Source organism: Mus caroli, unplaced genomic scaffold (assembly GCF_978045245.1).
Source record: "Mus caroli unplaced genomic scaffold, Mus_caroli_1 scaffold_8, whole genome shotgun sequence".
Lineage (NCBI taxonomy): Eukaryota > Metazoa > Chordata > Mammalia > Rodentia > Muridae > Mus > Mus caroli.
Genome location: NW_028227263.1, coordinates 122433091 through 122505179, shown reverse-complemented (window position 1 = coordinate 122505179; position 72089 = coordinate 122433091). Strand labels below are relative to the sequence as shown.

Below are 72089 nucleotides of genomic sequence, written 5' to 3'. Positions count from 1 at the left end.
TCTAGCCTCAAGATCTGGATCACAGGTGAGCCCTCCAATTCTGGATTTTGGTTCATTCCAGATATAGTCAACTTGACAACCAGGAATAGCCATTACACATACAAATGTCCCTTAGTAACACAGCCATGTACAATGGATGTACAAATGAAAATTATTTTAATAATCAAAAAATATAAGTGAGTAAAAAAACAAAGAGAAAGAAATATTAATAGTGAGTAAGTAAAATAAAAACTGAGGAGTTGGGGTGCAGCTCAGTATAGTGCTTTCCCAGTATGCAAGAGGTCCTGAGTTCAAGCTCCAAGTGTTGCATAAATCAGGAACAGTGGTGTACATCCTCTGCAATCCTAGGGATGGCGCTGTACACCTGCAAGCCCAGCACTTAATGAGAGGAAGGGGAATCAGGAGTTCAAAGTCATCTTCAGCTCTGCAGAAACCTCAAGACCAACCTGAGCCACATGAGAGACTTTCTTGAATCAATTTTTAAGTAAATAAAATTGGAAATGAACAAACATAAACCCAAAATATTTTAAAAGATCAACATAATACATCTAGCTAAACTGAAATGAAGGGAAAATATGGAAATATGGAAAGTAAAGAAAGGAAGACAGAGGTTACATGGACCCTGGGGCATTAGTAAAGGAGCATGGCTAGACATTGTATATACATCAAAAAATTAGGAGAAATGGGTTAGGAGTTAAGAGCACTGATATTCTTCCAGAAAACCTGGGTTCAATTCCCAGCACCCCCAGGGCAGCTCACACCTGCCTGGAACTCCAGTTCTGGGTGACCGGATGCCCTCTTACAGACATACATATAAGCAAAATACCAATGCACATAAAATAAACCCAAGAAATCATCTTTAAACATCAAAGAATTAGAGTTAAAGAGTGGAGTTAAGTTTCTATTGAAGACCCAGGGTCATCCTACAGCCATGACCCCTTTAGCCAGAGTCATTTGATTTTAAGAATTCTGATTCCGGTGTTCAGAGATGGGCTCCTACTTCTCAGATGAGGAGAGGGGAAAATGGGGAAAGAAGCTGTGTGAGGGTGGGTGAGGGTGGGTGAGGGTGGGGGACTGGGAGGAGGGAGGACTGATATTGGGATGTAAGTGAATACATTTTAGGAAAAGTATTCTGGTCTTATGTAAACATTATGTTTACAAGCTGATATTCTGGATTTTTCCCTTTCCCTTTGGACTCTATTAGCCTGTATATGAAAGTACTATCTTCATTTGTTTTTCTACTCAGGGTTCCTAGCTTGATAATCATTTGGATGAAATTCTCATAATATCAGAAAGTTTCCAGACTGTATTCATTTTTTAATTTTAATTTTGTGTTTGTGCATGTATTTGTGTGTGTGTGTGTAGTGTGTTAAGTTCACAATTTTGTAATGGGTCACATTCACAGCTATCCCTAAATGCAAGTGGTCTTTAGGCCACAGGCTAGACACGCCTCCATGGCCACAGTCACTCCTTACAGAGATCAGAATAAAAAAAGAACACTGTCACACCTGTGCATTTCTGAACTAGATTGGGCACCTCAGAAGTCTTTCTCATTGTAGGTTTTCACAACATCTCCTGATTGAAAAATGGTCTACACCGGCTGTAATATCAGAACTCCTGGAGCATCAGGCAAGAACCTCGCAGCAAGTGATCTATAGGGCACAAGGAATGTCCACAACCAATCTCAATTTCACATAGCTAGAGATGCCATAAACTGACATCAGCTATGTCATCACCCGATGAGGTTCTATGTAAATCTGAGATGTCACAAATCCTTGTGGAGGGCCACCAAGATGGTTCCTTTGGTGTTTGCCATCAAGCCTGATGACCTGAATTCAATTCCTGAGACCAACACATGGAAGAGAGCACTGACTCCTGAAAATTACTATCTCTTACACACTGAATAAAGAAATAAAAGAATAAAAGAAATAAAAGTTTTCTTAAAGTAAATAAATATTTGTGGAATGTGTGGGATCAGAGCAGCGGAGGAGGTGTAGTCATACTTCCTAGACCTGTGTTAACTTGTGGGTCTTGACCCCTTGGGGAGGTTGAATGACCTATCCACAGGGGTCAGATATCAAATATCCAGCCCATCAGATACTTACAGGATAATTAATGACAGTAGTAAAGTTGCAGTTATGAAGTAGGAATGAGAGAAAAGCACCGGGGTAGCTAGGGCGCAGAGTCAGCTGACACTCGCCAGCTACCCTCAACACCCGCCACAGGATCTTATAACTTCTGGTGAGTGGAACACAGCTTCTGCTCCAATCCAATTGTGCCCGGGACCTGAGACTGCATTAGATAGGGAAGCAGAAACCGGCCTGAGTAGGGCCACAGGCCTCATCCGGCCGGAACAGCACCGGTGTAGCTAGAGCGCAGGGTCGGCTGACACACGCCAGCTACCCACGACCCCCGCCACAGGATTTTGAGACTGCTGGTGAGTGGAACACAGCTTCTGCTCCAGTCCAATCACGCGGGACCTGAGACTGCTCTGGTTGGGGAGGCAGAAATCCGGCCTACGTAGGGCCACAAGCCTCTTCTGGTCAGAAAAGCACCGGGGTAGCTAGGGCGCAGAGTCAGCTGACACTCGCCAGCTACCCACAACACCCGCCACAGGATCTTAAGACTTCTGGTGAGTGGAACACAGCTTCTGCTCCAATCCAATTGCGCATGGGACCTGAGACTGCATTAGTTAGGGAAGCAGAAACTGGCCTGAGTAGGGCCACAGGCCTCATCCGGCCGGAACAGCACCGGTATAGCTAGAGTGCAGGGTCGGCTGACACCCGCCAGCTAACCACGACCCCTGCCACAGGATTTTGATACTGCTGGTGAGTGGAACACAGCTTCTGCTCCAATCTTTAAACAGTGACAACGACAAAAACTAACCCCAGAGATACCAGATGGCGAAAGGTAAACGTAATAATCTTACTAACAAAAACCAAGACCACTCACCATCATCAGAACCCAGCACTCCCACTTCGCCCAGTCCAGGGCACCCCAACACACCGGAAAAGCTAGACACGGATCTAAAAGCATATCTCCTGATGATGGTAGAGGACTTCAAGAAGGACTTTAATAACACACTTAAAGAAATACAAAGGAACACTGGTAAACAGGTAGAAGACAATAAAGAGGAAGCACAAAAATCCCTTAAAGAATTGCAGGAGAACACTGCTAAAGAGTTACAAATCCTTAAAGAAAAACAGGATAACCTAATCAAACAGGTAGAAGTCCTTAATGAAAAACAGGAAAACACATCCAAACAGATGATGGAAATGAACAAAACCATACTAGACCTAAAAAGGGAAGTAGACACAATAAAGAAAACCCAAAATGAGGCAACACTGGAGATAGAAACCCTAGGAAAGAAATCTGGAACCATAGATACCAGCATCAGCAACAGAATACAAGAGATGGAAGAGAGAATCTCAGGTGCAGAAGATTCCATAGAGAACATCGGCACAACAATCAAGGAAAATGTAAAATGCAAAAAGATCCTAACTCAAAACATCCAAGAAATACAGGACACAATGAGAAGACCAAACCTACGGATAATAGGAGTGGATGAGAATGAAGATTTTCAACGCAAAGGACCAGCAAACATCTTCAACAAAATTATAGAAGAAAACTTCCCAAATCTAAAGAAAGAGATGCCCATGAACATACAAGAAGCCTACAGAACTCCAAATAGACTGGACCAGAAAAGAAATACCTCCCGACACATAATAATCAGAACAACAAATGCTCTAAATAAAGATAGAATACTAAAAGCAGTAAGAGAAAAAGGCCAAGTAACATGTAAAGGCAAGCCTATCAGAATTACACCAGATTTTTCACCAGAGACTATGAAAGCCAGAAGATCCTGGACAGATGTTATACAGACACTAAAAGAACACAAATTCCAGCCCAGGCTACTATACCCAGCCAAACTCTCAATTAACATAGATGGAGAAACCAAAGTATTCCACGACAAAACCAAATTCACACATTATCTCTCCACGAATCCAGCCCTTCAAAGGATAATAACAGAAAAAAACCAATACAAGGACAGGAACCACGCCCTAGAAACTACAAGAAGGTAATCCCTCAACAAACCTAAAAGAAGACAGCCACAAGAACAGAATGCCAACTTTAACAACAAAAATAACAGGAAACAACAATTACTTTTCCTTAATATCTCTTAATATCAATGGACTCAACTCCCCGATAAAAAGACATAGACTAACAAACTGGCTACACAAACAAGACCCAACATTTTGCTGCTTACAGGAAACTCATCTCAGAGAAAAAGATAGACACTACCTCAGAATGAAAGGCTGGAAAACAATTTTCCAAGCAAATGGTATGAAGAAACAAGCTGGAGTAGCCATTCTAATATCTGATAAGATTGACTTCCAACCCAAAGTCATTAAAAAAGACAGGGAGGGACACTTCATACTCATCAAAGGTAAAATCCTCCAAGAGGAACTATCAATACTGAATATCTATGCTCCAAATACAAAGGCAGCCACATTCATTAAAGAAACTTTAGTAAATCTCAAAGCACACATTGCACCTCATACAATAATAGTGGGAGACTTCAACACACCACTTTCACCAATGGACAGATCGTGGAAACAGAAACTAAACAGGGACACAGTGAAACTAACAGAAGTTATGAATCAAATGGATCTGGCAGATATCTACAGAACATTCTATCCTAAAACAAAAGGATATACCTTCTTCTCAGCACCTCATGGTACTTTCTCCAAAATTGACCACATAATTGGTCACAAAACAGGCCTCAACAGATACAAAAATATTGAAATTGTCCCATGCATCCTATCAGATCACCATAGACTAAGGCTGATCTTCAATAACAAAATAAATAATAGAAAGCCAACTTTCACGTGGAAACTGAACAACACTCTTCTCAATGATACCTTGGTCAAGGAAGGAATAAAGAAAGAAATTAAGGACTTTTTAGAGTTCAATGAAAATGAAGCCACAACATACCCAAACTTATGGGACGCAATGAAAGCATTTCTAAGAGGAAAACTCATAGCTCTGAGTGCCTCCAAAAGGAAACTAGAGAGAGCACACATTAGCAGCTTGACAACATACCTAAAAGCACTAGAACAAAAGGAAGCAAATTCACCCAAGAGGAGTAGACGGCAGGAAATAATCAAACTCAGGGGCGAAATCAACCAAGTGGAAACAAGAAGAACTATTCAAAGAATCAACCAATCAAGGAGCTGGTTCTTTGAGAAAATCAACAAGATAGATAAACCCTTAGCCAGACTCACTAGAGGGCACAGGGAAAGCATCCTAATTAACAAAATCAGAAATGAAAAAGGAGACATAACAACAGATCCTAAAGACATCCAAAACACCATCAGATCCTTCTACCAAAGGCTATACTCAACAAAACTGGAGAACCTGGATGAAATGGAGAAATTCCTAGACAGATACCAGGTACCAAAGTTGAATCAAGATCAGGTTAATGATCTAAACAGCCCTATATCCCCCAAAGAAATAGAAGCAGTCATTAATAGTCTCCCAACTAAAAAAAGCCCAGGACCAGATGGGTTTAGTGCAGAGTTCTATCAGACCTTCAAAGAAGATCTAATCCCAGTTCTTCACAAACTATTCCACAAAATAGAAACAGAAGGTACTCTACCCAACTCATTCTATGAAGCCACAATTACTCTGATACCTAAACCACAAAAAGACCCAACAAAGATAGAAAACTTCAGACCAATGTCCCTTATGAATATTGATGCAAAATCCTCAATAAAGTTCTTGCTAACCGAATCCAAGAACACATCAAAACAATCATCCATCCTGACGAAGTAGGTTTCATCCCAGGGATGCAGGGATGGTTCAATATACGGAAATCCATCAACGTAATCCAGTATATAAACAAACTCAAAGACAAAAACCACATGGTCATCTCGTTAGATGCGGAAAAAGCATTTGACAAGATCCAACACCCATTCATGATAAAAGTCTTGGAAAGATCAGGAATTCAAGGCCCATACCTAAACATGATAAAAGCAATCTACAGCAAACCAGTAGCCAACATCAAAGTAAATGGTGAGAAGCTTGAAGCAATCCCTCTAAAATCAGGGACTAGACAAGGCTGTCCACTTTCTTCATACCTATTCAACATTGTACTTGAAGTCCTAGCCAGAGCAATTCGCAACAAAAGGAGATCAAAGGGATACAAATTGGAAAAGATGAAGTCAAAATATCACTTTTTGCAGATGATATGATAGTATATCTAAGTGACCCTAAAAATTCCACCAGAGAACTCCTAAGCCTGATAAACAGCTTCGGTGAAGTAGCTGGATATAAAATTAACTCAAACAAATCAATGGCCTTTCTCTACACAAAGAATAAACAGGCTGAGAAAGAAATTAGGGAAACAACACCCTTCTCAATAGTCACAAATAATATAAAATATCTTGGCGTGACTCTAACTAAGGAAGTGAAAGATCTGTATAATAAAAACTTCAAGTCTCTGAAGAAAGAAATTCTAGAAGATCTCAGAAGATGGAAAGATCTCCCATGCTCATGGATTGGCAGGATCAACATTGTAAAAATGGCTATCTTGCCAAAAGCAATCTACAGATTCAATGCAATCTCCATCAAAATTCCAACTCAATTCTTCAACGAATTAGAAAGTGCAATCTGCAAATTCATCTGGAATAACAAAAAACCTAGGATAGCAAAAACTCTTCTCAAGGATAAAAGAACCTCTGGTGGAATCACCATGCCTGACCTAAAGCTTTACTACCGAGCAATTGTGATAAAAACTGCATGGTACTGGTATAGTGACAGACAAATAGACCAATGGAATAGAATTGAAGACCCAGAAATGAACCCACACACCTATGGTCACTTGATCTTCGACAAGGGAGCTAAAGCCATCCAGTGGAAGAAAGACAGCATTTTCAACAAATGGTGCTGGCACAACTGGTTGTTAACATGTAGAAGAATGCGAATCGATCCATTCCTCTCTCCTTGTACTAAGGTCAAGTCTAAGTGGATCAAGGAACTTCACATAAAACCAGAGACACTGAAACTTATAGAGGAGAAAGTGGGGAAAAGCCTTGAAGATATGGGCACAGGGGAAAAATTCCTGAATAGAACAGTAATGGCTTGTGCTGTAAGATCGAGAATTGACAAGTGGGACCTCATGAATCTACAAAGCTTCTGCAAGGCTAAAGACACCATCAATAAGACAAAAAAACCACCAACAGATTGGGAAAGGATCTTCACCTATCCTAAATCAGATAAGGGACTAATATCCAATATATATAAAGAACTCAAGAAGGTGGACTCCAGAAAGTCAAATAACCCTATTAAAAAATGGGGCTCAGAACTGAACAAAGAATTCTCACCTGAGGAATACCGAATGGCAGAGAAGCACCTGAAAAAATGTTCAACATCCTTAATCATCAGGGAAATGCAAATCAAAACAACCCTGAGATTCTACCTCACACCAGTCAGAATGGCTAAGATCAAGAATTCAGGTGACAGCAGATGCTGGCGAGGATGTGGAGAAAGAGGAACACTCCTCCATTGTTGGTGGGATTGCAAGCTTGTACAACCACTCTGGAAATCAGTCTGGCAGATCCTCAGAAAATTGGACATAGTACTACCGGAGGATCCAGCAATACCTCTCCTGGGCATATATCCAGAAGATGTCCCAACCGGTAAAAAGGACACATGCTCCACTATGTTCATAGCAGCCCTATTTATAATAGCCAGAAGCTGGAAAGAACCCAGATGTCCCTCAACAGAGGAATGGATACATAAATTATGGTACATTTACACAATGGAGTACTACTCAGCTATTAAAAAGAATGAATTTATGAAATTCCTAGCCAAATGGATGGACCTGGAGGGCATCATCTTGAGTGAAGTAACACAATCACAAAAGAACTCACACAATATGTATTCATTGATAAGTGGATATTAGCCCAAAACTTAGGATACCCAAGATATAAGATACAATTTGATAAACGCACGAAACTCAAGAAGAATGAAGACCAAAGTGTGGACACTGTGCACCTTCTTAGAATTGGGAACAAAACACCCAGGGAAGGAGTTACAGAGACAAAGTTCGTAGCTGTGATGAAAGGATGGACCATTTAGAGACTGCCGTATCCAGGGATCCATCCCATAAGCAGCTTCTAAACGCTGACACCATTGCATACACTAGCAAGATTTTGCTGAAAGGACCCAAATATAGCTGTCTCTTGTGAGACGATGCCGGGGCCTAGCAAACACAGGAGTGGATGTTCACAGTCAGCTATTAGATGTATCACAGGGCTCCCAATGGAGAAGCTAGAGAAAGTACCCAAGGAGCTAAAGGGATCTGCAACCCTATTGTTGGAACAACATGATGTACTAACCAGAACCCCGGAGCTCTTGTCTCTAGCTGCATATGTATCAAAAGATGGCCTAGTCGGCCATCAATGGAAAGAGAGGCCCATTGGACTTGCAAACTTTATATGCCCCAATATAGGGGAATGCCAGGGCCAAAAGAATGGGAATGGGTGGGTAGGGAAGTGGGGGGCGCTATGGGGGACTTTTGGGATAACATTGGAAATGTAATTGAGGAAAATATGTAATAAAAATATTAAAAATAAAAAAAAAGAAGTAAAAAAAAATGAAGTAGGAATGAAAATCATGTTATGGTTGGGGGTCACCATGAGAGGACAGCAGCATCACTAAGGTTGAGAACACTAATCTAGATTCTTAACCAAGGTTTCAGCATTCTAGAATCACCTGGCATCTGTAACCATCACTGAGGACCTGTTCCCACCTGCAGCTGTCCACTGACATCAGCCAAGGGTTCGGAGTACCTTCGGTGACTGCGACTCCTGATGGTCTGCTCAGTAGACTCAAAGGAGAAAAACAGAAAAGATGTAACATCTCTCTGTACTCCCAGGTTTTTGTACTCCTAAGTCTTTGTAAACTAGAAAATGACTCAATAAAGAGAGGTCCAAAAGCAAAGCATCAAAAACCTCATGCTGAAGAAGAGATCATTTAAAATGATACCTTTTCTGTTTTGTGTACGCGTGTGCATGCGTGCATGTGTGTGTGTGTGCATCCCCATGTCTATGTGTGGCAGTCAGAGGACAGCTTAGGAGAATCAGTGAGTCCCCAGAGTCAGACTCAGGCTCTCAGACTTTGCAGCAATGTTTTCTTTGGGGGACAACAATGACATCACTGGACCAGACTGGACAGGGCACAGGGTGGAGTTCTAGCTTCATGATGGAGCAGTTGAGTGAGATGCTCAAGGACCATGCTAATAGTGTTCCACACCCAGCCAGCCATGCTTTAAAAATTTTTATAAAGTTGATATAAAAACCTGACCATCTTCCCATAATATGTATAAATATTAAATATCTATCCATCTATATTTACATTGATCTTCCATGAACATCTTGAAGCTGCCCAATGGATGGGTAAGACTCAGATAAGACAGACCCCTGTATAGTTTTCCCATATTTCTACAGTAGTTTAATCTGTTCATTAGGTATAACAGATTATTATTAGTAATAACTTATAATAAATTAGAGCAACATTAACTACACAAGTAAAGGTCAATTAATACTACTGAGTTATTTTTTTAAAGATTTATTTATTTATTTTATGTATATGGGTGCACTGTAGCTGTACAGATGGTTGTGAGCCTTCATGTGGTTGTTGGGAATTGAATTTTTAAGACCTCTGCTCACTCCAATCAGCCCCACTCGCTCTGGTCAACTCTGCTCTCTCAGGCACACTGTAGCTGTTTTCAGACTCGCCAGAAGAGGGAGTCAGTTCTCATTATGGATGGTTGTGAGCCACCATGTGGTTGCTGGGACTTGAACTCAGGACCTTTGGAAGAGCAGTCAGTGCTCTTGCCCACTGAGTCATCTCGCCAGCCCCACTATTGGGTTCTTTATTTCTGGGATTTACCACTAATTTTAAAAATTTATTACATTTATTTATTCATCTATAAATTGTGTGTGAGCGGACAACTTGCAGGAGTAAGTCTTCTCCTTCCACCATGTGGGTATTAGGGATTGAACTCGGGTCTTCAAGGCTTGATGTCAAGTACAAACAGCTGAGCCTTCTCACTGATGGCCCCTCCCCCACTTAGTATTTTCAAATATTGCCAAATTTTGACAGTGGGCAGCCTAAGCCAGGAAAAAGAAAGCCTTGGTAATCATAGTTAGAGCTTGAAATTTTGCCACAAGTGAACACACCTGTAGTCCTAGTACTCAGAAGGCTGAGGCAGGAAGAGCCCGAGTTCAAGGCCAGCCTGAACTTTACAGTGGGGACAAGCAGAGATAAAGAAACTGCCTACCCTCATTTATATGCTCCTCTTAAATGCTAGATAGTGATGGAACAAATAAAATAACATTAAAGAGGATGAAGGGATTTGAGCTTCCCATCCATCTCTTCAGGAAGATGCTGGAGGGATTCCTACAGTCAGAAACCTCGGAGTCCCCTATCCGGAGTGCATCCTGAATCCTACACCAAGATTCACTGCAATATTTGCTATCTGTAGAATACCAGGAACTGAGGGCTCAAAGCCACACCCAGCCTCCGACATCAATCACATCCTTCTTCTGGCCAACCCCCCCTCCCCCGCCCCCCCAGACCAATGACAGGAAGTGACGCATTGGTCAATCACATGGCACCATAGACCTTTCTGCCCAGTTCCAGCTGCCATGTATTAAGGACTAATTGGGAGGCCCTGGGCGGTGAGTCAGCAAATCTTAGGCTTTTCCCTCTTGTATGCATTTATTTTCTTTATTATTTGAGGAGGTTGTATGTGCACTTCATTTTGCTTCCCTTTTTCCTCCCTCATGCCTTGACACACCAGAACCAGTTTGCATCCTGTGTTATGGCTATTTGGATGACTCTTTTTAGCAGGGTAGCCTAGACACTTTGCGGTACTTATATTTAACTATTTAACCTTTTTTTTTTTTTTTAAAGGAAAACAAAAATTACTACTAGACTGAATCCTCTAACGCTTGCTCTGGCTGGATCCACAGACAATCCTTGCTGACTTTATCTGGCTTTTTCCTACTTCGAAGTAAGTAGAGGGACCACAAGAGATTGTTAGCTGGAGACCTCAGAGGAGCGGGTGCTCGTGAGGCCTTGCAGATACAAAGAGAAAATAAATAACGTGTAGGCATCGTGAGGGTTGGATACCTGGGAATATAGAGGGTAGAGATATATTTATGTATTTATATTCATGTTTGTGAGGCCGAGAATCAGGAGAAACCACAGAGAAGCAGGCAGATGTGGACACACCGAGTATTTATGTCTAAGCCCAAGCCTTTCGTGTGAGTTCACCACCTAGGCCAGAGAGATCTTGATATTCCATTTCCAGGGTATAATCCTTTGAAGACTCGCCTGTTTTCTTTCTTTCTTAATATTTTTTTTCTTGGCTGTTAGGTAAATGCATGGGCAAAGACTGCCCTTACATATCAATAAAAGGGGTCTTTACTGTTGGCTGGAGTGTGGAGTTGTATAGCCTGGGGTTAAACAAATATATGAAAGTCCTGACCTGTAATACCTCAAAAGGTGGCAAGAAGAGATTGATGTAGATTTAATTTAGTCGTTCTAAGGGTAACCCTGTGGAGACCAAAACAAGGGAAGAATGATATGATAATCAAGGCAGATATTGGAGTTAAATAGCTACAAGGAAAAGACAAGATTTTCAGCAAATCTGGGGCTTCGAAGGGGCAGGCCAGGGGTTCCCTGATGGAGGGTGTGAAGCCACTGATCCCCTACCTCAGAAAGTGTGAGGCAATTCAATTCTTAGAGGTTTTGGTGTTTTTGGAGTTGGCTGGTTTTTTGAGACAGTGTCTCAAGGACTGTAAACTAGCTGAAAAATCATTGTGTAGCCAAGGGTGACCTTGAACTTCTAATCCTCTTGCTTTCTCCTCCCAGGTTCTGGTATTACAGGTGTGCACCACCACATCTGATTTTCTGTGTTGCTAGGATGGAACCCACAGCTCTGTACACACTAAGCTGGCACGCTGCCAGTCAACCCACATCCCTAATGGAAGTTCTGTAGTTTTAAACCACTTAGTTTATGTCATTTTGTAACAGGGACCCCTGCAAATTTATCTGTAATATTTTACCAAAACTAACTCAGGGTTTATGTTCTGGAAATATAAATGATGTTTTTCAGAACCACAGTATATCAAAGCCAGGGAATTAGCAGTAGCAGGATACTGTTGACCAACATAAAAACTTTAATATTTACCCTGGTGTGATGTCGCATGCCCTTTATCCCAGCACCCAAACCAGGTAAAATAATAATGAATGATAAAAAGAGAGTCAAAGTCAGTAGATTGCTTTGAGAGGTCCCAAAAGGTCTAATTAAAAAAATATATAAATTATATATATATATATATATATATAAACAAACAAATAAATAAGAAGGTAGTCATGGTATCACAGGATGAATACCATTTCAGAATTCAGGAGGCAGAGGCAGGCTCTATCAGTTCAAGGCCAGCCTGGTCAACATAGCAAGTTCCAGGACAGCCAGGGCTACACAGAGAAACCCTGTCTCAAAACAAAACAAACAAACAAAAAGCTAAAGAAGCCTGGGAGTGGTGGGACGAGCTTAACCCCAGTACTCAGGAGGAGAAGACAGTGGGATCTCTGAGTTCCAGGCCAGCCTGCTCCATAGAGTGAGTTACACAGAGAAACCCTGTCTCATAAACTAAAAACAGCAGCAGCCGCAGCAGCAACAACAACAACAACAAAAACTACTTAATGTTCCTAGTGTATTGTTTTTAAGTGGTTGGGTGTGAACATTTGTTAACACTTCCAGCATGCAGCCTGTGCCTCAAACAATTGGGGTTCTGGGACAAGTTTGTGAGCTTGCTCATCCTCCCAACCTCCGACCCCTGTGAGAGGTGTGTGTGTGTGTGTAAGTGTGTTTAAGTGTGTAAATAATTTCTGGAGCAACAATCTTTTGACCCAAGTTACTGGTGAAGATGTTGGAAACTCAAGTCTTGGGGAGGAATTTGTTTCACCCTGTAAAGTTAGCCTTCAGCCTTTCCCTTAGGGCTGGAGGTAAGCTTGGTGGTAAGCACGCTTGCCTAACCTGTCAAAGCTGGAACCAAAAGCCCTTCAAATAAGCAGAAATGGAAAGCGAGGGATGTCATTTTAAAGAGATATGTGAACTAAACCATCAGTTTGATTGGGTTGAGAGTTGTGACTGTCCCTGCTTTTAGTGCCTGCAGGGTATGTGGTGAGGTTTCTGGATGCTAACTAATGCTTCTTATTCATTTGTTATTCTCTTTTCCATAGTTTGTTTGTTTGGTTGATTGATTGTTTTGCTTTTGTCGTTGTTGTTTGGTTGTTTTTTTGTTTGGTTTGTTTTTGTTTTGAGACAAGGTCTCACTTTGTAGCCCTGGCCTGCTTCAAATTCTCAGAGCTACACCTCCCTCTGCCACCTGGGTGCTAGGATTAAAGGCCTGCACCACCTGGTGGCTTTTTTGTTATTGTTTTTCAAGACAGGGAGTCTCCCTGTAGCTCTGGCTGTTCTGTAAGTAAGAGTGAGCTCTGTAGAACAGGCTGGCCTTGAACTCAGAGATTCCCTTGTCTCTGCCTCCTGAGTGCTGGGATCAATGGTGTGTGTCACCATCACCTGGCTTATTTTTTTAATTAAACCTGTTAGGGGTTCTCAAAGAATCTACTGAACTGATTTTAAGTCTCTCCCTCTCTCTCTCTCTTTCTCATTGATTACTATTTTCTTCTGATTTGGGTTGATGTCTTTGTTGTTTCTCATGTAAAGTACATGATTTGCTCATGAAATTTCAAGCTAAATATAGTCCCGTTAGTGCTCCCCATACATGCACAAATGTGGGGTCACTCACATGAACACTGGCAACTACCAGGGGTGTGTCCTCCTCATGGAAGACTGGTTCTCCTTCTCAGTAGCTATCAAGTACCATTAGCTCCTCAGTTAGGAGTGGGACCTTACACCCCCTCTTCCATCCATGCAAGAATGTTGACTGGCTTGATCTTGCTCAGGCAATCCCAGCCACTGTGAGTTTGTGTGTGCAACAACTGCCTCATGTCCCAGAGACAGCTTTTTACAGTTCTTCTTCCTGTAGTCTGGCATTTAAATGCTTTCCCAAATTCCACCATCAAATTATTTCAGGAAGCAAAGTCTCATCTAGGGAATATTCATGGTTGAGGCAGACCCTTTTCTGTTTTTCAGCTTCAGACACAAGGAAGACTGCCTGTAACTTTGCAGTTCTGCAAACTGCTGGCCACCAATTAGAGAAGATTGGGGCGGGGGTTGGGCCTCCTGGTTCCAATATGTGCTTCTTTGATCTCTGAGTTCAGAGCACACTGAAAATGGACCACAGCAATTTATTTCTAACAGTGACCATGAGAGATGAGGGGTTGCTGCAGGTATGTTGGCCTGAGCAGAAGTCTGGTTTGGGTTCTTCTACTTTTCCTCTTCCTGCAGTGTCTGATCTAGTTGGGTTGTCACTAACGATAGGAAAACAGACCCACACCACAGTGGCGGCTGCCTGGGGAATTATTTTTAGACCCCCCTGCCCACACACACACACTCAGGCAAAACCAGGATTTGTGGATTCAACAAAGAAATTAATTTCAGAGCAAACCAGATGTGAGGGCAAGTTGAATTCTTTAAAGAAAGTAAAAAAGAAAAAAAAAGAAAAGAAAAGTACTTCAGGAGAGAGAGAGAGAGAGAGAGAGAGAGAGAGAGAGAGAGAGAGAGAGAGAGAGAGAGAAAGAGAATGAGAATAGGAAATGGGCTTTTCAAGGGAGACTCACAGTTTCTTGGCAGTGGATAGACATAGGATCTTAATGGCTCTCAAGTTACACTTCTAAGGTTGCTAAGAAACACACACACACACACACACACACACACTTACACACACTTTGTGGTGCAATTTGTGGTGCTGGAGAGACAGCTCAGTGATTAAAAATGTTTGCTGCTCTTCTAGAGAACCCACATTTGGTTCTGACATGAGTGACTCTCCGCTGCCTGTAAACGCCAGTTTCAGTGTACTGATAATCACCTTCTGGCCTCTGCGCACATATCACACACACACACACACACACACACACACACACACACACGGGGGATTTCAAAATACTTTTAAAAGAATGTTATTTTGTAATGTTAAAAATTAAAGGCGTTGAGGCTTGGGCGAGCGCTGCAGGTGGACTGCAGAGTTGAGGCAGACCAAGCCTTGGACTTCTGCGGCTTATGGCTTTCTTTTTCCGCACCACTTGCTGGGTCCCTGTTTCCAGGGTGCACAGTGGAGAAGGACCAGGTAGTGCCATGGAGCTGGTGCCCTCTTCCGGTATGCTGCGGAGCTGCAGTCCCTGCTCTGAGCCAGTGTCTCCAAGGCCTTTCCCAGCTCCTTCCCCAGTGGTCTGCGGGTCTCCAACATGTATCTTCCTTTGCCCTGGCCTTTGCCATCACTGCGCACTACTTGGCTGTGCACACCCTGGGACTATTGGGCAGCGTGTTTGTTTAGCATCATCCTGCTGAAGCCACCGTGTTGAGTTTGCATCCTGAGGTTCCACAAGGTCGATTGGACTGTCGCTGCTGCTGTTGATTTTAGGTCTTATGTCCCTGTTTTGGAGAAAAACATAATTACCACCTCTGTTTAGTTGAAATCAAATTAGCTCTTGGATAAATGAGTGAAGATTTCACTCCACCTGCAAGGCTGACTTACTTTAGGTTCAGGGCAAAGAAGAGCAGGTCCAGGTGTCCTTCCAGGGACCTGGATGGGGGGCAGATGAGGGAGGAGGAAAGAGTGATAAAGAAAGAAGAGATGCCCTGATTTGAGCCTTTGTGCCTGTGGCTCCTTACTTCTGAAGATTAGAGTATCTTAATACCTTCAACTGGTACCCATCAATAAATACCATTTAAATACCTTAAAAAATATGTAAAGGCTTTTTCTCAACACACAAAGTTTAAGGTGCCTTTATGAGGGGTATTGTCTAGGACAGGAAAAAATCGAGCTAGAGAACTGCCATACGTTATGTTAGCCCAGTGGTTCTCTACCTTCCTAATGCCGTGTCCCTTTAATAGAGTTCCTCATGTTGTGGTTACCACCAACCATAAGATTTTTTTACATTGCTACTTAATAGCTGTAATTTTACCACTGTTATGAATCACAATGTAAATATCTGATATTCGGGATATCTGATTTGTGACCCCAGTGAAAGGGACACTCAATCCTTAAGGGGTCACAAGCACAGACTGAGAACCTCTGTTTTAGCCAGAAATAAACACAGCCTAATTCCTTATATATTTTGTTATACTTGGTGGGGATGACTTCAGGAAGACATCCTGGCCCTAAGTGATGATAGTTTATTTATGCTCTTAGACAAGATGTCCTTTGAAGAACATGTACAGTGTCAGTGGGCCTTCAGGTCCTTGTCAGTGGGGTCTGACCTCTGGACACCAGGTCTCTAGAGCATAACATCCCCAAGCCTCTCTCTCCCCCACATCACTACAATGCAGTATCTTCCTAGCCTGCCTCAGGCTGTCTGACAGAGACATGCCTACCATCCAGGTGCCCTACCGAGTTTTCTGGAATTGTGCCTATATTTTTCTGTCTCGATTTTTTAGTTTCCCTGCAAAGAGTCTAGATGTTGGGTAATGTCTCCCTTTGGGCTTCTTGATATAGTAGCTTGATGACTTGGATAAGCCTGTTTGCTAAAGACTGTAGATGTGCTAGGTTAAGATTTTCATGTTTTCTGGATGATTTCTATTGTTTCTGCATCTGATATCTGGGGAGGGTCCTTCTTTCTGTGTTTTTGTCTTAAAGAGTTAAAATTCTTGGAAATCATAATTTTGTTAAGCCTTCCTTTGGATAGTTTTGGCACATCCATTTTTTGTGTGTGTTTTTTTTTCAGTACTGAAGACTAAATCTGATACAGCGGAAAAAGTTCCCCAAGCGCTAATCCATCCATCAGCCTTCTTCTTATTTTTTGTTCTTATATACTTCAAAAATTACATCTCATTTATTTTTAAAATTTTAATTAATATTACATATTATTTATTATGTATTTTGTTTTGTCTGTGCATCTCATGCATGCCTGGTGGCCAGGGAGGCCAGAAGGAGGTTTCAGGTGCCCTTGGTTATGAGTCATCAGATATAATCACTGGTAACTGAACTCAGGTCCTCTGCAAGATCAGCAGGTACTCTTAACCCCTGAGGTGCACCCTACTGTCATAGAAAACCACCATGTGGATGCTGGGAGATTAACCCAGATTCTCTGGAAGAACATCCAGAGCTCCTACCCACTCAGCCATCTCTGCAGCCCCATTTTTTTCTTTGAGACAAGGTTTCACTAAGGTACCCAGGCTTGCCTTGACTTCACTATGTTTGTAGGCAGACCCTGAATTTGAAATCCTCCAGCCTTAGCCTCTGAAGTAGCTGGGATCCCAGGTCTGTGCCACTGGACCCAGCTACCTGATAATATTTACAGCTGTATTATGCCAGAAGTGTATCCTGTCCCATAATACTGTTATGATAATAGCATCATAAGTATTGTCCTGTATTAGCATTCTACCTGGTATCATAGAAGTAGAGGTACCAGTATTCTTTTAACATTTATGGGTATGTGTGTGCCTGAGTGTATGTAGGAGCATCACATGTATGTCCTGCCTGCAGAGTCCATAAGAGGGTGTCAGATCCCCTGGAGCTAAACTTATACACAGCTGGGAGATCCCTAGTGTAAATGGTACAAACCAAATGTGGGTCTTCTGCAAGAGAACCAAATGTTCTTAATTGCTGAGCCATCACCCCAGCCCAATCAGTAATTCTTTAGAGTAATAAATCTCACCTTGCTGTTTTCCAAGTGATGTAGCAGTGGTTCTCAACCTGTGGGTCAATGTTTGAGGGGTCAGTGACTATTTCACAGGAGTTACCCAGGACCTTAGGAAAATAGATATGTACATTGGTATTCATAAAGTCTCAAAATTACAGAACTAGCAAAATTAACATTATAGTTGGAGGTCACCAAAAACTTGAGAAACTGTATGGAATGGTTTCATCTTTGAGACCATTGAGAACCACTGTTGTTTTAGTGATGCTTCCAATGGGATGAGAGTTACAATGAGACCATACTGTAAACCTCTCTGCCCTATTTATCACATACAATGAACAGTGCAGTATGTGATGAGTTAGTGACTACAAGTATGTGTGGAGATGGGGACTGGGGTGTTTGTGTGGAAGCCAGATACTGACATCAAGTGTCTTCCTCAATTACTCTCTACCTGATTGTTGACACAGGATCTCTCAGTAAACCTGGAGCTCAGCAAATCTGGCTAAATAAAGCTGGCCGGCAGGCTTCAGGGATCCTCCTGTGTCTGCCTTCCCAGTGCTGGGATCGCAAGACTGGGCCATCACACTCTTTTTTTCCCTTAACATATATTCTACCCCAACCACAGTTTCCCCTAATTCCTCTTCTCCCAGTCCCCCTCGCATACACTTCCCTGTCCCCTAGATCCACTTCTACTTCATTTCCCTTTAAAATAAGAGTAAGCCTCCCAGGGATGTCCGTTAAACACTGCAAAGCAAATATAGTAAGCCTGGGCACAAACCCTGATATCAAAGCTGGATGAGGCAACCCGGTAGGAAGAAAAGGGTTTCAAGTGCAGGCAGACAAGTTAGGGACACTCTCCACTTCTGCTCTTGGGGGGGGGGTCCCAGGAAATCAACAAGCTGCACAATCATAACATCTATGCAGAGGACCTAGTGCAGACCCATGCAGGCTCTGCGATGGTCTCTTTAAGTCTCCATGAGCCTCAGTGAGCCCTGCTTAGTTGATTCTGTGTGATGTGTTCTCATGGTGTCCTTGACCCCTCTGGCTTCTACAGCCCTTCCTCCCCTTCTGTGGGGTTCTCCTGACTTCGCCTAGTGTTTGGCTGTGGGTCCCTGCATCTGCTCCTCTCTGTTGCTGGACATTGCCTCTGATGATAATCAAGCTAGGCACTGATGTACGAATATAGCAGAAAAATCATTTCATTAACTTCTTTTTTTTTGCCAGTTGTGTTTGGTTCCATCTTTGATCTCTGTGCTGAGCAGCCTCTGGTTCCTGGCCATCAACATAGTCTCAGACATGGGCTCCCTCTCATGGTGTGGGCCTCAAGTTGTACCAGTCACTGGTTGGCCAATCTCAAAAGTTCTAGATCATCATTAACCTAGCACATCTTGCAGGCAAGACATCTAGTAGGTTGAAGGTTCTGTGGCTGCACACCCTGCTTGTTACATAAATGCTGAGGACACAGCTTATGTTCCTACACTTGTGCAGCAAACACTTTACCAGCTCTACCACTTCCCTGCTCCTCTCCCCTTTTTTGCTTTGTGCTTAACTCAGCTGCTTGCCTGATTTTCCCACAGATCCCATCTGTTTCTTATTCCTTGTATTCACCTCTCCGAAGACGCATCTCTCTTCCTTAACACACGATGGCATCATTTTTTTCTGATTTTGGCCTTATGTGGTACTTGGAAGAGCTAAACAAGAAAGAATTCATGAAGTTTAAGGAATTACTCCAACAGGAGATTTTGCAGTTGGGGCCGAAACAGATTTCTTGGACAGAAGTGAAGAAGGCATCTCGTGAAGACCTTGCCAAATTACTGTTGAAACATTATGAGGAGAAGCAAGCCTGGGATATGACCTTCAAAATCTTCCAGAAGATGAATAGGAAGGATCTCATGGAGAAGGCAGGAAGAGAGATTGCTGGTGAGTTGGTCAAAGCTGCTTTACAGTGGGTGAGGATCATGCCATAGTTTTGATAACTGTTCCTCATGCCCATCTACCCTAGGGCATTGGGTGTCATGGGATATTCTTCTGCTTGAGAAAGGAGGCAGCGTCATGTAGACACATTAGGTCTAGTCTGTGTATCAAATGTATGAGGGTAGCATGCCCTAACCTATTCAGTTAAACTTCCACCCAGGACATTAATAATGTTCCCCTGAATCTAAACTGGAGCCTTAACTCTATAGTGAAATGGTAATACTGAGAATTTAGGGTAGTAGCAACAGAACACACCAGCAATAAATCATATTTATAGGGTCTAGGAATATGGCTTTGTCTGCTTGCTATGTAAACATGACCGTCTGACTTTGGATCTCAGCAACCACATAAAAGCAAGGCATTGTAGCAAGTGGTCAGTCAGTTTGGCAAGTTTTAAGCCAACTTAAAAAAAATTGTCTCAAAAAAAAAATGAGATAGAGCCAGGCAGTGGTGGCGCATGCCTTTAATCCCAGCACTCAGGAGGCAGAGGAGGTGAATTTCTGAGTTCGAGACCAGCCTGGTCTACAGAGTGAGTTCCAGGACAGCCAGAACTATACAGAGAATCCCTGTCTTGAAAAAACAATGAGATTGGGTGCCTACAGAGAACCGTGGCTCTGTTTTCAGAACCTACCTGGTGCTTCACAACCATCCATAACTCCAGTTCCAGGGTATCCAATGCCTTCTTCTGTCCTCTGAGAGCACTGCATAATTCTGGTGTGCATGCGTTCATGCAGACAGAAGCATCTATTCACCCAAATTGAAAACAAATCAATCTTTTAAAAAGCAGAGAGTATTTGAAGAAGATACCAATGTCAACCTGTGCCCACCCCCTCACCCTCCCACATACATATCACATATGTATTTGAAACAGCTATGTACTACAGTGTGAAGCAGATTTCTCAGTCTATGTTGTGACTGTGGATGTTTTGATTTTAACAAGCAAAATCTTATATATAAAAAAAATCCATGTTTTGTGAACATTGTGATATAAGAGTCAGACATGTCTTTATTCTGGTATAAGATAGTATGGCTGCTTTAAGGCTCCATTCATGTCTTTGTCCTTGTGGCTCCATGATAAGCCTGGATGTAGGTTTTTTTTTTTTTTCTAAGCCCAGCCTTCTTGGGATTCACTAGTTGTCTTAGATCTGTAGCTATATGATATTCTTTACTCTTCAGTCTATATTTGTTTAAAGATTGTCTCTGTGCTGTTCTTTATATCCCACCTTCTTCTGGGATTCTAGTTGAGCATATTTAAATCTTCAATTTATAATCAAAATACATAAGAACAGTTAGAAATTATATTATGTACATATGAGAGTAGCTGCACATATGTATGTGCCCCATGTATGGACAGTGCCCTTGAAAGCTAGAAATGGACATCAGATCTGGTACTGGACCTAAAGAATGTGGATGATGTCATGTGAATGCTTGGAATTGAACCCAGGTCCTCTTGGTGCTTTTAACCACTCAGCTCTCTTCAATGCCGTCATATATATCTTTATACAATAACTTGTATATATCTCCTTTTCTTTTTTTATTAGATATTTTCTTTATTTACATTTCAAATGTTATCCCCTTTCCTAGTTTCCCCTCTGAAAACCCCCTATCCCATATCCCTTCCCCCTGCTCCCCAACTCACCCACTTCCATTCCTGGTCCTGGCATTCCCCTATACTGGGGCATAGAACCTTCACAGGATCAAGGGCTTATCCTCCCATTGATGACCAACTAGGCCATCCTCTGCTACATATATAGCTAGAGCCACAAGTTCCACCATGTGTTTTCTTTGATTGGTGAAGGAGCTCTGGGGAGTACAGGTTAGTTCATATTGTTCCTTCTATGGGTCTTCAGTCCCCTTCAGCTCCCTGGGTATTTCTCTAGCTCCTTCATTGGGGACCTTGTGCTCCGTCCAATGGATGACTGTGAGCATCCACTTCTGTATTTGCCAGGCACTGGCAGAGCCTCACAAGAGACAGCTATATCAGGCTCCTGTCAGCAGGCTCTTCTTGATATCTGCCTAGTGTCTGGGTTTGGTGGTTGTTAATGGGGTGGATCCCCAAGTGGGGCAGTCTCTGGATGGTCACTCCTTCAGGCTCTGCTCTAAACATTGTCTCTGTAACTCCTTCCATGGGTATTATGTTCCCCATTCTAAGAAGGAACAAAGTATCCAGACTTTGGTCTTCCTTCTTCTTGAGTTTCATGTGTTTTGCAAATTGTATCTTAGGTATTCTAAGTTTCTGGGCTAATATCCACTTATCAGTAAGTGCATATCATGTGTGTTCTTTTGTGATTGGGTTACCTCACTCAGGATGATATCCTCCAGATACATCCATTTGCCTAAGAATTTCATAAATTCATTGTTTTTAAACTGCTGAGTAGTAATCCATTGTGTAAATGTACCACATTTTCTGTATCCATTTTTCTGTTGAGGGACATCTGGGTTCTTTCCAGCTTCTGGCTATTATAAGTAAAGCTGCTATGAACATAGTGGAGCACGTGTTCTTTTTTTTTTTTTGATTTTTAATATTTTTATTACATATTTTCCTCAATTACATTTCCAATGCTATCCCAAAAGTCCCCCATAGCGCCCCCCACTTCCCTACCCACCCATTCCCATTCTTTTGGCCCTGGCATTCCCCTATATTGGGGCATATAAAGTTTGCAAGTCCAATGGGCCTCTCTTTCCATTGATGGCCGACTAGGCCATCTTTTGATACATATGCAGCTAGAGACAAGAGCTCCGGGGTTCTGGTTAGTACATCATGTTGTTCCAACAATAGGGTTGCAGATCCCTTTAGCTCCTTGGGTACTTTCTCTAGCTTCTCCATTGGGAGCCCTGTGATACATCCAATAGCTGACTGTGAACATCCACTCCTGTGTTTGCTAGGCCCCGGCATCGTCTCACAAGAGACAGCTATATTTGGGTCCTTTCAGCAAAATCTTGCTAGTGTATGCAATGGTGTCAGCGTTTAGAAGCTGCTTATGGGATGGATCCCTGGATACGGCAGTCTCTAAATGGTCCATCCTTTCATCACAGCTACGAACTTTGTCTCTGTAACTCCTTCCCTGGGTGTTTTGTTCCCAATTCTAAGAAGGTGCACAGTGTCCACACTTTGGTCTTCATTCTTCTTGAGTTTCATGCGTTTAGCAAATTGTATCTTATATCTTGGGTATCCTAAGTTTTGGGCTAATATCCACTTATCAATGAATACATATTGTGTGAGTTCTTTTGTGATTGTGTTACTTCACTCAAGATGATGCCCTCCAGGTCCATCCATTTGGCTAGGAATTTCATAAATTCATTCTTTTTAATAGCTGAGTAGTACTCCATTGTGTAAATGTACCATAATTTCTGTATCCATTCCTCTGTTGAGGGACATCTGGGTTCTTTCCAGCTTCTGGCTATTATAAATAGGGCTGCTATGAACATAGTGGAGCATGTGTCCTTTTTACCGGTTGGGACATCTTCTGGATATATGCCCAGGAGAGGTATTGCTGGATCCTCCGGTAGTACTATGTCCAATTTTCTGAGGATCCGCCAGACTGATTTCCAGAGTGGTTGTACAAGCTTGCAATCCCACCAACAATGGAGGAGTGTTCCTCTTTCTCCACATCCTCGCCAGCATCTGCTGTCACCTGAATTTTTGATCTTAGCCATTCTGACTGGTGTGAGGTGGAATCTCAGGGTTGTTTTGATTTGCATTTCCCTGATGATTAAGGATGTTGAACATTTTTTCAGGTGTTTCTCTGCCATTCGGTATTCCTCAGGTGAGAATTCTTTGTTCAGTTCTGAGCCCCATTTTTTAATGGGGTTATTTGACTTTCTGGAGTCCACCTTCTTGAGTTCTTTATATATATTGGATATTAGTCCCTTATCTGATTTAGGATAGGTGAAGATCCTTTCCCAATCTGTTGGTGGTTTTTGTCTTATTGATGGTGTCTTTAGCCTTGCAGAAGCTTTGTAGTTTCATGAGGTCCCACTTGTCAATTCTCGATCTTACAGCACAAGCCATTACTGTTCTATTCAGGAATTTTTCCCCTGTGCCCATATCTTCAAGGCTTTTTCCCACTTTCTCCTCTATAAGTTTCAGTGTCTCTGGTTTTATGTGAAGTTCCTTGATCCACTTAGACTTGACCTTAGTACAAGGAGATAGGAATGGATCGATTCGCATTCTTCTACATGTTAACAACCAGTTGTGCCAGCACCATTTGTTGAAAATGCTGTCTTTCTTCCACTGGATGTTTTTAGCTCCCTTGTCGAAGATCAAGTGACCATAGGTGTGTGGGTTCATTTCTGGGTCTTCAATTCTATTCCATTGGTCTATTTGTCTGTCACTATACCAGTACCATGCAGTTTTTATCACAATTGCTCTATAGTAGAGCTTTAGGTCCGGCATGGTGATTCCACCAGAGGTTCTTTTATCCTTGAGAAGAGTCTTTGCTATCCTAGGTTTTTTGTTATTCCAGATGAATTTGCAGATTGCACTTTCTAATTCGTTGAAGAATTGATTTGGAATTTTGATGGGGATTGCATTGAATCTGTAGATTGCTTTTGGCAAGATAGCCATTTTTACAATGTTAATCCTGCCAATCCATGAGCATGGGAGATCTTTCCATCTTCTGAGATCTTCTATAATTTCTTTCTTCAGAGACTTGAAGTTTTTATTATACAGATCTTTCACTTCCTTAGTTAGAGTCACACCAAGATATTTTATATTATTTGTGACTATTGAGAAGGGTGTTGTTTCCCTAATTTCTTTCTCAGCCTGTTTATTCTTTGTGTAGAGAAAGGCCATTGATTTGTTTGAGTTAATTTTATATCCAGCTACTTCACCGAAGCTGTTTATCAGGCTTAGGAGTTCTCTGGTGGAATTTTTAGGGTCACTTAGATATACTATCATAGCACGTGTTCTTATTACAAGTTAGAACATCTTCTGGGTATATGCCCAGTAGAGGTATTGCTGGATCTTCCGGTAATACTATGTCCAATTTTCTGCAAAACTGATTTCCAGAGTGGTTGTACATGCTTGCAATCCCACCAACAATGGAGGAGTGTTCCTCTTTCTCCATATCCTTGCCAGCATCTGCTGGCACATGAATTTTTGATCTTAGCCATTCTGACTGGCGTGAGGTGGAATCTCATGGTTGTTTTGATTTGCATTCCCCTGATGATTAAGGATGTTGAACATTTTTTCAGGTACCTCTCAGCCCTTCGGTATTTCAATTGAGAATTCTTTGTTTAGCTCTGTACCCCATTTTTTAAATAGGGTTATTTGATTTTCTGGAGTCCAACTTCTTGAGATCTTTGTATATATTGGATATTATTCCCCTATCAGATTTAGGATTGGTAAAGATCCTTTCCCAATCTGTTGGTGGCCTTTTTGTCTTATTGACAGTGTTTTTTGCCTTACAGAAGCTTTGGAATTTTATGAGCTACCGTTTGTCAATTCTTGATCTTACTGAACAAGACATTGCTCTTCTGTTCAGGAAATTTTCCCCTGTGTCCATATATCTTTGAGGCTTTTCTCCACTTTCTCCTCTATAAGTTTCAGAGTCTCTGGTTTTATGTGGAGTTCCTTGATCCACTTAGACTTGAGCTTTGTAAAAGGATCAATTCTCATTCTTCTACATGACAACCACCAGTTGTGCCAGCACCATTTGTTAATAAAGCTGTCTTTTTTCCACTGGATGGTTTTAGCTCCCTTGTCAAAGATCAAGTGACCATAGGTGTGTGGGTTCATTTCTGGGTCTTCAATTCCATTCCATTGATCTACCTGTCTGTCTCTGTACCAGTACTATGCAGTTTTTATCACAATTGCTCTGTAGTACAGCTTGATGTCCGGCATGGTGATTCCCCCAGAGGTTCTTTTATTGTTGAGAATATTTTTTGCTATTCAAGTTTTTTTGTTATTCCAGATGAATTTGCAAATTGCCCTTTCTAATTCATTGGAGAATTGAGTTGGACTATTGATGGGGATTGCATTGAATCTGTAGATAGCTTTTGGCAAGATAGCCATTTTTACTATATTGATCCTGCCAATCCATGAGTATGGGGGATCTCTCCATCTTCTGAGATCTTTGATTTCTTTCTTCAGAGACTTGAAGTTCTTATCATACAGATTTTTCACTTTCTTAGTTATAGTCACACCCAGGTATTTTATATTATTTGTGATTATTGTGAAGGGTGGTGTTTTCCTAATTTCTTTCTCAGCCTATTTATCCTTTGTGTAGAGAAAGGCCACTGATTTGTTTGAGTTAGTTTTACATCCAGCTTCTGAGCTGAAGCTGTTTATCAGGTTTAGGAGTTCTCTGGTGGAATTTTTAGGGTCACGTATATATACTATCATATCATCTGCAAATAGTGATATTTTTGACATCTTCCTTTCCAATTTGTATCCCCTTGATCTCCTTTTGTTATCGAACTGCTCTGGCTAGGACTTCAAGTACTAAATTGAATAGGTAGGGAGAAAGTGGGCAGCCTTGTCTAGTCCCTGATTTTAGTGGGACTGCTTCAAGTTTCTCTCCATTTAGTTTGATGTTGGCTACTGGTTTGCTGTATATTGCTTTTATTGTGTTTCAGAATGGGCCTTGAATTCCTGATCTTTCCAAGACTTTTAACATGAATGCGCGTTGGATTTTGTCAAATGCTTTTTAATCATTTAAGGAGATGATCATGTGGTTTTTGTCTTTGAGTTTGTTTATATAGTGGATTACATTGATGGATTTCCGTATATTAAACCATCCCTGAATCCCTGGCATGAAGCCTACTTAGTCATGACGGATGATCTTTTAGATGTGTTCTTGGATTCGGTTTGCGAGGATTTTATTGAGTATTTTTGAATCAATATTCATAAGGGAAATTGTTTTAAAGTTCTCTTTCTTTGTTGGGTGTTTGTGTGGTTTAGGTACCAGAGTAATTGTGGCTTCATAGCATGAATTGGGTGGAGTACCTTCTGTTTCTATTTTGTGAAATAGTTTGAGGAGAATGGGAATTAGGTCTTCTTTGAAGGTCTGATAGAACTCTGCACTAAACCCATCTGGTCCTGGGCTTTTTTGGTTTTGAGACTATTAATGACTATCATATTTCTTTAGGGGATATGGGACTGTTCAGATCATTAATCTGACCTGGGTTTAACTTTCGTACCTGGTATCTGTCTAGTAAATTCTCCATTTCATCCAGGTTATCCACTCTTGTTGAGTATAGCCTTTTGTAGTAGGATATGATGATTCTTTGGATTTCCTCAGGATCTGTTGTTATGTCTCCCTTTTCATTTCTGATTTTTTAAATTAGGATACTATCCCTGTGCCCTCTAGTAAGTCTGGCTAAGTGTTTATCTATCTTGTTGATTTTCTCAAAGAACCAGCACCTGGTTTGGTTGATTCTTTGAATAGTTCTCTTTGTTTCCACTTGGTTGATATCAGCCCTGGGTTTGCTTATTTCCTGCCATCTACTACTCTTGGGTAATTTTGCTTCCTTTTGTTCTAGAGCTTTTAGGTGTACTGTCAAGCTGCTAGCGTATGCTCTCTCTAGTTTCTTTTTGGAGGCACTCAGAGTTATGAGTTTTCCTCTTAAGAACTGCTTTCACTGTGTCCCATAAGTTTGGGTATGTTGTGGTTTCATTTTCAGTAAACTCTAAAAAGTCTTTAATTTCTTTATTTCTTCCTTGACCAAGTTATCATTGAGTAGAGTGTTGTTTAGCTTCCTTGTCAATGTTGGCTTTCTATTATTCATGTTGTTATTGAAGATCTGCCTTAGTGTCTGGTGATCTGATAGGATGCATGGGACAATTTCAATATTTTTTAACTGTTGAGGCCTGTTTTATGACCAATTATTTGGTCAATTTTAGAGAAGGTACCATGAGGTACTGTGAAGAAGATAGATCCTTTTGTTTTAGGGTACAATGTTCTCTAGATATCTGTTAAATCCACGTGTTTCATAACTTCTGTTAGTTTCACTGTGTCTTTGTTTAGTTTCTGTTTCCAGGGTCTGTCTGTTGATGAGAGTGGGTTGCTAAAGTCTCCCACTACTATTCTATGCTTTAAAAATGTGTGCTTTGAGCTTCACTAAAGTTTCTTTAATGGATATGGATTCCCCTGCATTTGTAGCATAGATATTCAGAATTGAGAATTCAGTGTGGAAGATTTTACCTTTGATGAGCATGAAGTGCCTCTTCTTGTCTTTTATGATAACTTTGGGATCAAAGTCGATTTTATTAGGTATTAGAATGGCTACTCCAGCTTGTTTCTTCAGACCAGTGCTTGGAAAATTGTTTTCCAGCCTTTTACTCTGAGGCAGTGTCTGTCTTTGTTTCTGAGGTGGGTTTCCTGTATGCAACAAAATGTTGGGTCTCATTTATGTAGCCAGTCTGTTAGTCTATGTCTTTTTACTGGGGAATTGAGTCCATTGATATTAAGAGATTTTAAGGAAAATAATTGTTACTTCCTGTTATTTTTGTTGTTAGAGTTGGGATTCTGTTCTTTCGGCTATCTTCTTTTAGGTTTGTTGAAGGATTACTTTCTTGCTTTTTCTAGGATGTCATTTCCCTTCTTGTGTTGGAGTTTTCCTGTTATTATCCTTTGAAGGGCTGGATTTGTGGAAAGTTATTGTGTGATTTTGGTTTTGTCATGGAATACTTTGGTTTCTCCATCTATGCTAATTGAAAGTTTTGGTATGTATAGTACCCTGGGCTGGCATTTGTGTTCTCTTAGGGTCTGTATAACATCTGTCCAGGATCTTATGGCTTGTATAGTCTCTGGTGAGAAATCTCGTGTAATTCTGATAGTTCTCCCTTTATATGTTACTTGATCTTTTTCCCTTAATGCTTTTAATATTCTATCCTTATTTAGTGGATTTGTTGTTCTGATTATTATGTGTCGGGAGGAATTTCTTTTCTGGCCCAGTCTATTTGGAGTTCTGTAGGCTTCTTGTATGTTCATGAGCATCTCTTTCTTTAGATTTGGGAAGTTTTCTTCTATAATTTTGTTGAAGATGTTTGCTGGTCCTTTGAGTTGAAAATCTTCATTCTCATCCACTCCTATTATCCATAGGTTTGGTCTTCTCATTGTGTCCTGTATTTCTTGGATGTTTTGAGTTAGGATCTTTTTGCATTTTACATTTTCCTTGATTGTTGTGCGGATGTTCTCTATGGAATCTTCTGCACCTCAGATTCTCTCTTCCATCTCTTGTATTCTGTTGCTGATGCTCATATCTATGGTTCCAGATTTCTTTCCTAGGATTTCTATCTACAGAATTGTCTCCCCTTGTGATTTCTTTATTGTTTCTACTTCCATTTTTAGTTCCTGTTTGGTAGTGTTTTCCTATACTCTTTAAGCGATTTTTGCGTTTCCTCTTTAAGGGCTTCTAGCTGTTTACATGTATTTTCCTTTATTTCTTTAAGGGAGTTATTTATTTCCTCCTTAAAGTCCTCCATCATCATCATGAGAAGTGACTTTAGATCTATATCTTGCTTTTCTGGAGTGATGGTGTATCCAGGACTTGCTGTGGTGGGAGAGTTTGGTTCTGATTATGCCAAGTAACCTTGGCTTCTGTCGTTTCTGTTGCTTGCCTCCTGCCATCTGATTATCTCAAGTGCTTGCTGCCCTCAATATATCTGGTTGGAGCCTGTCCTTCCTATAATGCCAGGTGATTCAGGACTCTTCAGAGTCCAGCTTTCTCTGTGATCCTGTGTTTCCAGGCTTCTGTGAATCTGAGATTCTGTGTGTGTCAGAGTTCTTGGCAGTCAAGTTTCCTCTGAGACCCTGAGATCCTGGTGTGACCAAGCTCCTGTTATCCTGAGATCCTGGAATCCTAAGAGCCTGGGCATGTTACAGCACCTGGAAGTGGTGTCTTTTCTGGGGACTGTGGGGCTGTCTGGTGTGTTCAAAACCAAGGTGTACCAGCACAGATCAGAAGGAACCCAAGCTGCTGGTCAGGCGGGGCTCCCGTGTCCTTGCTCCTGCTGTCACAGGCTTGTCACAGTTGGTTTGGAACAGATGTTGTGTTCCACTCACCTGTGATCCTAAGATGTGTGGAGAGTCCTCTGGGGACCATGGGACCATCTGCCGAGTTTGTGTCCAAGGTGACCTGGAGCTGGCGCTGACGCTGACCAGAGGGCCTCCTTTTCTTTTCAAAAAGTCTATACTTTAGTTTGGCTTTTGTTTCTCACAGTCCTTAGGCCCTTCATTCCCTGTCCATATATTTCTTTATTATTTTTACTTATTCACTTTATATACTGCTCACTGCCCCCTCCCAGTCACCCTCTCCCACAATCCTTCCCTATCACCCTTTTTTTCTTCTCCTCTCTTTGAGTTGGGGACAGGTTCAGAGGTTCAGTCCAGTATCTTCAAGGCAGGAAGCATGGCAGTGACCAGGCAGACGTGGGACTGGAGGAGCAGAGAGTTCCATCTCTTATCCCAAAGGCAGCTAGCAGAAAACTCACTTCCAGGCAACTAGGACAAGGGTATTAAGGCCCATACCCACAGTAACACACGTACTCCAACAAGGCTACACTTCCTAATTGTGCCACTATGTAGGCCAAGCATATACAAACCATCACATCTGTAGACATGATAAATTTTGGGTTAAAATTTTTGTGGGTGGGTTGGTGTCTCTATTGCTTTACTGAAGTTCCTGTCTGGATATAGGAAGTAGCCTACCTATATCCAGGTTCCATGTCCCCAATGTAGTGATCACAGCTAAGATCACCCCCATTGATTCTTGTGCATCTCCCTTGTCCCAGGCTGTGTCTAGTCCTGGAGATGCCCTCCAACTCCTCACCCCCATCAGTTGCAGATTTCCATTCATTTTCATGGCCATATGGCCATATCTCCTGTCCTCCCCCTGAACCCCCCATTTCCCTCCCCATCTCCCTTCCCTCCAGTTCTCTCCCTGCATCTGCCTCTCATGACTATTTCATTATCCCTTCTAAGTGAAATTCAAGCTTCTGTGCTTAGGCCTTCCTTCTTGTTTAGCTTCTTTGGTTCTGTGGAGTGTACCATGGTACCTGTATTTTATGGCTGTATTTTATCCACTTTTAAGTGAGTACATATGATGATGCCCTTTGGGAACTGGACTATCTTACTCAACATAATATTCTCAAGTTCCACCTATTTGCCTGAATAATTCATGATGTCTTGGTTTTTAATAGCTGAATAGTATTCCATTGTGTAGATGTACCACATTTTCTGTATCCATTCTTTAGTTGCAGGACAGCTAGGTTGGTTTCCAGTTTCTGGCTATTATGAATTCTCTTCCTGTTGCAGAATTAGGGTCAGCCCATTCTCAGATAAGAATTTCCTGACACTCAGAGCAATGCTACTGTGCTCCAGGGTCAGTAAAAGTCTTCTCATATTAACTAGCGTTGTTCTGGGTCTACAGCTTACCAACTTCTAAAAACACACATCATAAGGGGGCTGAAGAAATGACTCCATGACTAGGAGCATATCCCACTCTTGCAGAGGACCTGAGTGTGTGTCTGTTGGGGGGCGGTGCCAGGCTGTTGGGATGCACAGAGACACTGCTTCATGGGGTGGGAAAGCCAGAGCTGGTTTGTGGGTCCCCAAGCCTTCAGTAAGGCCACAGCGTTCTCTTACTGTTGGACATCTAGGCGCCACTGGGAGTCTTGAAAGAGCAGAGAATGGAGTCAGGTCAGAGGGCTGAGAGCAGTATTTAGCCTGGGACAGGGGTGGAGGATGTAAGGGGGAAATCTGGTTTATCCCTGTGGGGTGATTGTCCTCAGCTTGGCAGAGGCAGGCTTGGTGGAGATTGTGGCTGGGAGCACAGAGGTCTTCTATGGGAGAATTAAGTTGTGGCTCTGTAGTCAAATGCTTTCTTCATGGCTCCCCACTGCAGATCTTGATGAAAGAGACACTCTGTGGTTCTAATCAGCTTATTGGTTGTTCATGGTGGAAAATGGATGCATAATGTGCCATACCTACTTCTCAGTGTAGACCTGAGAATTAAATATCTTATGGGAGGAGAAATGTCTGGAAAGGGAAGCCTATTGGCTCAACCCTCTGGGCCTAGGTACCTCATTAGCATGGAGAACTCTGTTTTGGGCCTACATGACCATAGGACACATTTCTTTTATATAAGGAGTGTGGTCCAAGTTCCAAGTCAAGAGTCTGCCAGGGGACAGGGAGTCACCTAAGCCTCAGGTGTGTGCCCACTGAGTCTCTGGGTCTCAACCTGCTCTATCTTACCAAATTTCCTGGCATGGTTTTACTATCCAACATATGAGTTCAATCCCCAGCACCTATGGGGAGCTGCTCATGGACTGTTGTGAATCCAGCTAGGGGAGGAGAGAGTGGATTTAACACTTCTGACCTCCACAGGAATCCACCAACATACACATAGTTAAAAATAAACACTTTTGCTGAGCGGTGGTGGTGCACACCTTTAATCCCAGCACTCAGGAGGCAGAGGCAGGCAGATTTCTGAGTTCGAGGCCAGCCTGGTCTACAAAGTGAGTTCCAGAACAGCCAGAGCTATACAGAGAAACCCTGTCTCAAAACAACAACAACAACAACAACAACAACAAACAAAACAATAAACAAATAAATACTTTTAAAGAATACATTCTGAGAATTAAAATGTCTAGGTCAGACTCTGTGTGGATGAATGTTTAACTTAACGTTGATATGTTGTGGACTTTTTTTCCCTTGTGCTCACTGACTCAGGACACTCAAAGTTATATCAAGCTCATTTGAAGAAGAAGCTGACCCATGATTATGCCAGAAAGTTTAACATCAAAGATAAATATTCCCTTAAGCAGAAATTTACCCAGGATGACTGTGATCATTTTGAGAACCTTCTCATATCAAAGATGACTGGAAAGAAGCCACACATGGTGTTCCTGCAAGGAGTGGCAGGAATTGGCAAGTCACTGATGTTGACAAAGTTAATGCTTGCATGGTCAGAAGGCATGGTGTTTCAGAACAAATTCTCCTATATCTTCTACTTCTGCTGTCAAGATGTGAAGAAGATGAAGAGAGCAAGCCTGGCAGAATTGATCTCCAAAGAGTGGCCCAACGCCTCAGCTCCCATAGAGGAGATCCTATCCCAACCCAAGAAACTCTTATTTGTCATCGACAGCTTGGAAGTGATGGAATGTGATATGTCTGAACGGGAGTCGGAGCTGTGTGATACCTGCACGGAGAAGCAGCCAGTGAATATCCTGCTGAGCAGTTTGCTCAGGAGGAAGATGCTCCCCGAATCCTCTTTCCTCATCTCTGCTACCCCAGAGACTTTTGAGAAAATAGAGGACAGGATTGAGTGCACAAATGTAAAAATGATGGCAGGATTCAATGAGAGCAATATTAAGATGTATTTCTACAGCTTGTTCCAAGATAGGAACAGAACCCAGGAAATCTTCAGTTTGGTGAGAGAAAATGAGCAGCTGTTCTCTGTATGTCAAGTCCCTGTGCTCTGCTGGATGGTGGCTACTTGTCTAAAAAAAGAGATAGAGAAGGGAAGAGACCCAGTCTCTATCTGCCGACGTACCACCTCCCTGTATACCACTTACATCTTCAATTTGTTCATCCCCCAAAGTGCCCAATATCCAAGTAAGAAAATCCAAGAGCAGCTGCAGGGCTTGTGTTCTCTGGCCGCTGAGGGCATGTGGACTGACACATTTGTGTTTGGTGAGGAGGCTCTCAGGAGAAATGGGATCATGGACTCTGATATCTCCACACTGCTGGACGTAAGGATCCTTGAAAAGAGCAAGGAATCTGAAAAATCTTACATTTTCCTCCACCCATCTATCCAGGAGGTCTGTGCTGCCATCTTTCATCTGCTCAAGAGCCATGTGGACCACCCTAGCCAGGATGTTAAAAGTATAGAGGCACTCATATTTACATTTCTAAAGAAAGTCAAAGTACAGTGGATTTTTTTTGGCTCTTTCATCTTTGGCCTTTTACATGAATCAGAACAAAAAAAGCTAGAGGCGTTTTTTGGCCACCAGTTGTCCCAGGAAATAAAGCATCAGTTGTATCAGTGCCTAGAAACCATAAGTGGCAATGAAGAGCTTCAAGAACAGATAGATGGCATGAAGCTGTTTTACTGTCTGTTTGAGATGGACGATGAAGCCTTCTTAGCACAAGTTATGAACTGTATGAAACAGATTAACTTTGTGGCTAAGGATTATTCTGATGTTATTGTTGCTGCCCACTGCTTACAACACTGTTCTACACTGAAGAAACTATCCTTTTCAACCCAGAATGTCCTGAGTGAAGGTCAAGAACACAGCTATACGTGAGTCCATTCACTCTTTCCTTTCTGTCCCCTTTTCAGAATCTGCCCCTGTGTATCAGTGATTTATACAGACAGATTCAAAACTCACCCATACTAACTAATAGTGAGTGGTGGGCCTACAAACCACACACACAACAACAACAACAACAACAAAACCTCAACAGGTTGTGTGTGTGTGTATGCATGTACATAAACATGTACATATAAAATGATAAAAAGGTTGTCACCTTGAGAGTTGAGAGTGCACCACAAGGACAGGGGAGGGAAAGGGATGTAATTCTATTTCAATTAAACATTTTAAAAAATAAATTTAAAAACAAAGTAGAGCTTTTAAAGGGGGAAAATAACAAATTCACCTTTTTGGTCAATAGCTTCCATTTATTTTAAGATTCATTTTTATTTTATGTATATGTGGCTGCATGTTAGTATGCACACATGTGGAGATGGCCTCAGTGGCATCCGATCCCCTGGAACTATAGCTAACTGCCAGATGTGGGTTCTGGGATCCAAATTCTTATTCTCTGAGGAAAGATGAACACTCTTAACACTTGAACTGTCTCCAGTCCAACAGGTTCCATTTTGAGCCCTGGATTGACTCTTTGAAAGATATACTATTTGATCTTATTAATATTTATTTTTTCATAATTGTTTTGAGACAGGATCTCACTATGTAGCTGTGGCAAGTCTGGAACTCTGATATCCACCTGCCTGTCTGCAGAGTCCTGGAACTAAAGGCATGTGCCTCCATGCCTGAGTATGTTTCTTAATTATTAGTTGTGCATATATATGGAGTAGCAGTATCGCATCAGTTAATATGTACAGGGGCCCAGGAAGTAGTTCAGTTCGCAGAGTATTGCCTGCTATACTGCACATGTCCAGGATTTGTTCCCCAGCATCATATAACTGAGTATAGTGGTGCATGTCTGTAATCCAAGTTCTCAGATAGTGGAGCCAGGTCAGAAACTCAGGGTCATCATTGCTTATATATAGCAAGTGAAGGAGAGGCCTATAATACATAACACAGTGTATATAAGGAGTACAAAATATTAATTAAACTGAGTCAGGGAAGGGGGGGTCTCATGCTTGTAACCCCAGCATTCAGGGAACTGAGGCAAGAAGTTCTCTGAGCATCTTAAACTAGTCTGGGCCACATACAAAGTGGGTTCCAGGTGCATCTGGTCTAAAGAGTGAGATTCTGTCTCCAAAAACAAAACCCACAAGCAAACAAACAACAAAAAATACATGTGTATAATTTATGATCTCTTGACACATTTTTCCATCCTGAGAATAGAGCCCATGTCATATATACTAGGCTAGCACTTCACCAGGAATTGCAGCCCCAATTCATTTTTTTTTTTTTGAGATGTGGTTTAGCTTTCTAGTCATTCTGTAATCAAAGATGGCCTTGAACTTCTGATCTTTCTACAGCAATAGAATACCCTAAGTTGACTGTTTTAGGAGCCCTGGAATCTATCCTTAAGACTTTCCTTTTCTTAGTTATAGTGGTCTTGTTATCAAAGCAGCAATGATGTTAGCCCACCATACTGTGAGCATGGAGTGGGATGGTGTATGTCCTGTGTGTGTTTCTGCCCTTCTGAGATATGAGCATCCCACTCAGACTCTCTCTCTCTCGGCCTCCTAGTTGCAAACTGCCTTGTAAACATTAAGTGTTGTGGGGAATATGGGGATGGCTCTGTTGCTGCACAAGTATGAGAACTTCAGTTTCATCCCCTGGATCCACATTTATTTTAAAAACGCTGTGCCTAGCAGCATGCACCTACAATCCCAGCACTAAAGAGGTAGAGTCATGGCTTCCATATGTGGGCACATACATGCACACACATACACATGTGCATGTATTCACAAACATATACACACAAAAACATGTACTAAATTGACTCATTTCATACTCAGAAACATGTAAGGTGAGCTGTCAAGATGGCTCAGCGGATAAAAGGTGCCTCACCTCTGATGACCTAAGTTCTATTCCTTAGACCACAGAGTAGGAAAACTGATTCCTGCAAGTTGTCCTTTGACCTGCACACACGTGATATGGCATGCAAGCACAGTAAGAAATGTGACAAGGCAAATTTGATTATCCTGTTAGACACGAGGAAAGTAGGCAGAGAGGTCACATATATTATCCAAGATACATACTGAGTAAACAGTGGTATCTGAAGCTTGAGCCAGGAGATCCTTGCTCAGGTTTGACTCAGGGACTCTGGAACCCTGCCTCATGTTTCATTCTAAAACTACCAAGGTTAACTGTAAGGCAGGATTTCTCAAGTTCAACACTGCCAAGTGCTCTGCATTTGTTGCCTATTCCCTGGACAGCTCTCTGCCTGACCTTACCTGTTCTTGGGGATTTTGGGTGAGTTGGCGCAGAGTCACTGACACAGACTCTGGAAGCAGTTGAGAAATGCTGCAGCAAGCTCATCTGAGCACTGCTGCAAACTCCTTTAATACCCTCCACCCAAGCCCCCATTGGTCTCAAGTATCTGTTCTAAACAGCAGTTCCCATCTGGCTGGCACTGCTTGTACCAGCAATCCTTGCTCTCTCATACAGTCCTCAATTTGGTCCTCCTGCATGCAGATGCATGGCCCCCGGTGTTGATAGTTTCCTGCAGTTCCTGCTATATAGCCACCATATCCACCCTTTTGTTTTTAGCCTAGTGGGAACCTGGGTGCCACTGCCTCGACATTGTTGACCCCGCTCAGAGGATTCCCAGGATACTGAACTGTGCCTGTCTTAAGTTGTCCTGTCTTCCAGGATCTTACCCATCACTGACTACCAGCCCTAAAAGAGGCATGTCACACTCCAGAGGCATGTCACACAAGGGGGAGATGAGGAAAAGCCTACATGGTGGTTTCACAGATCTCTGCCATCCGTGCTTGATCACTTCCTTGGGGGGTGGCGGGTACAATCAGGATTTTTTAGAGTCATCAGCCCCTGGAGGATTGCCTTATTTATGGAACACCGCATGGAGATATGCTGTGAGAGACACTTAAATAAAATAATTATTAGTATGAAAATTCTTCTCATCATAGCATTAGTGTCTATCCACAAGGTGTCAAACAGCCTCTTAATATTGTCCCATTAAAGAGACAGCCACCCTTTAGGAGAGTAAGGGGCATAAATTAAGACAATTAGAGGTACCACACAAATTCCAATTGCTCATAGTGGGGTCATATTAGAATCTAATGGGATCCCTGTTAACATAAGGAGTAATATTGGAAGCATCATGTGAGGTAAATGTCCACATACCAAGTGTGAGGTTAGATGACCATATTGGGTAGTCCCTGGTGAATTTTATACCTAGTGCAGGCTGGCAGTGCTCCCAAGGGATAGGAAGTCCTACGAAAGTGGGCATTTGAGGGACCCTTGGACAGTGAGGCAGGGGTGGGCATGATATGCTTGGGGGATCCTTTGGGCATTTATAATCAGTAAGGGGAACGTGAAGTTCCATGCCTAACATGGTGCCATAGGTTAGATTACCATGAAAGTTCCTCGTGGTCATATTGTGTAGTTGGATACAAGAGCCGACTGAGGAGACATTAGGTGGTAGAGAATTTCCTCTGTGGGCCAAGTGCCCTCTAATTGTTGTGTAGTAGTGACTGAGTCCATGAAGGACAAACCCAAACTCACGTTGGAAGAGAAAAGAACAGGATAGGCTGGGGAGTTAGCTGCCACAGGCAAAAGAATGGGGGCAAGGGCATCAAAACTCAAAGCTCATCGACCCTCCCAGGCTGAAGAAAACTAATAAACACAGTATGTACATTATGTCTCCATATCCTGGTCTTCTTCTGGCTCCTTCATTGCCCCCCCCCCCCGCTCCATAGCCAGGCCAACATTACTTGAGGGTACCCATATTGGCACAGTTGTGTCCTGGGGGAAACACAAGCATAACCTTGCCCCCTTGTCAGAAGTGGAGCAGACAGTTGCCATTGACAGGTTATTGGGTTCCTCCATCTAACTAATGGGAGGGGAGCATCCCTCGGCGGCAAAAATGCCCAATGTTTGTAAGCAAGCAGGACTCATCCCTTTCTCATCTAAGGAAAGAAAGTTCGCATGGAACAGGAACTCCACCAAGGCTAGGTGCAGATCTCTTTTGGATTCTGAGGAGGTAGCCCTAGCAAGTGTTCCCTTCAAGGAACGATTTGCTCTTTCTGTGCTTGCCTGGCCTTGAGGATTATAGGGTATCCCAAAGGAGTGACTGATCCTCCATGAGGATAGGAAGGCGCTGAACTTCTGAGATGAGTAAGCAGGTCATTGTCAGTCTTGAGTGCCCAAGGTGCTCCCATTACCAGCATTGTTGATTTCATGGCCTTAATAACATGAGAGGCCTTTTCACCTGCCATTGCCACAGCATCTACAAAGGCTGAGCAAGTATCTACCACAATATGTACATACCTAAGATTACCAAAGGCTGGGTAATGAGTGACACCCATTTGCCAGGTTGCACTGGGGAGTAGACCTCTAGGGTTAAGTCCTGATCTGCCAAGGGGACACAGTGGTGAAGAGGTGTGCAAGTTGCACAGGACCTTGCAAGATGTTTACATTGGGACATAGGCAATTCGAGCAAGGGCTTATGTAAATTCTGAGGAGAAAGGTGAAATTGCTGGTGTAACATTCTGGCTTGTTCTAGCAATTCTATGTCTACAGCCATAATCAGGGCATCAGTTCTCTCATTTCCTTCTGCTAGTATGCCAGGCAGTTTAGAATGTGTGAGATGAACCAGGGATGTGCCCTACTCTCAAGAGCATCCTGGATAGATTGCATGCAGACATGTATAGGGTTTTGTTGGTCAACTCTATGTCACTACTGTGTTTGTATGCAGTCTCCTCCTCTCTATATTGTTCCTTAAAGTTAGATGCATTATCTTACCATGTTGTGGGAGTGGGGAGGGTAGGTGATAACCCCAAACAAGTCTGGCCCCCAATGTATAGGATTCTCAGAATTCTCTGGCCTTTTCCCAATAGACATTAACTGCATCTCTACCCTCAAGCTATAACATCAGAATCCCACTGACCTTGCCACATGTCTGTCTAAGAACTGCAAACATGAAATGACCTTAGCTGGCTACTCTTAATCTGTTCGGGGAGTCAGTTTGCCACATTTATGTGCTGTGAATGTCTTGACTTAACTTTTTGTAAATGAGTAGAACCAAAAGTGCTGGCAGGTTTTATCGTTTGTTTATTTTTATTTTATGTGTACAAATGTTTTGCCTAGCTATGTGCATGTATAACATGTGCATACAGCACCCATGTGGCCAGAGAGTGTGTCAGATAACCTTGGCATTGGAGTTAAGATGGTTGTGAGCCACCATGTTGGTGATAGAAACTGACCTCGGATCCTCTGTGAGAACAGCAAATTCTCTTAACCACTGAGCAATCTCCCTAGTGCCTTGGATTCACTTTCTAACAGTGGAATGTATTTCTTTGTCCTCTGTTACAGGGAAAAGCTACTCATCTGTTGGCATCATGTGTGCTCTGTGCTCAGAAGCAGTAAGGATATCCACGTACTCCAAGTGAAAGACACTAATTTCAATGAAAGAGCCTTTTTGGTCTTGTATAGTCATCTGAAGTACTCCAGCTGCATCCTTAAAGTACTTGAGTAAGTAAGAGGTCAATTTTGATGTAGTTATATCATGGAAGTTATAGACTTGCTTTCCCACCATCTCTCAGCTAACTGCATAAATGAAGGCTTATACAGTTCAAAGCAGAATCTCACTGCCTTTGTACCACTAACGTGTGTAGCTGACCATTCTTCATTGAGGGCTGTCCCATGAATTGTACAATGATGAAAGCATATGCAGGGTTTCCTTTATGTGACAGTCAACCTTGTCTCCAAACTTTTCTCAGAGTTCCACATAGAAGAGAAAAATCACCTACTGAGCTGTGTCACGGGGTTACAAAATTTAGAGTTATGCTGTCGTTATGGGATATAGGATCTTGCCAAAGATGAGAGCTTAGTGGAAACTGATGGATCCCTCTCTTTGTTCTACAGGGTAAATAATGTGACTCTACTATGTGATAACCGCCTGTTATTTGAGTTGTTTCAGAACCAACGTTTGCAGCACTTGAACCTCAGCCTCACATTCCTGTCCCACAATGATGTGAAACTGTTGTGTGATGTCTTGAGCCAGGCAGAGTGCAACATAGAAAAGCTGATGTAAGTCTGTGTGTTCTCCTAGCTCACTGACTCCCCTTAAAGGAGAAATCTTTGTTTTGATCCATTTACTGTGACAAAATGCCCTGACCTAAGCAATGGCAGAGGAAAAAAAAAAAGTGTACTGGATTCAGAATTTCAGCTTTTAGGACATTGCTGTGGGAAGGCAGGGCAGCAAAATTCTCGAAGCATAGTCACATCTCATGCACAATCAAGAGTGGACTAATGCACACATGCTAGTGATCAACTGACTTCCTCCACTCCTATACAGGTCAAGATCCTGCTTCCTGAGGAATGGTGAGGAATGGCCCACCCACAGTGGATGGGGTCTTACTGCCTCAGTTGGCTTCATCAAGAAATCATGCACAAACATGGTCACAGAATGTCCCTATCTAGAGAAGCTCTCATTGAGACTCCCTTTCTAGGTGATTTTAGATTGTGTCAAGTTGGCATTAAAACTATCACAGTACAACAGTTTTTCATTTGTGCACTTGTGTCCTATTTTTCTATTATTCATGTGTAGACTTCCTCACTTTAAGAACTGATCACTGCTGGTCAATGAGATGGATCAGTGGATTAAGGCACTTGTTACCAACCCTACAACCTGAGTTCTATCCCAGGACCCACATGGAGAAAAGGAAGTAAAGAACCAACTTCTACAAGTTGTTCTCTTTTGTTTGACATTCTCTCACATGCCCCTTTTGCATGCTGTAGCATGTGTGCTTGGGCATACACACACATGCAAATAAATAAATTAATGTAATTTATAATAATGTAAAACAGTGGGTGGCTGGGAGCTATTATTGCTCTTCCAGAGACCAGAGTTCAATCCTTGGCACCCATGTGGTGGTTCACTACCATCTGTAACTCTAATTCCACAGGATCTTATACCTTCTGACATCTGCAGACATCTGATACATGGACACATGCAGGCAAAACACTCACATGTGAAGTTTAAAAATGAGTAAGTCTAATTTTTAAAAAATTGAGCTGATTGTGGAATATGAGAGTTAATTTCTACATGGGTGTATCCACTTTGGAAAGCATTGCTTCTGTTCAGATTTCACAGCTTCTGACACCGTAGAACTCAGCACTCTTCTGCTAAGCACATGTTCTATCTATGCTAAGCACATGTTCTATCTATGCTGAGCTTGTGTTCTATCTATGCTGAGCACATGTTCTATCTATGCTAAGCACATGTTCTATCTATGCTAAGCACATGTTCTATCTATGCTGAGCACATGTTCTATCTATGCTGAGCACGTGTTCTATCTATGCTAAGCACATGTTCTATCTATGCTAAGCACATGTTCTATCTATGCTAAGCACATGTTCTGTGTATGCTAAGCATATGTTCTATCTATGCTGAGCTTGTGTTCTATCTATGCTATGCACATGTTCTATCATCTATGCTAAGCACATGTTCTATCTATGTTGAGCACATGTTCTATCTATGTTACATGACTCGATGTGCTTCCTGAACAGGTGTTCATGGCAGGTGTTCATACCTGAAAAGTTGAAATTCTGACTGACCGTAAGCTTGGTGAAAATCCTGTAGCTACTGGTCATATCTAGATGGAACTTAGGGATTGTTGGTGGCATGAATTTGATTCAAAAGGATGTCATTTATAAACATATGTATGCGAACCTCACAATAAAAGTTCAAAGATGGTTAGGACTTAGAGGCAAGGATAATGGTTCCTGGTTTGTGGCTAGTGACAGAAAAGGAGGTGGGGATGAGTATGGAGAACTACAGTTCTTTTAAAAAAAAGATCTATTTATTTTATTTATATGAGTACACTATAGCTGTCTTCAGACACACCAGAAAAGGGCATCTAATCCCATTACAGATGGTTGTGAGCTACCATGTGGTTGCTGGGAACTGAACTCAGGACCTCTGGAAGAGCAGTCAGTGCTTTTAACTGCTGAGCGATCTCCAGCCCTACAGTTCTTGATATGTACACTTTTATTATATTTTTCTGCCATGGACATTGGTATTCTGTATGGTTCTATGATAGCTATGCTTTGGGTTTTGAATGACTGAGTTATGTAGCAAGAAAAACTAAAAAAGATTAAGTAGCAAGTAGCAGAAAGAAGCCACAGATAGCTAGCAAATGTGTATCTGACACATCATCAGAGGACATTAGGATAGCCCAATGAGAGAGAAAACTAAGGATGACATCATATACGAGAGTGCATACATCCAGCAGAAATTGACTGGGGACACCTCACTGAAGCAGTCAGAGGGAAATCTTCATCTCCTGTCCTGGGGGGAGAAGCAGGGTGTCTGTTTTGTGCCACCAAGTAAAAGAACAGATTACAGCAGATAGATATTGTCTGCAAATAACATGAGCAAGACAGGTGCTTGGGCTCATCCAGCAGAAATGACTGGGGAGGCCTTGACACAGCACTGCTGGAGTACTGTTGCGGCCTGCCCGCAGTCCACAACACGAACGGTTCAACTGAGAATGGCAGTTCAGGCTGAAAAGAGAGGAATCTAGACGGGGTGGAAGAAACAATGGAGCCAAGACAACAAGTTCTGATCAAGGCTCAATTTTACTATTTTCAGACACCCAGTTATAAAGGAAGGGGGAGGGAACCCAATATCCCGCCAAGTAACTCAGGGTCCAGTAGCAGGACGAACACGTGTGTGCCTCCAGGCAGCAAAGGCAGGTTCCAGCAGTGGGCGTGGCAGGACGAATGAGCCGGTAGCTCCACCTTTGAGCAAGCAAGTTCCAGGCTGGGGGAAGGGAGGCCACATTTCCTCCCATTAGTTAACAAAACAAAAATAAAAAAGGGGGTGGCCTGAGGCAGAAAAATTATCTATGTTCAATAGTTCTGCCTGAGTTCTTAGGGCTAAAGAAAAAACCTATTTCCGTGGGATTCCCTAACTTTTCTAATGGTAAACTGTATCTGGCTAAGACTGTCTTTAAAGCACTGACGGAATAGCAGCGCTGGGCTGTAGGCTCTGACTTTATAATGCTAATTAGTGCTGAATAGGTAGCTACCTGTTTGCATTTTAAGTAGGGCGTTGGAACCCTGGCTGAGTTTAAACAATTTTAGAATAACACTGAGCTGATAATTATCCGCAATTTTGGATGATAGGCAGGGGAAACAGTGAGAAGGGGTTAAGACCAGCTCTTTAGTACAAGGCCAGTTGGCTTTTTTATTTGGGTGGGAGGCAGTGAAGGGCTTGCCCTTACGACAGCAAGGTCTCCAACCTCTCTCCCCCCTATTAATTAAGTTTAAATAGGCAATGCTTAACAGAGGTGATCAAATGATTCTTTTCATCCATAGATGAGTGGGCCTTTAACCTTGACTTGGGTGGACATTGACCTGATTCCTCCCGTGAGCATTATAACAACTCACATCTGTGGCTCTTGGTATCTTTTGGGGAGGGGAGGCAGAGCCTTAAGTATTTTTGGTTTTTAGCTGGAGTCAGATACCAATCTCTTACAAATCAGGTGTGTCGCACAGGGAACTCAGAAACGGTCAAGCTGGACCTTCCCTCCGCAGTAATCTCCTGCGCCAAGCGGTACCCATACTGTATTCATATGATTATGAATCAGTAGCGCAGTTCTGAGTTTATGCGCGGTCTCTATGAGACTTGTTAACCTCAGATTTAGCAAGGCCTAGACAAGAATTATGTCAGTATTAACACCATTAATTTTGGTTAAAATAGGAGCTAAAAGTCTTTCCTCTTCATCTCTGTTATTCCCAGTAGCCTGAGGAACTAAGGACACCTTGCAGTAACAGCAAGGGTGAAAAGCCAGAGGCCAGCTAAGGGACTAAGCCCATCTCTATCAAAATAAGAACTAATCTCTGTAAATATATATGAAATTTCTACTTCCCTAGCTCTCCTGGTAAATCTAAATCTTATCTTAGACTGAAAAGCCACATGCTGGGATGTCCTTGGAAGGGAGATTAGCAGTACCACCTGTTTGCTCTTAGGGGCGGAGAACCGGAGAATGTAGATTGACCTGCTTGAGAAAAGGAAGAATTCTAAACAATGAGAGTGTAGCAATGTAAATTTTCTGTTTGGAGAAGTCAAGGTACTTTATTTAGATGCAAATTGTAAAGCTAAAGCTAATCTCAAATTAGAAGTAACTGGGTGCCAGCAGCGTTTCGCTGCAGACTGACCTTTAATGTCAGTTTGCAAAAAGTTTAGGACAAATAAAGTGAAGGCAAGATGAGCCTTTGGTGACCTTGGGGGAAATGCTCTGAATTAACTTTGCTAGGTAATTTAGAATATAGGAATCTCTAATAATTGAACTGAATATTAGACCAGTCTAAGATTGAGTTAGAATGGCTGGTCACACTGAAGAAGAGTGAAAAATCATTATGACTCTATTAAATGACTAATTTTACTAAGTCTGAATATACAGTCTCTGATGTACTATTGCCATAAAGTTAAAAGGCTAGAAGCTAGTCTAAACTGGAAAAATGACAAGCAAGGATTTAAGGTAAACTTCCCTTGAGAAGCATTAGTTAATAAAATACTTTCCACTTAGGAAACAATATATACCGAAAGATTAAAACTTTTGGCTTCTTGTAAAGAAGCAGAAACAATAAACATTTTTCTTACATAATGTAAAGCTATATTAGCCATACGTAGAGGCAAAATTTCTAGTGATTACCAGTTTACTAGAAGCAAAAATCTTTGAATTTAAGCATTATTTTAAACATCTGAATAGATCTGTAACACTGTTAAAAAGAAATTTTCTTGAACACAGGGAAAAACTTTTTTAGGCATTGTTTGCAAAACAAAAGAAAGGGCCACAAGCCGCTCTGGGACTGCCCAGAGCCCTGTATTGACTCAAAGGTAAAATACTTTTTAATCTGAGCATTAATCTTAAATTTGCAATCAAACTGCAAGCTGCAGTCAATGGAACAATGGCAGTTTTAACCATAATTTTTAAGTTTTTGTGCAAGTTTAGGATAATACCTACAACTTTGGGAAAGCAAAACCTATGTTTAAAACAATTTATCACTGTTAAAATCAATATTAGAAGCATTACTATCATATTACGAAGTTTGGATATCAATTAATACCTATGAATACCTATTAAAGCAAGCTTTAACGCTTTAATAAAGAGGCATTGCTTTATATCTTATCTTAAATTTTACTATTTAGGATAGGAACCACATTATTCATTATCTAAACTAGAAATATCTTAAGAGACTCAGCCTCTGAAGCTTAATCTCAAACTCTAACTCGCTTCAGGGCCTCACCAACTTTCTCCCAGGTTCCACAATCTATCGTTTCTTCTTCTTTGAACCATGGACAACAGCTATCTATCTTATCTAAAAGATTTCTGACTTTGAACCCTTCCTTCTTCTACCTAAGCAGCTTTCTAAAAAGCTGCGGCACACCGCCTGTCTCCGTATCTAGTTCCGATTAACGAACTACTGACCCCAAGCAGAAACAGTGTTGGGTCAGCACTGATTCAAACTTGATTCGTATCCTACCACATCCTCAGCAACACTTTACAAAACTGAAATTTTTTAGGCTAGCGCTAGCATGTGTACCTGTCCGTTGCTCCGATGCTCCTCCGATATGAAGATCCTTTCCTTTCTTGTGGAGCTCCACACAGCAGTCGTTTCTCTTAGCATCCCTCTGCCATTCTTCAGGTCCCTGTTCGGGCACCAACTGTTGCGGCCTGCCCGCAGTCCACAACACGAACGGTTCAACTGAGAATGGCAGTTCAGGCTGAAAAGAGAGGAATCTAGAAGGGGCGGAAGAAACAATGGAGCCAAGACAACAAGTTCTGATCAAGGCTCAATTTTACTATTTTCAGACACCCAGTTATAAAGGAAGGGGGAGGGAACCCAATATCCCACCAAGTAACTCAGGGTCCAGTAGCAGGATGAACACGTGTGTGCCTCCAGGCAGCAAAGGCAGGTTCCAGCAGTGGGCGTGGCAGGACGAATGAGCCGGTAGCTCCACCTTTGAGCAAGCAAGTTCCAGGCTGGGGGAAGGGAGGCCACAGAGTACCCCATGGAGAGGTCCAGGCAGAGTAGAGCATTCTCTCCACCTGTGAGTTCCTGTTTTCTTCTCTTTCCCTCATAATAGCTGTAGGGCATTGTAGGTATAGATAATAGTTACTTTGGTTGGCACTGGCCATTCTAGCCATTCTCAGGAACACAGTGTTTTTACTCTTGGGCTATGTGACTGCTCTCCCCTCTCCCTATTGCAGACCCACAGGGGCCAGCCCTTTCCTGGATACAAAGTATTACAAGACATTTGCAATAAACATGCTGGAGTCTGGGACAGGAAAGCCCTTCTTATTCTCCGAGTTCAATTTCAGCACGCTTAAACAGCACATCACGGTTTTCCAATACAGCATCCATTATATCTGGTAACTCAAGGGCATCACACACACCACCACCACTGCGACCACCACCACCAAATGAATAAATAAATGTCATTTTTAAAAACTGGGCTTGAAAGATGGCTCGGAGGTTTAAGAGCACCCGTTGCTCATGCAGAGGACCCAGGTTTAAGCCTTGTCCCAGAACTCAAACTGAATGGCTTAGGACCACCTGTAACTCTAGTTCTGGGGGGTCTGACACTCCCTTCCAGCCTCTATAGGCACCAGACAAACATGTGGTGTACATGTAAACATGTAGGCAAACACTTGTACTCATTAGAAATAAATGTTTTGTTTTAAATAAAAAACAGTTTCAAATTCTGAGATGTCTCAAACCTTCATGGGGATAGCAAGGAAAAATGTCATGAAAACATAGCAGTATGACGTTATCTTTTGCCTGCAGCGTAGCAGCCTGTAACCTTTCACCTGATGACTGCAAGGTCTTTGCCTCCGTCCTGATCAGCAGCAAGATGTTGAAGCATCTTAATTTGTCATCTAACAACTTGGACAAAGGGATATCCTCTCTGTCCAAGGCTTTGTGCCACCCAGACTGCGTTCTGAAGAACTTGGTGTAAGTGGCCTTGGGAGGTGGGGTGCACTGTAAGGACAGTGGAACTGGTTTGAATATAGACTCTGCTTACTAAAATCTGCCAGTTGTGTGTCTGGGGAAATGGCTCCGGGGGTGGAAGTACTTTCTGTGCTGATATCAGCAGTAAATGATGTCTGCAATCCCAGAGCTGAGGAATGAAGATAGGTGGGTCTTAGAGCTCAAGGATCAGCCATATTGGTGAATCCCAGGCTCAGAACAAGGCAGAGAGCAACTAGGGAAGACTCCAGCCTCAGCCTCAGCCTGCATGCACAGGAGCACACATGCAACATACACACTGTTAGATCTCCAAGGCAACAGAGAGAGATAGGAGGCAGAAAAAAGACTAGAGCCTAATCTCAGCCGACTGGACTATTTATTCCAAAACAGCAAAAGACAGAGTGTTTCCTGTGGTAAAGGGGTGCTTGTGTCTCTTCATCGGGTGATATGAGGGTATTGTTTGCATTCATAATGGGCTAGGACAGTTACCCAGTCTCTCATTCCTTGGGCTTAGAATGTAGCTAAAGGGTGCTTGGGCAGTTTTGCATTCTTTCTTTCCTTGAGTTGTCACAGTTTCTGTGTTGACCTGCTGACTGGAGGAAGGCCGTCTACAGGAATCCTGTCCAGGGACCACAGCGTTCTCTCAGATACCACACAGACAAATTAATTAGATATAATATCTTCCCATTGATGCAGTCCCATAGCAGAAGTTTCAAAGCATAAACCTAAGAAACATAAACAAACACAGTGGGCTGGAGAGATGGCTCAGTGGTTAAGAACACACACATTGCTCTTCCAGAGGTCCCGTTTGTTTCCTAGCACTTGCGTTAGGCAGCTTACATCCACTCTAGGTCTAAGAAATCAAGCATCCTCTTCTGGCCTTCACAGTCACCCTCTCTCACATGGACAGACCACATTTAGCACAGCACACATACACATAATTAAAAATAAAATCTTTAAAACATACTCAGGCACATCTGAGTTCTAACCCTGCAGGAGGCTGAGACAGGAGGATTTCAAGGTCAAGGTCAGACTTCAAAACAGCCCATTTAAAGGTGGAAGGAGAGAACCAACTCCACAAAGCTGCTCTCTGACCTTCACATGTGTATGTGTATATGATGTTCCTGCAAACATCATATTCACATATACACAATTGTAATCATTTAAATTTTTCAATTGGTTCTGAACTTAACATTTGTAGATTATTTTTTTTGTTAACAGTTAGTTGGTGTTTAAATTGTATATTATAAGAAGACTGGAGGAGGTTGGAACTAGTATATGGGAGAGTAACGACAAGCTGGACACATGCTGAACCACTGTACATCCAGCTCTTGAGTACCTGCAGAGTTTTACACCCATAGTGACCCTGACCCCACATCCACACTCACCCCTGCTACCCATAGATATCAAGGGTTTCTTGTACTAAATTTCAAAAGCTGTTTGACTAGATTAAAGTGCCTGTAGCAGACACACAGGCTTGTGTCAGTAACTTGGTTTTGGCATGCAGAATGGGACAGTCACAGAGAATAATGCCCATGAACCCCTAAACTTCATCTCATACTGAATGAACCTCTCTTGTAATTGTGGATGGAATAAATGAGTAGGCTAATAAGGAAGAAAATTAAGAGCTTTAGAACTCAGGAAAGAGGTTTGGTGTTTTGGGTAGGACCAATGATGGTGATTTTTCATGTCATGTATTCCTATATATTTCATATTATGATGGATAGTGTTAGCTGTCACCCTAGAACAATGATACTCACCTGAGAAGTGAGTATCAATAAAGGAGTGTCTAGGTGGGCCCATGAGCATGTCTCTAAGAGATTGTCTTAATTATGCTAATTAGTCTGTGAAGACCCAGCCCTCAGTGGGCAGCACCATTACCCTGGGATTGAGTCCTGGATTATTGAAGAATTGAGAATATAGCCATGCACCTATGAATTCTCTGTACCTTTGACTCTAGATGGGACCTGGCCAGCTGTTTGAAGTTTCTGCCCCCTTGACTTTACACAATGAAAGAGTGCAATCTACAATAGTGAGCTAAATTGGAACCTCTCTCCCCAAAATTTATTTTTATAAGGATATTTTTATCACAAGAACAGAAATGAAACTAAACCACGTAGACTTTATTTTAAAATATATTTTCATACTGTTTATTATACAAGACAACATTGCTATGGTTTTCTATGTTACAATAATCATATAACTATCATTGAGACATTGCTAATATAAAGGATTCAGATTAGAGTCAGGTAAGTTCTTCAAAACATTAGTACTGTCAGTGAATTTACTCAGTTTCAATGCTAGATATGATGTTAAATCAGATGAAGGGAAATATGTTTCACTAAGCCAGGAGTTCCTCATCATGCTTGAATATTTTGTCATTGATACTTATAAAATTGTGGAAATGTTCTATTTCCCCGCTTACATGCCTTTCTATCCCTGTGACAGGTTAGCCAAATGTTCCCTCAGTGAGGAATGTTGGCACTACCTTTCAGAAGTTCTTAGGCGGAACAAAACCTTGACCCACCTAGATATCAGCTTCAATGACCTAAAGGATGAAGGGCTGAAGGTTCTCTGTGGGGCTCTCACTCTCCCAGACAGTGTCCTGATATCACTGAGGTAGGTTTCTTTGAGCTTGGCCTTGGAGGCCCTGTTTAGGAATCTTTAATGTATATGCCTGAGAGTATGCAGGGTAGAGTCACTCACTGCAGGCATCTGAAGACCCTTAGGACAGATAGATCTGTGCTTTGGCCTCTGTGTCATGGTTTTGGTGTGTGGTGGGAAGCCTCTCAGAATAGGGACTGAGAGAAAGAGGAATTATGACTGGAGCCAAAGGGATGGTTAAGAAGTTTGGATGGGTGCTAGAAGATAAACAGATATCAACAGATAGAAAAGAGAGCTCAGATCCTAAAGAGAAGGGTGTATTTGTGAATTTCTCATCACTGTGACTGTGATGAAATATCTGACAGAAGCAACTTAAGGGAGGCAGGGTCATTCAAGGTCATGGTATGGAACGGTCTCATCTCTCCTGTTAGGAAAAAAGCATGATGGAGAGGCCTCATAGTGGCAGCAGTGAGTATAAAAATTCTTCTCATTGTGCATCAGGAAGCAGAATGTGGAACCAAAATCAGGGTCTAGAATATAATCCTTCAGCCCATACCAAGTGGCCCACATATACCTGTTAGATCCCAATGTTCCAGAGGTTCTACAACTTCCCAAAACAGTCCCCCGATCTGGGAACTAAGTGTTTAAACACAGGAACTTGTAGGAGACATTCTGTGTCCAAAGAAAGAGTAAGACGAGAAAGAGGGACCCCAGAAATGTGTGTGTGTGTGAATTAGTTATTGTGCATGAAAATTCTACCATGGAAAAATAAACAGGGGTGTAACAGTAATGAGAAGATAAACAACAGAACTCTGGATTTCAAATTATAAAAGGAAGAGGTATTTGAGTGATTTAGCGTGGTAGTTGTTTTGATCATTCCAAGTGGATTAGTATTCCATGATCAAATGGCTTTTGGTGAGAAATCCAGATGTGTGGGACTTGGTAGAACACTGTTACCTAATCTGTTGTGAAATCTCAGAGTCACAACATTTTTGTCTTCTGTAGAAAGGGGTAAGGAAGAAAATGAAAATGCATGTATAGTGTGCTTTTTCCTCTTATAATGACTTTGTAAAGCCCACTAAGGTGTCATATAAGATATATATTTGAAAACATTAAAAGTATCCAAGATTCCCCAGCAATAAAAAGAAAGAAAAAAAGGTAGTTTAAAAGTATAAACCACTTGAGGTCTCTAAAAATACTGAATTTGTGTTTAAAAATCTGTTGGAAGAGGGAAAAATCTGTTTTCTCCAATGAAATGACACTGAGTATATTGTCCACACTCCAGGGCATGCCCCATACTCAGGCATACTCATTTGTCAACACAAAATGTTTTGTGGGCTTCTTTCTTTTTTTTTTCCAAACTTGGTGAGAATGAGATCCTACCTCAAAAAAAAAAAAAACAAAAAAAACAACCAAACAAAACAAAAAACAAAAGCAAAACAAAACAAAAAAACCCAAAACAAAACAAAAGTAAAAAGTATATGGTAATTACAAAAACCCTGCTGAGGTCCAGCTCCAGCCTAAGGAGGGTTCTGAGAAAGGCACGAATGGGAACAGTGCGGATTCATTAGTGACTCAGGGTCAGTAGTAGCTGCAAGCTGTCAGTTCAGGTGCTCTCTCTGTTCCCTGAAGATTCTCATCATTCTTTCTTCTCCTTTCTGGTCAGAGAACCTGAACCCAGCCTTTAATTTACTAAAGCTACATCATCAAGGCTTTGATCGTTGTTAGTAATCTTCAAAATTCTTTTTTAAAAATATTCAATTTTATTTGTAATGCACTTTTATACTCCATATTCCATTCCCCGCCCCTCCCCATCCACCCTCCGACTGCTCCACATCCCACACCTCATCCCCACCCCACCCCACCCCACCCCACCCCACCCCACCCCACCCCACCCCACCCCACCCCACCCAATCTCCATGTGGATGCCCCCACCCCCACCCCATCTGACCTCTAAACTCCCTGGGGCCTCCTGTCTCTTGAGTGTTAGATGCATCTCTGAATGAACACAGACCTGGAAGTCCTCTACTGTGTGTGTGTTGGGGGCCTCATATCAGCTGGTGTATGCTGCCTGTTTAATTAAGACTGCTAGTCCTCCTACAGAATCACCCTTCTCCTCAGCTTCTTTCAACCTTCCCTAATTCAACAACAGGGGTCAGCTGCTTCTGTCCATTGGTCGGGTGCAGATATCTGCATCTGACTCTCTCAGCTGCTTGTTGGGTCTTTCTGAGGGCAGTTATGATTGATCCCTTTTTGTGAGCTCTCTATAGCCTCAGTAATAGTGTCAGGTCTTGGGACCTCCCCTTGAACTGGATCCCACTTTGGGCGTGTCACTGAGGACCTTCTTTTCCTCAGGCTCCTCTCCATTTCCATCTCTGTAATTCTTTCAGACAGAAACAGTTATGGGTCCAAGCTGTGACTGTGGGATGGCAGCCCCATCCCTCACTTGATGTTCTGTCTTCCTGCTGGAGGTGGGTTCTATAAGTTCCCTCTCCCTACTGTCAGGCATTTCGTCAAAGGTCCCTCCATATGAGTTCTGAGAGTCTGTCACTTTCTAGATCTCTGGTACATTCTGGGGAGTCCTCCCAACATCCTATTTCCTGAGGTTGCCTGTTTATATTCTTTCTGCTGGCCCTAAGAGCTTCAGTCCTTTTCCCTCACCCAATACCAGATCAGGTTCCCCTCTCCCCCGACATTCCCCCAACCCTGTCCACTTTCCCTCCCAGGTCCCTCCCTCCCTTCACACTTGTGATTGCTTTTTTTCTCTCCCAAGTGGGACTGAGGTGTCCTCACTTAGGCATTTGAGCTTGTTGAGCCTTTTGAGTATTCTGTATGGTTTTTTTTTTTTGTTGTTGTTTTTGTTTTTTGTTTTTGTTTTTGTTTTTGCTAATATCCTCTTATTAGTGAGTACATGCCATGCATGTCCTTTTGGGTCTGAGTTACCTCACTCAGGATGATATTTTCTAGTTCCATCCATTTGCCTGCAAAAGTCAGGATGTCCTCATTCTTAATAGCTGAGTAGTATTCCATTGTGTAAATTAACCATATTTTCTGAATCCATTCTTCTGTCATGGGACATATAGGTTGTTTCCAGCTCCTGGATATCACAAATAAGGCTGCTATGAACATAGTGGAACACATGCCCCTGTGGTATGGTGGGGCATCTTTTGGGTATATGCCCAAGAGTGGTATAGCAGAGTCTTTAGGTAGATCTTTTTCCAATTTTCTGAGGAACCTCCAGATTGATTTCCAGAGTGGTTGTACCAGTTTGCAATCCCACCAGAAATGGAGGATTGTTCTTCTTTCTCCACATACTCTCCAACATGTGTTGTCACCTGAGGTTTTGATCTTAGCCATTCTGATTGGTGTAAGGTGGAATCTCAGGGTCCTTTTGATTTGCATTCCTCTGATCATTAAGGACTTTGAGCATTTCTTTAGGTGTTTCTCAGTCATTCGAGATTCCTCAGTTGTGAATTCTCAGTTTAGTTTTATACCCATTTTTTTTATTGGGTTGTTTGGTTTTTTTGGTGGTTAGCTTCTTGAGTTCTTTATATATATTGGATATTAGCCCTCTATCGGATGTGGGGTTAGTGAAGATTTTTTCCCAATCAGTAGGTTGCAATTTGTCTTATTGATTCTGTCCTTTGCTTTACAGAAGCTTTCCAGTTTTATGAAGTCCCATGTATCAATTCTTGATCTTGGAGCATGAGCCATTGGAGTTCTGTTTATTAAATTTCCCCCTGTGCCAATGGGTTCAAGGCTCTTTCCCACTTTCTCTTCTATTAGATTCAGTGTATCTGGTTTTATGTTGAGGTCCTTGATCCATGTGGACTTGAGCTTTGTACAAGGTGAATAATATGGGTTTATTTTCATTCTTCTGCGTACAGACAGCCAGTTAGACCAGCACCATTTAGAAGATGCTTCCTTTTTTCCATTGTATATTTTTGGCGTCGTTGTCAAAGATCAAGTGACAGTAACTGTGTGGTTTTATTTCTGGGACTTCAGTTCTATTTCATTGATCAACATGTCTGTCTTTGTACCAACACCATTCAGTTTTTATCACTATTGCTCTGTAGTAAGCTTGAGATCAGGGATGGTGATTACTCCAGCTGTTCGTTTATTGTTAAGAATTGTTTTCACTATTCTGTTTTTTGTTTTGCCTTTCCAGACGAACTTGAGAATTGTTCTTTTCATGTCTTTGAGAATTGTTTTGGGATTTTGATGGGGATTGCATTGGATCTATAGATTGCCTTTGGAAGGATTGCCATTTTTACTATGGTAATTCTGCCAATCCATGAGCATGGGAGATCTCTCCATTTTCTGAGATCTTCTTTGATTTCTTTCTTGAGAGACTTGAAGTTATTGTCATATAGGTCTTTCACTTGTTTGATTAGAGTTACCCCAAGATACTTTATACTATTTGTGGCCATTGTGAAGGGAATTGTTTCCCTAATTTCTTTCTCAGCCTGTTTATCCTTTGTATAAAGGAATGCTACTGATTTATTTGAGTTAATTTTATGTTTGGCCACTTTGCTGAAGTTGTTTATCAGCTGGAGAAGTTCTCTGATAGAATTTTTGGGGTCGCTTATGTATACTATCATATCATCTGCAAATAGTGATACCTTTATTTCTTCTTTATCAGTTTTTATCCCCTTGATCTCTTTTTGTTTTCTTATTGTTCTAGCTAACACTTTGAGTACCATATTGACTAGATATGGGGAGAGTGGGCAGCCTTGTCTTGTCGCTGATTTCAGTGGGATTGTTTCAAATATGTCTCCATTTAATTTGATATTGACTGTTGGTTTGCCATAAATTGCTTTTATTATGTTTAGGTATGGGCCTTGAATTCCTGATCTCTCCAATAATTTTAACATGAAGGGATGTTGTATTTTGTCAAATGCTTTCTCAGTATCTAATGAAATGATCATGTTTTTTTCCTTTGAGTTTGTTTATATAGTGAATTACATTAATGGATTTTTGTATAATAAACCAACCTTGCATCCCTGGATGAAGCCTACTTGATCATGGTGAATGATGGCTTTGATATGTTCTTGGATTTGGTTTGCAAGAATTTTATTGAGTATTTTTGCATCAATGTTCATAAGTGAGAATGGTCTGAAGTTCTCTTTTCTTGGTTGGGTCCTTGTGTAGTTTAGGTATCAGAGTAATTGTGGCTTCATAAAGTGAGTTATGTATAATTCCTTCTGTTTCTATTTTATGGAATAGTTTGAGGAAAATTGGTATCAGGTCTTCTTTGAAGGTCTAGTAGAATTCTGCACTAAATCCATCTGGCCCTGGGTGTTTTTTGGTTGTGAGGATTTTAGTGACTTCTTATATTTCCTTGGGTGATATGGACATGTTTAGATAGTTTACCTGGTCTTGCTTTAACTTTGGTATGTGGCATCTGTCTAGAAAACCATCCATTTCATCTACATTTTCCAGTTTTGTTGATTTTCCAGTTTTGTTGAGTATAGGCTTTTATAGTAAGATCTGATGATTTTTTTGAATTTCCTCTGTTTCTGTTGTTAGGTCTCCCTTTTCATTTCTGATTTTATTAATTTGGATACTGCCTCTTGGCCCTATAGTTAGTTTGGCTAGGGGTTTATCTAACTTGTTGATTCATTCAAAGAACCAGCTTTTGGCTTTGCCGATTCTTTGTATTGTTTTCTTTGTTTCTATTTGGTTAATTTTTTTGGTTAATGTTTCTATTTGGTTTCTATTTTGGTTAATTTTGGCCTAATTAATTTGGTTAATAGTGAAAATAGTTTCACTATTTTCCTCCTTCTACACCTCTTGTGTGAGTTTGCTTTTTTTCATTCTAGGACTCTCAGCTGTGCTGTTAACTTGTTAGTGTAAGTTCTTTCCAGTTTCTTTAACAGGGCACTTAGTGCTATGAACTTTCCTCTTAGAACTGCTTTCATTGTGTTCCATAGGTTTGGGTATGATGTGTCAACATTTTCATTAAATTCCAGGAAGTCTTTAATTTCGTTCTTTATTTCCTCCCTGACCAAGTTAGCACTGAGTAAAGAGTTGTTCAGTTTCCCCGTGTATGTGGTATTTCTGTAGTTTTTGCTGTTACTGAAGACAAGCCTTAGGACATGGTGATCTGATAGGATGCATGGTATTATTTCAGTATTCTTGTATCTGTTGAGAGTTGTTTTGTGACCAGTTATATGGTCGATTTTGGAGAAGGTACCATGAGATGCTGAGAAGAAGGTGTATTCTTTTCTTTTAGAATGAAATACTCTGTAGATATCCATAGATATGTTAAATCCATTTGGTTAATAACCTCTCTTAGTTTCACTTTGTCTCTGTTTAGTTTCTGTTTCAATGACCTGTCCATTGCTGAGAGTGGGATGTTGAAATCTCCCACTATTATTGTGTGGGGTTCAATGTGAGTATAGAGTTTTAGTAAAGTTTATTTTATGAATTTGGGTGCTCTTGCATTTGGAACATAGATGTTCAGAATTGAGACTTTCTCTTGGTGGATTTTCCCCTTGATGAATATGAAGTATCCTTCTTCATCATGCTTGATAATTTGAAAGTCCATTTTATTGGATATTAGGATGGAAACTCCTGCGAGTTTCCTTGGACCATTTGCTTGGAAGAGCTTTTTTCATCCCTTTATTCTGAGATAGTGCCTGTCTTTGTTGTTCAGGTGTGTTTCTTGTATGCAGCAAAATGCTGAACCTTGTTTGCATATCCAGTCTGTTAGCTTATGTCTTTTTATAGGTAAGTTGAATCCATTACTATCAGGAGATATTAAAGGGGGATGACTGTTGGTTCCTGATATGTTTGTTTTTGTATGTGGCTTTATGTGCTTATGGCTCTCTGCTTATGACTTTGTTGTGAGATGCTTAATATCTTGTCCTTTCTTTGGTGCAGGTATATTCCTTGTGTTGGAGTTTTCCTTCCAGGATCCTCTCTGTAAGGCTGGGTTTGTAGATAGATACTGTTTGAATTTGGTTTTGTCCTGGAATTTTTTGTTTTCTCTATTTATGTTGATTGAGAGTTTTGCTGGGTATAGTAGCCTGGGCTGGCATTTGTGTTTTCTTAGAATCTACATGACCTCTGACCTGGCCCTCTGGCTTTCATAGTCTCTGTTGAGAAGTCTGGTATAATTCTGATAGGTCTACCTTTATATGTTACTTGGACTTTTCCCCTTGCAGCTTTTAATATTCTTTCTTTACTCTGTGCATTTAGTGATTTGATAATTATGTGACAAGAAGATTTTCTTTTCTGGTCCTATTTATTTGATGTTCTATAGGCTTCTTGTACCTTTATGTCCATCTCTTTCTTTAGGTTGAGGAAGTTTTCTTCTATGATTTTTTTTTAAAGACATTTTCAGGTCGTTTGAGCTGGGAATCTTCATTCTCCTCTATTCTGATTATTTTTAGATTTGGTATTTTCATTGTGTTCTGAATTTCCTGGATGCTTTGGGTTAGGAGTTTTTTGTTTTGAATATTCTTTGACAGTTCTTTCATTCTCCTCTACTGTATCTTCTACACCTGAGATTCTCTCTTCTATCTCTTGTATTCTCTTGGTAATAATATATCTGTAATTCCTGACCTCTTTCCTAGGTTTTCCTTTTCCAGGTTTGCCTCCATCTGTGTGTCCTTTATAGTTTCTACTTCCACTTTTAGGTCTTGCATTGCTTTATTCAATTCCTTCAACTGTTTGCCTGTGTGTGTGTGTGTGTGTGTTTCTTTCAGTGAATTATTTATATCCTCCTTAAAGGACCCTATTATATCCATGAGATAGGATTTTAGGACAGATTCTTTGGTTTTCAGGTGTGTTGTTGTATTCAGGGCTTGCTGTGGTGGTAGAGCTGGGTTCTGGTGATGCCCACATGTTTTGGCTTCTGTTGCTTATGGTCTTGCACTTGCCATTCCCCTGGTGTTTGTTGATCTGGGTGACTGTATGGAATCTGCCTCTTTTGTCCCTGCGTTGCTTCGGGTTTCCTGGTATGCTTGTGGCCTTGGCTGTATTAGACCTGTGGGGCCTTCCAGGGCCAGAGAAGCTGCTGATCTGTTGCACTGGCTGCAGTTGATCTCCTGGGAGGCCTTCAGACTATTGGATCTTCTGTGGAGCTGTCAAGCTGTTGTCCAACTGTGCTGAGCACAGCTGGTTCTCAACTGCTCTGGGTTCAGAAGGTCCTCAACTTCTCTGATTTCAGAGGGTCCTCTAGGATGTATCAGGATATGGAGTCTTCATGGGAGCAGACCAACTAGGAGTCTGCCCCAGCAGAAAGGGTCAGGTAGAAGGGGTGGGAGGGATGGAAGGAGTGGGAGTGGTATTCAAGAGGGCAGGGATTTTGGTAGGTGATGTGTCCCAAGTTCACCAGGCTTCCAGCAGCAGCCCCAGGACTCAGGGTAGTGTGGGAGGGGCGTTCTTACCAACTGCTCTTGAGTGCAGCGGGTCCTCTTGGATGGATTGGGATATGGAGTCTTCACCTCTTCAAAAATTCTTAAATTTACGTAAATTCTATGAATCCCCGATCAATAGTCCCAACCCCAATTTCCTTAAAGCAGAAACTAAACACAAAGCAAAAGCATATTTCCTTATAGGTTTATACATCTTGTTCTTCATGGGTAGCTGGGCACAGCTCTTGTGGTTTCTTAGTACACCAGACAGCAGTCTTTAGTAACGATTTTCATGGAAAAACAGAAAGATGACAGACTCCTATAATTAAAATGATTCCTTACAAAGTTTTAAATTTATATAAGTAAAGTGGTTAGCTCTCTTTAATATCAAGATGTAGAACTGTTGGCTCTTTCAGTACCCAGGCTGCCATGCTTCCTGCCATGATGATAATGGACTGAACCTCTGAAACTGTAAGCCAGCCTCAGTTAAGTGTTTTCTTTTACTTTAAGAGTTGCCTGGGTCACATCTCTTCACAGCAATGAAACCCTAACTAAGACCCTTCTGTAACTCCAGTTCTGGGAAACCTGATCACCCCTTCTGGCCTTTGTAGGAAACTACTTTCATGTGGTAGGCACAATTTTTTTAAAGTAGTGTCAGATTCACACCAGAATTTGAGAAATCAGAAAGAGAATGGGCTCCTCAGAAACAAGCCCATCCACTGGTTTTCATATAATGCAAGTGATCCAGGATAGTTCAGGAAAAGAGCTGGTTCAACAAGCATTCCCAGTCAGCCACCATCCGTGAGGATACCTGAGTCTATGACACCATGCCATCTTTCTTCCCTTGATGTAAAGGATAAGCCTTGAAAGCTGTACAGTAGCCACCCCTACCCCTGTGTTATCCATGGTTTGGGTTACCCATAGTGCCCCACTCCATTTTCATACGGGTTACCTATGCTCAAAGTTACTCATGCTCAAAGGCATTACTTAACATAGTGTTGTTCTTAACCTTTAAAAAGATTGTTTTGCTTCATCTAATGTGTGTGTGTGTTTCTGAGTGTTTGTGTGTGCAAGTGCCTGAGGAGGCTGCAAGAGAGAATTGGATCCCCTGCAACTGGAGTTCCAGGTGGGTGTGAGCTGCCTAACATGGGTTCTGGCAAACAAACCCGTGTGTTCTGTGACCTCTGAGCCATTTCTCCAGCCCATGTTTTAACTTTCATTACAATGTATTGCAATTCATCTTCTACACCATTGTTAGTTATCCTAGTGTGCCTGATCTATTCCACTGTCGTCAATGGACTATTGAGGACATGGTGTTTTCTTTTCTTTTTTTCTTTTTTAAGATTTATTTATTTATTTCATGTATGTGAGTACACTGTTGATGTCTTCAGATACATCAGAAGAGAGGGCATCTGATCCTATTACAGATGGTTGTGAGCACCATATGGTTGCTGGGAATAGATCTCAGGACCTCTGGAAGAGCAGTCAGTGCTCTTAACCGCTGAGCATCTCTCCAGCCTGAGAACATGATATTTTCTGAATCTCTGAGTGCTGTCTGCAGTTACAGACATCACTGGGCCTTGTGAAATGCTTCCTTTTCAGATCAGGGAATAACCACAGTATTGTGATTTTTCTCTTACAGTGTGAGATATTGTCTCATCACCACTAGTGGTTGCCAGGACCTGGCTGAAGTCTTGAGAAACAACCAGAACCTGAGGAACCTACAGGTTTCAAACAATAAAATAGAAGATGCTGGTGTGAAGCTCCTGTGTGATGCTATAAAACATCCCAACTGCCACTTAGAGAATATTGAGTGGGTGTCACCATGGTCATAGCTGTGTCTTTGAGGGTGGTAAAAATGGGCAATTAATGTTTAGAAAAGTAAATTAAAAGTCCATAAGGAGGCTGGAGAGATGGCTCAGATGTTAAGAGCACAGTCTGAGCTTCCAGAGGTCCTAAGTTCTATCCGTAGTGACCACATGGTGGCTCACAACCATCTGTAATGAAATCTGTTGCCCTCTTCTGGCCTGCAGGCATACATGCAGGCAGAATGCTGTATACATAATAAATAAATCTTAAAAAAAAAAAAAGAATACTATAGGTGGGCTGGTGTGATGGTTCAGCAGTTAAAAGCACTGACTGCTCTTCTAGAGGACCCAAGTTCAATTCCCAGGACCTACATAGGACTTCAGAACTGTCTATGATTCCAGTTTCAGGGGACCTGACACACCCATACAGACATTGATACAGGCAAAATACCAGTGCACATAAAATAAAAATAAATAAAAATTTAAAAACTTCATAGGCAATCTAGGTAACATAGTAGTTAGCAGTAGTTTATTTAGTAACCTATTCCAAACCTTCAAGCCTGAAAGCAGAAAGCTTTTACTGCTGACTGATTGCTAATCTAGCCGGGTATGATTTATCTTTACTGGGCATACTTAGAGAATTGATCATCTAGGGGACTGTAATATGGGCCAGCCTAACTGTTGGGAATGGAGGCAGGAAAAGGAGATGGTGTGTGGATAGATGGATGGATGGGGAGATGCCAAGTTGATGAAATGAATGCATGGTGGGAGGGTGACTGATGGTTGTATGCAATGAATAGATGTTTATTACAGATGGATGCATATTTAGTTGGGTGAGCCCATAGATGTTTGGATAGATCGATGCATTGGTGGGTGAGTGATTGATGGTTGTAAGTATAGATATATGCTTGTCTTTCCTGATGCAAGCCTGCATAGATATATAGCTCTTACTTGGAAAGGAGCATATATGGATACTGGATGGATGATTGGATAGGTGTAGGAATGGATGTCCACTGGAGATGACAGGAGTGACCAGACCACATCGCATTGACTTATTTGTGTGGACTGATATGGCAACTGCTTTGGCTGCCATGACAAAAATAGACTGACTGGCTCATACAGTAGGGATTTATTGATAAGCACAGTTGCAGAGGTTAGAAGTGAGATTACACATCACCTGGGATGGATCCTGAAGAGCACCAAACAAGGACTATGTTCCAGGCATTTTTCATTGACTTGAAAATGGTTGTCTTCTTCTTGAGTCTTCACAGCTATACAAGATTAGATCCAACTCTATTGTCCTCATTTTAATTTAATTCCCTCTGTAAAGACTGCCTGAAAATCCATATTCATAGGATACTGGAGATTAGGACTTCAACATAGGAATTTTGACAGCATATAGTTTAGTCCGTAGCAGAATGAATCTCAAGAGTTCAAATCAAAAATTATCAAGGTGCTTGAGGTATAAGCTCAGAGCTCAGCAACCCTTGTCCCCTGCTTCGCTGTAGTACACAGTGTGAGGTCCAATTTTATCCCAGCTTCAAGGGCTGGGACAGCAGGCCATTAGTGGAACTATTAGTTCACCACAGACATGGATACTGAGAATGAGCAATTGTAGTCTCATCTGCCAATAAAGGGAAAATTTGGTATCAGGAACCCTGGGCTTTTAAGAACCTGTCCTCAGAAGCTATGGAGTGAGCATACTCTAGATCTAGACTGAGCCACCACCCACCCACATGCCTTCTCACCCTGACACAGAACTATTCTTGTTTGTTGCAGATTGGAAGCCTGCGCACTAACTGGTGCCTGCTGTGAGGACCTTGCTTCTTCTTTTGCCCACTGTAAGACCCTGTCGGGAATCAACCTGCAGGAGAACACCTTGAACCACAGTGGATTGGTTGCACTGTTTGAGGCTATGAAACAGCAACAGTGTACTGTGCATTTACGTGGGTGAGCTGGCCTCTGTTCTCTTTGGTGGGAAGAATCCTTAGGGATAAGAAGGGATAAATTGAGATCTGAAATGCACTGCTAACAATATGATAATTTTACATAGAAATCAGAGCTGGGGGCATGACTCAGGCCATAGAGTCCTTGCCACACAAGTATAAGGGGCCAGGGTTTGATCCCCAGAAACTACATGGAAAAAGCCAGGCATAGAGTTTGTATTTATAATCTCAGTAATGGAGAGAAAGAGACAAGGAGAATCCTTATCTCCCTGGCCAGCCAGTCTAGTCAAACTGGTGAATTTCAGACCAAATGAGAGGAACTCCATCTCAAAAATCAAGGATGATACCTGAGGTTAGCCTCTGGCCTCTGCCTACTTATACACACACATGAAGATGCAAGTTAATTCAATAATAAGATGGTCACACCAATAATAATCCTGCCAATGCTACACCAGTAAGCATATCTTATCATGAAACCCCACCTCTCACTGAGGGGCTATAGGTAGGTGAATGGTGTTTGGGGGAGGGACACCATAAAATATTTTTAAATTCAAGTTAAAAATAAATTCAAGTTATGCTCTCTCTCATGGTGATGCTGTTACAGGAATATTAGATTAAGTATAAAGCCCTTCCTTGCCTTCTGACTGGTCAGAGCCTAAGTACTGGTGATACTTGGTACTGTTGTAAGGAGAATGTATAAATATGGTTGTAAATACAACTTTACTTATGCAGACAGTCCTGACTTAAGATTGTTTGGATCTACAATATGAAGGCATGTTCAATCATTCACTTTTTTCTCCAACACAGTAGTCATTAATTATATGAGATAACATTTTTAACATTTCAGTATTTTAATTAATATTGTCTTTATATTAGGCGATTTGATTTTTGCCCACCTGGAGCCTAATGTGAGTGCTCTGAGAAACTTTAAGATAGACTACGTGAGCTATGGTGGTCTGCTTGTAGATAAAGGTTTATATTGTGTTTTGTCATATAAATATGTGATTCGGAGTACTTATATAAGCACACGATATTTTATAAGTATGAGATACATAATATACTATTATTTTTATAATACTCAGCATTTATCTCTGTTGTTTGTTTTTCCCCCTATGGTCTTCAAACCCTTATGAGATCAAGGTGATGTTTGTGAAAATGTGAATTCAGGTGCACATGTGTGTATACATTATGTACATAAACATAGAGACCAGAGGAAAACCTATAATGGCCATCCGTCATCAGGTGCCATCCACCTCAGTTGTTTTTGAGATGGGAACTCTCACTGGAAACTAAGAGTAACAAATTCTGTAAGGCTGGTTAGCCATCAAGTACTAGGAATCTGTCAGTCTCTGCTTCCTTGCTTCTTGGACCACAGTCATATGCCACTATTTACAGCTTGTTGTATGTGCTGGGAAGTAGCCTCAGGTCCTCATGTAGTAAACACTTCACTGGGAGAACCATCTCCCCCGGCCCTCAAGATCAGGGTCATTTTAGGTAGTTATTTAAGCTACTCATTTCTAGGAAAGTGAAACCTTATAGAGTTGTCCAACCTTTTGCATTGCAGTGTGGCACATACAGAGTTCACACTCAAAAACTGTTCAGTCTGTGTACCAAAAAAATTATTTTGAGTAAACTTAGACTTTTGTGCTAGCCCTTTTCATAGCTACCCTCATCTGTGTGTGGCTCATGGGTGACAGGGTGAATATGCCTATGAGATGCTGAGTTCAATTGTCTATAACTCTTCTCTCCTGGAAGGAAGACACAGGCTCACTTCCTTAAGATTTACTCTTACCAATTGCCTTGTCCCCTCCAAGTGTTGAGTGCCTGCGAGATTTCTTTCTTACTTGGTGTTGGCTGGAGGTTGACAGGGTACCAAGTGGGAGTGGATGCATAACAAAGCAGAAAGAAGTGAGTTATCTGTCATTTACTGAGTCACCCAGATCTGCATCTGATTACAATTCAGCCTTGTTTACCTGCACCCTGGGGCAAGGTCTCCATTCCTCTGATTTGATCTGCAAAGTAAGAGTTGTTCTTTAACATGAGAAATTCAAAACTATATAGGTGTCAGATAATGTGATAGGTATTATGAAACCAAGTAAGTTTCCTCTTACTCCACTATGGAAAGTCTCAGAAAGACATGTACTACAACTAATATAAGCCCTAGTACATGGTTCATTCCTACAGGAAAAACCTACTTAAAAATACACATAACATGATTGTTTGAATGAAAATGTCTTCTCCTATTTATTGGCTCAGATGTTTGGATATGTGGTCTGCAGTTGATATTGTTACTTTGGTAGGGTTTGGAGGTGTGTGCTTGCTTGAGAAACTATGTCACTGGGACAGCCTCATACCATACCCAGTGAGTTTTCTCTGCTTCATGCTTGTATGTGGGCACTCAGCTTCCTGCTCCTGTAGCCACCCTTCCCTGCCATCATGGTGATAGACTTTTATCTCACTGGACCAGTAGGGGTTTTAGGCAAATAGACCTTTTCTTCTGGAAGCTGCCTTGGTCATGGTGTTGTATCACAATAATAGAAAAGTAATTCACATAGAATGAAAACAGACAGGAACCAGGATTTGAGAGAGGGGAGGGAGGAGGGAGAGAAAGAGAGGGGGGGGGGACGGAAGTAGGGAGAGGGGGGGGAGGGAGGGAGGAGAGGGAAGGGATGTACATACATGAGAACAGTTACTGGTTGGAGCTTGAAAACACATCAAGTCTTTTCCAAGTCTTCTATGCAAAACCCTAAGAAGGAGTTGGTACTTGTAGGAAGCACTGGAAGTGCCACCATTCTGAATGTTGAAACCAAATTGAAATAAACCTCAGTTAGAGTTCACAGCACAGAGATGGTCAGAGCAGAAGCTCCGAAGAGGATCAGTCAAGTAAAATACTTGCAGCAGAAGTCTGAGGACCTGAGGTCAGATCTTCACCGTCCACCTAATAAACTTGATTGTGGTCTCATATGTCTGTAGCCTTAGGGCCAGGGAGGAAGGTGGAGATAGGAGGCTCCCTGAAGCTCACTGGCCAGCCAGTCTATGAATGGCAGGTTCAGTGAGAGACCCTGTCTCACAAAGACAAGGTGGAAAACAATTGAAGACACCTGACATTGACCTCTGGCAGGCAGGCATGCATGCTCATATACACATACACGCATGGGCAGACCAACAAATTAGGTTTTTAAATTTCATTTTAAAAAAATTTATGTATGGGTATTTTACTTGCATGTATATTCTGGCTTGGAGGCCAGAAGTTGGTATCAGGTCCCCTGGAACTGAAGTTATAGATGGATGTAAGCTGCAGTGTGGGGAACTGAACCTGGGTCCTCTGCGGGAACAGCCACTGCTCTTAACCAATGAGCCATCTCTCCAGTCCCCAGATTAGTTTTAAAGGAAAAGTCTGAATGTTAAACATGTATCAGCACACCATATCATAGCATGTCTATGTCACCCCATTTAGAGGCAACAGCAGAGTCACCTGAACTTGGCCTTGGAAAAAATTATGGAGGGAAACTGTGATGTCGGAGAGCAAAAGGGAAGGTGTGGAGAAATGGCTCCTCAGTTAAGCATTTGCTGCTCTTGCAGAGGACTCAGTCTCGGTTCCCAGCATCATCTGACATGGCAGCTCACAACTGCTCTCACCCTATTCCAGCAGGTCCAGTGACTTCTGACTCCCACAGGCACCTGCACACATGTGCTGCCCAGAGATTCACACAGGCACGTGCACATACATAAATGATTTTAAAAAATTAAATCTTAAAAGAAGAGCGAATTAATTAAAGCTTTTTTTTTTTAATCTTTCTAGACTTCGAATTACTGACTTTGATAAGGAAACCCAGGAGTTCCTGATGGCCGAGAAAGAGAAAAACCCATACTTGAGCATCTAAGCAGTGTGTAAGGCAGAAGCAGAAAACAAGGGTGGATGTTCTGGTGTGAGAAATATGGCTGTATTCTGACCTCGAACTGCCTCAAACTACCTCCAAAGGAAAGAGAGCAGGATCCTTAATTTGACCCATTGTATACTAAACTTACAGATCACTAACATTCCAGTGAGATACATACAGTTTCTTTACCCCTGCCCCCTCTACCCCCATTCAGATGTGTTTTGCAAGATAGATGTGGCTTTTTGTTTGCACTACAGATTAAAACAGGCCATTCAAAGACAATTAGTGTAAAATGAATGCCTTATAATGACAGTTTTTCCACACTGGTATCTTAAGCATCGAATAAAATCTTTAAATGAATCTTTGCTTTTAAAGAAAAAAATTATCTTTAAATGATTTGGAAATCTCTCTTTTTCAATTGGATATTTTCTTCATTTACATTTCAAATGTTATCCTCTTTCCCAGTCTCCCCCCTCCCCAAAACCCCTATCCCATCCTCCCTCCCCCTGCTTCTATGAGGGTGTTTCTCCACCCACCCACATACTCCCACCTCTCTGTTCTCAGTTGCCCTACACTGGGGCATCTATCAAACCTTCATAGGACCAAGGACTTCTCCTCCCATTGATGCATGACAAAGCCATCCTCTGCTACATATGCAGCTGGAGCCATTTGTACTCCTTGGTTGATGGCTTACTTCCTGGAAGCTCTTAGGGGACTGGTTGGTTGATACTGTTGTTCTTCCTGTGGGGTTGCAATCCCCTTCAACTCCTTTGGTCCTTTCTCTAATTCTCCTAATGGGGACCCCACACTCAGTCCAATGGTTGGCTGCAAGCATCCATCTCTGTATTTGTAAGGCTCTGGCAGGACCTCTCAGGAGACAGCCATATCAAGTTCCTTTTAGCAGGCACTTCTTGGCATCCACAATAGTGTCTGAGTTTGGTAACTGTATATGGGATGAATCCTTAGATGGGAGAGTCTCTGGATGGCCTTTCCTTTAGTCTCTGCTCTATACTTTAACTCCATATTTGCTCCTGTGAGTATTTTGTTTTCCTTCTAAGAAGGACCAAAGCACCCACACTTTGGTCTTGAGCTTCATGTGATCTGTGAATTCTATCTTGTTTTTTTGGAGCTTTTGGGCTAATATCCATTTATCATATTATGCATAACATGTGTATTCTTTTGCCATTGGGTTACCTCACTCAGGATGATATTTTCTAGTTCTGTCCATTTGCCTAAAAATTTCATGAATTCATTGTTTTTAATAGCTGAGTAGTGGTACTCCATTGTGTAATTGTACCACCATTTCTTTAAAATGCTGTCTTCTTTCCACTGGTTGGTTTTAGCTCCTTTTTCAAAGATCAAATGACCATATATGTGTGGGTTCATTTCTTGGTCTTTAATTTCATTGATCTTCTTGCCTGTCTCTGTACCAATACCATATAGTTTTTAATCACAGTTGCACTGTAATACAGCTTGAGGTCAGGGATAGTGATTCCCCCGAAGTTCTTTTATTGTAGAGAATAGTTTTCGATATCCTGTTTTGTTTTTTGTTTTTTGTTTTTGTTTTTGTTATTTCAAACAAATTTGCAAATTGCTCTTTCTAGCTCTGTGAAGAATTGAGTTGGAACTTTGATGGGGATTGCATTGACTTTGTACTTTGCTTTCAGCAGAATGTCCACTTTTACTATATTAATCCTGACAATCCATGAGCATGGGAGATCTTTCCATCTTCTGAGATTTTCTTTAATTTCTTTCTTCAGAGACTTGAAGTTCTTATAGATTTTTCACTTGCTTAGTTAGAGTCACACCAAGATATGTAATATTATTTGTGACTATTGTGAAGGGTGTTGTTTCCCTAATTTCTTTCTCAGCCTGTTTATCCTTTGTGTAGAGAAAGGATACTGATTTGTTTGAATTAATTTTATATACAGCCACTTTGCTGAAGTTGTTTTTCAGGTTTAGTTCTCTGGTGAAATTTTTGAGGTCGCTTAAGTATACTATCATATCATCTGCAAATAGTGATATATTTACTTCTTCCTTTCCTATCGGTATCCCTTTGACCTCCCTTTGTGGTCTAATTGCTCTAGCTAGAACTTTGAGTACTATATTGAATAGATAGGGTGAGAGTGGGCAGCCTTGTCTAGTCCCTGATTTTAGTGGGATTGCTTCAAATTTCTCTCCATTTAGTTTGATGTTGGCTACTGTTTTACTGTATATTGCTTTTACTATGTTTATGTATGGGCCTTGAGTTCCTGATCTTTCAGTGACTTAACATGAAGGGATGCTGAATTTGTCAAATGCCTTTTCAGCATCTAATGAAATGATCATGTGATTTTTTTTTCTTTGAGTTTTTTTATGTAGTGGATTACGTTTATGGATTTCCATATACTGAACCATCCCTGCATCCCTGGGATGAAGCCTACTTGGTCATGGTGAATGATTGTTTTGATGTGTTCTTGGATTCAGTTGGCAAGAATTTTATTGAGTATATTTGCATCAATGTTCATAAGGAATATTGCTCTGAAGTTCTTTCTTTGTTGGGCCTTTGTATGGTTTAGGTATAGGCGTAATTGTGGCTTCATAGAATGAATTGGGTAGTGTTCCTTCTGTTTCTATTTTATGGAATTGTTTGAAGAGTATTGGAATTAGGTCTTCTTTAAAAGTCTGATACAATTTGCCCCTAAACCCATCTGGTCCTGGGCTTTTTTTTTTTTTTTTGGTTGGGAGACTATTAATGACTGCTTCTATTTCTTTAGGGGTTATGGGTCTGCTTAGATGGTTTATCTGAACCTGCTTTAACTTTGGCACCTGGTATGTGTCTAAAAAATTGTCTATTTCATCCAGATTTTCCAATTTAGTTGAGTATAAACTTTTGTAATAGGATCTGATGGGTTTTTTTTGGTTTCCATGGTTTCTGTTATTATGTCTCCCTTTTCATTTCTGATTTTATTAATTTGGATACTGTCTCTGTGCTCTCTGGTTAGTCTGGATATGAGTTTATTTATCTTGTTGATTTTCTCAAAGAAGCAGCTCCTGGATTTTTTGATTCTTTGTATAGTTCTCTTTGTTTCTATTTGGTTGATTTCAACCCTGAGTTTGATTATTTCCTGCCATCACTTCTCTTCGGTGTATTTGCTTCCTTTTGTTCTAGAGCTTTTAGGTGTGCTGTCAAGCTGCTAGTGTAAGCTCTCTCCCATTTCTTTTTGGAGGCACTCAGAGCTATGAGTTTTCCTTTTACTACTGCTTTCATTGTGTCCCATAGGTTTTGGTATGATGTGTCTTCATTTTCATTAAATTTTAAAATGTCTTTAATTTCTTCCTTATTTTTTCTTTGACCAAGTTATCACTGGGTAGAGCATTGTTCAGCTTCCATGTGTATGTATGTCTTCTGTTGTTTTTGTTGGAATTTAAGACCATCCTTATTCTGTGGTGATCTGATAGGGTACATGGGATTATTTCAGTCTTCTTGTATCTCTTGAGTTCTGTTTTGTGACCGTTTATTTAATCAATTTTGGAGAAGGTACCAAGAGGTGCTGAGAAGAAGGTATATTCTTTTGCTTTAGGATGAAATGTTCTACAAATATCTGTTAGATCCATTTGGTTCATAACTTCCGCTAGTTTCACCTTGTCTCTGTTTAGTTTCTGTTACAATGTTCTGTCCATTGCTGAGAGTGGGGTGTTGAGGTCCCCCACTATTGTGTGGGGTACAATGTGGGCTTTGAGCTTTTGTAAAATTTCTTTTGTGAATGTGGGTGCCCTTGCATTTGGAGTGTAGATGTTCAGAATTGAGAGTTCATTTTGGTATATTTTTCCTTTGACCAGTATGCAGTGTCTTTCCTTATTCTTTCTGATAACTTTTGGTTGAATGTCAATTTTATTTGATATTAGAATGGCTACTCCAGCTTTTTTCTAGGGACCATTTGTTTGGAAAAAATTTTCCAACCTTTTACTCTGAGGTAGTGTCTGCCTTTGTCACTGAGGTGGGTTTCCTGTATGCAGCAAAATGTTGGGTCCTGCTTAAGTCTCCAGCCTGTTAGTATAAATCTTTTTATGGGGGAATTGAGTCCATTGATGCTAAGAGATATTAAGGAAAAGTGATCGTTAATTCCTGTTATTTTTGTTTTTAGAGGTTGAATTATGTTTATATGGCTATCATCTTTCTGTGTTGTTAAAAGGAGATTATTTTCTTGCTTTTTCTATGGTGTAATTTTCCCTCCTTGTGTTAGCTTTATCTATTATCCTTTGTAGGGCTGGAATTGTGGAAATTTGGTTTTGTCATGGACTATCTTGGTTTCTCCATCTATGGTAATTGAGAGTCATGCTGGGTATAGTAACCTCGGCTGGTATTTATGTTCTCTTAGGGTCTGGATGACATCTACCCAGGATCTTCTAGCTTTCATAGTCTCTGGTGAGAAGTCTGGTGTAATTCTGATAGGTCTGCCTTTATATGTTACTTGACCTTTTCCTGTTACTGGTTTTAGTATTCTTTCTTTGTTTAATGCATTTGGTGTTTTGATTATTATGTGATGGTATGGATTTCTTTTCTGATTCAGTCTATTTGGAGTTTTGTATGCTTTGTATATGTTCATGGGCATCTCTTTAAGTTAGGGAAGTTTTCTTCTATAATTTTGTTGAAGATATTTATTGGCCCTTTAAGTTGGGAATCTTCTCTCTCTTGTATACCTGTTATCCTTAGGTTTGGTCTTCTCATTGTGTCCTGGATTTCCTGGATATTTGGGTTAGGAGCTTTTTGCATTTTGCATTTTCTCTGACTGTTGTGTCAATGTTTTCTATGGTATCTTCTGTCCCAAAGATTCTTTCATGTATCTCTTGTATTCTGTTGGTGATGCTTGCATGTATGACTTCTGATCTCTTTCCTAGATTTTCTAACTCCAGGCTTGTCTCCCTTTGTGATTTCTTTATTGTTTCTATTTCCATTTTTAGCTTCTTGGTGGTTTTGTTCATTTCCTTTGCCTGTTTGTGTTTTCCTGTAATTCTTTTTTTTCCTTTTTTTCTTTTCTTTTCTTTCTTTCTTTTCTTTTTCTTTTTTCTTTTTTTTTCCTTTTTCTTTCTTTCTTTCTTTTTTCTTTTTTTTTTTTTTGAGACAGGCTTTCTCTGTATAGCCCTGTCTGTCCTGGAACTCACTTTATAGAACAGGCTGACCTCGAACTCAGAAATCCACCTGCCTCTGCTTCCTGAGTGCTGGGATTAAAGATGTGCACCACCACACCCAGCTTTCTGTAATTCTTTAAGGGATTTTTGTATTTCCACTTTAAGAGCTTCTAGCTGTTTATCTGTGTTCTCCTGTATTTCTTTAAAGGAGTTACTTATGTCCTTTTTAAAGTCCTTTATCACCATCAAGAGAAGTGACTTTAGATCTGAATCTTGCTTTTCTGGTGTGATGGTGTATCCAGGACTTGCTATGGTGGGAGAATTGGGTTCTGATTATGACAAGTAATCTTGGTTTCTCTTGGTTATGCTCTTAACACTTGCTTCCCTCCATTTGAATATCTCTAGTGCTACCTGCCCTAGCAATCTGACTGGAGCCTGTCCTTCCTGTAATTCTGGTTGTATCAGAACTCCTCATAGTTTGATTCTCTCTGTGACCTTGTGATTCTGTGATCCTTTGATCCTGAGATTCTGGATGTGTCAGAGTTCCTGGGAGTCAAGATGCCTCTGGGACCCTGAGATCCTGGTGTTTCAGGGATCCTGAGATCCTGTGATCCTGCGATCCTGGCTGCGTTAGAGTGCCTGGGAGTGGCACCTCCTCTGGGTGCTGTGGGACTGACTGTAGAGTTTGTGCCCAAGGTAAACTGGCGCAGATGGGTAGGAACCTCTGGAAATCTCTTAAGATTTGCCTGTTGGTGGATTACCGGACCTATAGTGTTGGTCCAGGCAATAATGGTGCTCTAGAAAGTTGTTGGGAAAATGGATAGTGGTTGGGGAAGTGATAATGGAAACTGTTGCTGTTTTGTGGGTTTTTTTTATTATTAAATAATAATTTAGGCATGTCCTAAATCTACTGACTTCTAATTTCAATAGTTAATGTATACGTAGTTGTACGATTGCACGAGTGCATTTGTGTGTGTGTGTGTGTGTGTGTGTGTGTATCAGGTCCCTTGGAGCTGGAATTACAGGCAGTTATGAGCTGTTTGTCACAGGTATTGTGAACTAACTTATGTCCTGCAAGAGCAGTATGTGAGCTTAACTGCTCGGCCATCTCTTAATCTCTCATCTATTTGGAATTAGGAAGATAATGGCAATACCGAGATCCTGAGAAAGGTTGATCTGAC

General features: G+C 41.4%; 1 protein-coding gene across 2 annotated transcripts; it reads left to right on the top strand.

Moving 5' to 3' along the window:
- The first annotated feature begins 19487 nt into the window (after positions 1-19487).
- Positions 19488-65799, top strand: LOC147003413 (NACHT, LRR and PYD domains-containing protein 4E-like). Of its 2 annotated transcripts, XM_085840987.1 has the most exons (9): positions 19488-19764; positions 32496-34068; positions 39524-39682; positions 40076-40240; positions 47012-47179; positions 49643-49813; positions 59804-59974; positions 61749-61919; positions 65718-65799. In XM_085840987.1, exons 1-9 carry the CDS (start codon positions 19488-19490, stop codon positions 65797-65799), a joined length of 2937 nt encoding a protein of 978 aa, XP_085697113.1. The 2 variants fall into 2 exon arrangements, with proteins under 2 accessions (XP_085697113.1, XP_085697114.1); XM_085840988.1 differs by lacking the exons at positions 47012-47179; positions 49643-49813; positions 59804-59974; positions 61749-61919; positions 65718-65799 and having other exon boundaries at positions 32457-34068; positions 40076-40244.
- The last annotated feature ends 6290 nt before the right edge of the window (positions 65800-72089 follow it).

Bases quoted from the DNA above. Each gene is read 5' to 3' on its own strand.
- LOC147003413 (XM_085840987.1), top strand. From the start codon at position 19,488: ATGGCATCATTTTTTTCTGATTTTGGCCTTATGTGGTACTTGGAAGAG. The intron at 34,069-39,523 runs GTGAGTCCATTC...CCTCTGTTACAG, and splicing joins GGTCAAGAACACAGCTATAC to GGAAAAGCTACTCATCTGTT. The intron at 47,180-49,642 runs GTAAGTGGCCTT...TCCCTGTGACAG, and splicing joins TGCGTTCTGAAGAACTTGGT to GTTAGCCAAATGTTCCCTCA.